This window comes from Hypomesus transpacificus, unplaced genomic scaffold (assembly GCF_021917145.1).
Source record: "Hypomesus transpacificus isolate Combined female unplaced genomic scaffold, fHypTra1 scaffold_187, whole genome shotgun sequence".
NCBI lineage: Eukaryota > Metazoa > Chordata > Actinopteri > Osmeriformes > Osmeridae > Hypomesus > Hypomesus transpacificus.
Window position 1 is genome coordinate 231,257 of NW_025813736.1, and position 71,180 is coordinate 302,436.

General features: G+C 40.9%; 4 protein-coding genes and 1 long non-coding RNA gene across 17 annotated transcripts in view; 1 reads left to right on the top strand and 4 right to left on the bottom strand.

Annotated features, from left to right (window-relative positions):
• Window positions 1-2,856: 2,856 nt before the first annotated feature.
• Window positions 2,857-21,867, top strand: thnsl2 (threonine synthase-like 2). 2 transcript variants are annotated; one of them, XM_047051958.1, is made up of 9 exons: window positions 2,857-2,933; window positions 8,090-8,331; window positions 8,543-8,737; window positions 8,961-9,113; window positions 9,427-9,666; window positions 9,980-10,128; window positions 10,345-10,470; window positions 20,294-20,448; window positions 20,596-21,867. In XM_047051958.1, exons 2-9 carry the CDS (start codon window positions 8,109-8,111, stop codon window positions 20,819-20,821), a joined length of 1,467 nt encoding a protein of 488 aa, XP_046907914.1. In that variant the 5' UTR covers window positions 2,857-2,933; window positions 8,090-8,108; the 3' UTR covers window positions 20,822-21,867. The 2 variants fall into 2 exon arrangements, with proteins under 2 accessions (XP_046907914.1, XP_046907913.1); XM_047051957.1 differs by lacking the exon at window positions 2,857-2,933 and adding an exon at window positions 3,016-3,370.
• Window positions 21,868-37,669: 15,802 nt separating this feature from the next.
• Window positions 37,670-38,984, bottom strand: LOC124489251. Its single transcript, XR_006958770.1, has 5 exons — window positions 38,720-38,984; window positions 38,550-38,630; window positions 38,251-38,361; window positions 38,095-38,165; window positions 37,670-38,010 (listed from the first exon to the last, which is right to left on the bottom strand). It is a non-coding gene; the product is annotated as an uncharacterized LOC124489251 (long non-coding RNA).
• Window positions 38,985-42,547: 3,563 nt separating this feature from the next.
• On the bottom strand, window positions 42,548-49,472 carry LOC124489250 (prosaposin-like). 6 transcript variants are annotated; one of them, XM_047051950.1, is made up of 12 exons: window positions 49,240-49,472; window positions 49,013-49,068; window positions 48,372-48,464; window positions 47,519-47,644; window positions 47,265-47,384; window positions 47,068-47,148; window positions 46,798-46,984; window positions 43,608-43,750; window positions 43,438-43,518; window positions 43,129-43,239; window positions 42,973-43,043; window positions 42,548-42,888 (listed from the first exon to the last, which is right to left on the bottom strand). In XM_047051950.1, the coding sequence occupies exons 1-11, from the start codon at window positions 49,373-49,375 to the stop codon at window positions 43,008-43,010; spliced, it is 1,170 nt and encodes a 389-aa protein (XP_046907906.1). In that variant the 5' UTR covers window positions 49,376-49,472; the 3' UTR covers window positions 42,548-42,888; window positions 42,973-43,007. The 6 variants fall into 6 exon arrangements, with proteins under 6 accessions (XP_046907906.1, XP_046907910.1, XP_046907908.1 ...); XM_047051954.1 differs by having other exon boundaries at window positions 46,897-46,984; window positions 49,240-49,471; XM_047051952.1 differs by having other exon boundaries at window positions 48,372-48,446; window positions 49,240-49,470.
• A 2,080-nt stretch (window positions 49,473-51,552) lies between these two features.
• On the bottom strand, window positions 51,553-58,473 carry LOC124489248 (prosaposin-like). 7 transcript variants are annotated; one of them, XR_006958769.1, is made up of 12 exons: window positions 58,242-58,473; window positions 58,015-58,070; window positions 57,374-57,466; window positions 56,521-56,646; window positions 56,267-56,386; window positions 56,070-56,150; window positions 55,800-55,986; window positions 52,608-52,750; window positions 52,438-52,518; window positions 52,134-52,240; window positions 51,978-52,048; window positions 51,553-51,893 (listed from the first exon to the last, which is right to left on the bottom strand). XR_006958769.1 is itself a non-coding variant. In XM_047051948.1 (12 exons), the coding sequence occupies exons 1-11, from the start codon at window positions 58,375-58,377 to the stop codon at window positions 52,013-52,015; spliced, it is 1,053 nt and encodes a 350-aa protein (XP_046907904.1). In that variant the 5' UTR covers window positions 58,378-58,468; the 3' UTR covers window positions 51,553-51,893; window positions 51,978-52,012. The 7 variants fall into 7 exon arrangements, 6 of the variants coding, with proteins under 6 accessions (XP_046907904.1, XP_046907901.1, XP_046907903.1 ...); XM_047051948.1 differs by having other exon boundaries at window positions 52,134-52,244; window positions 55,899-55,986; window positions 57,374-57,448; window positions 58,242-58,468; XM_047051945.1 differs by having other exon boundaries at window positions 52,134-52,244; window positions 57,374-57,448; window positions 58,242-58,468.
• A 2,081-nt stretch (window positions 58,474-60,554) lies between these two features.
• LOC124489253 (prosaposin-like) overlaps window positions 60,555-71,180 on the bottom strand; it is a 12,184-nt gene continuing 1,558 nt past the window's right edge. Inside the window, exons 3-11 of the mRNA XM_047051959.1 lie at window positions 66,811-66,983; window positions 66,557-66,676; window positions 66,360-66,440; window positions 66,090-66,276; window positions 61,618-61,760; window positions 61,448-61,528; window positions 61,136-61,246; window positions 60,980-61,050; window positions 60,555-60,895 (exon numbers count right to left, since the gene is read on the bottom strand). Coding sequence (XP_046907915.1) covers window positions 61,015-61,050; window positions 61,136-61,246; window positions 61,448-61,528; window positions 61,618-61,760; window positions 66,090-66,276; window positions 66,360-66,440; window positions 66,557-66,676; window positions 66,811-66,983 — 932 coding nt within the window. The 3' untranslated portion in view covers window positions 60,555-60,895; window positions 60,980-61,014. The remainder of the gene's footprint in view (window positions 60,896-60,979; window positions 61,051-61,135; window positions 61,247-61,447; window positions 61,529-61,617; window positions 61,761-66,089; window positions 66,277-66,359; window positions 66,441-66,556; window positions 66,677-66,810; window positions 66,984-71,180) is intronic.

Genomic DNA, 71,180 nt, shown 5'->3' on the forward strand with positions numbered 1-71,180 from the left:
GACAGGCTGGCACATGGCATGTCTCCAGGGAGGTGTTTAAGATGTTTGTAAACACAGGAGACAGCTGGTCAGTGCAGTGCTTGAGGGTGGCAGGAGAGACAGAGTCCGGCCCAGCTGCTTTGCGGGGGTTCTGCCTCTTGAACAGTCTGTTAACTTCACCCTCCTGAATGGAGAGAGTCGTCACTGTAGAGGGGGGGAGGGGGGAGGCATCCTGAATGGGAAGGGGTAGTTCAGGACTGTCCAATTGTCTTTCAAATCTGCAGTAGAACTTGTTCAGGTCGTTGGCCAGGCGGGAGTCGTTGGTGGAGTGGGGGGCTCTGGGCTTGTAGTTGGTGATTTGCCTAAGCCCCCTCCAGACAGAAGCAGAGTCGTTAGCAGAGAACTGACGCTTCAGTTTCTCAGAGTACAGTCGTTTAGCCTCTCTCACTGCCTTGCTAAACCTGTTCTTCGACTCCTTGAATCTGTCTCTATCCCCACTCCTAAAAGCTTCCTCCTTCTCTGACCTCAACCTTCTCAGCTCTGCTGAGAGCCAGGGCTTGTCGTTGTTGAAACTCACCCTGGTGCGTGTTGGTATACAGCAGTCCTCACAGAAGCTTATGTATGATGTCACAGCCTCAGTGACTTCATCCAGACTATTGGTAGCAGTTGTGAACATATCCCAGTCAGTACAGTCCAAGCACGCCTGCAGATCCTCCATAGCCCCACTGGTCCACTGTTTTGATGTCCTCACAACAGGTTTACAGAGCTTTAATTTCTGCCTGTGTGCAGGAATCAGATGGACCATGGTATGGTCAGAGTGGCCCAGTGCTGCACGAGGGACGGTGTGGTAGGCTCTACTGGCTGTAGTGTAGCAGTGATTCAGAGTGTTCTCTTCTCTGGTTGGGCATTTGATGAATTGTCTGTATTTAGGGAGTTCGTGGCTGAGATTACCTTTGTTAAAGTCGCTGAGTACAATAACAAGGGAATCCGCATTTGCTCGCTCCACACTCAGAATCTGGTCGGCGAGCGTGCGTTGGGCCTCTTTAACCTGTGGGCCCGGCGCCATGTAAACTCCGACCAAAATGAGCGACGCGAATTCTCGTGGCGAGTAAAAAGGTTTACAGATTATAAAAAAGGATTCCAGATCCGGAGAACAATGTTGCAGAATCACTGTCACATCTACACACCAGCCACTGTTGATGTAGAAACAAATACCACCGCCTTTGGTTTTGCCAGAGTGCAGTGTCCTGATCAGCTCTCATGAGTTGAAAGCCTGCCAGATGTAAGGCGGTGTCCGGGATCAAATCGCACAGCCATGTCTCCGTGAAGCACAAAACCGAAGATGAAAGAAAGTCTCTGTTTTTCACCATCAGTAGCTGAAGTTCGTCCATTTTATTGCACAGTGAACATACGTCGGAGAGGAAAAAACTTGGAAGCACTGTTCGGATTCCACGTCTGCCTAAACAAACTAGCGCTCCCGCTCGCTTTCCCCTTCTACGGCGTTTCACTGCATGAGCAAAGCCTAGCGCGGCACTGGCTAGAATTCCAACTAAATCTGCCGCTGGAAGCAGAAAAGTGGGAAATAAGTCCACAGGAGTTGTGGTCCTTATGTTCAGAAGTACTTCTCTTGTTAGAGAACCCCAGAAATATTGGCAGAACACTGAATTAACAGACAAAACGAGACGAAACAGAGCGCACCTAGAAACCACGGCAGAAGTCGGGTTCGACATGACCCGACTTCATGCGGCGCTGCAGCCGGCTGACTTGAAACAGTGAATTCTGGTTAGACTTTTTGTCCGACTTGAGACAGCGCCGAGGACACGTCACTGTGACATCGCCATCAAAGTACCGTGAGATTGATTCGAGAACTGCCGGCTGTGTAGCCGAGCGCATTTTCTCAAGAGCAACTGCCCGGGTTCAAGTGACGACACAGCTATTTCATGATTGGCCAGACTCACACACGACAACTTTGACGCGTGTTTTGTAATATTCGGACACCTTCAGTTTCGCCAATGCTCAAATCCGGACCAAACTGTTGAATTGAATAAAAAATGTATGGAAGAAAGGGTTTTACTCCGCCTCATCACTAACGGAAAGACTACTTTTAATTATAAAAAGAGTAAAGTAAGCAAACAGCACTTAATCGGCCATGACTGACGTCAACTCAGCAAACCACGAGAAGCTGAAATGTCCGACTTCACAGAGCCGTTTTCAACTCCTCCCCGAGCCACTCTCGCCGGTCGTTTCATGCAGCCGCAGTCCATGTCGAACGCACCTATTGTTACTATGATATAATCGCAAATTGGAACAATTTTATAGAGAATGTCCCTTGGAAAAATGTTTGGTCTTTGCCTTTCAAATAAATGCTTACTAATAAAGTGAGAGAAGTTACGTTTAAATTAGTTCACAGATTCTACCCATCAAAGTGTGTGCTTAAGCAGTATAGACCAGATATTGAATCGGAATGCTCTTCCTGTTAAAGGTCAGATGAAGATATTTCCCATTTATTTTGGAAATGTTCCTACCCAGAAAAATTCCGGTCAGATGTCCTTGAATTTATCCAAACCAATTTTTTTTACGGATTTCTCATTTGGTTTTAAGGATGTTTTCTTTGGTGTGGTCGAGCTTAAGACAGACAAGGATGGAAAATATTTCATTATTATTCTTTTATTCCTACTCGCTAAATAGCACATGCATAAATGAAAGTTCAGGGGTTCTAAACCGTTCTTTCCTGTGTTTGAGAGTGAAGTCAATGAATATTTGGACTCCATAAGATATTCACAGAACTGTAAAGCTCTGAAGCTGGCTGCAGTTGCCTCCTTGAAGCTGAGAATGCCATTGGCTGCTTCAAGTCAGTCGGGCTGCAGGCGACGCCGGCGCTGCATGAAGTCGAACGTACCTAATGTCAACTCTGTGACATCACGTTACTGAATGAAATTGGAATTCTTCTAACTGTAAGTGATGCTATGATTTGGACTGCTTGCTAATTAGCCTTGCTGGACGTTGCAGCCTCCCTGGGATACGATTTGTTCATGCATTATTTTGTAGTTGTTTGTATATGTACTTGTACTCTTCATTCGGCTACATTCGGTCATTTCCTGATTTTATATCCGGTGGTGTCGCAACTCTCTATGGCTCTGGTTTGTTCTATTTTCCCCAACAGACTTCGCTATAGGACAGAACAAGAACTGTAACTATCACGTGGTTATGTTTTACCTCTGACCCCTTTCATTCAATATTATGTCCAAATTTATGAACGCAAGGGTCACGTATTCGCTTTCAAAACTAAATTGTGACGCTGTTGAAACGAAAGATTGAGTAGCTTCCAGCCAGTCTCATTGAATGAAGGTCCAGAGACATGTTTTTCAACATATACGGTAAAGCATTTGCTGTAAGTACCACCTATGTAGCTATGCAGAAGCTAACGTAGGCTACAAATAATATTTAGAAAGTTTTGTGTGTGGCTGCCTGGCTGGTTTGGCCCTTCGGGAACCACTGGTTCTCTTGCTCACTTGTCCATTCGGACAACGCAGACAGCTACTTCTTGATTTATTGTCAGTCAGCATGTTGTAGCAGACGGCTAAAATGTTCACACATATTTTTAACCTAAACCTTGACTAATCTTAAACTTTATAAGCGTTCCATGTTTGTCACAAAGTGTAACTAAACCCTAAGTTTTTATGAAAATTTAAGGCAGGGTAGACTATGTTGTTGAGAAACACTTTTGATCATATATGCCTAAATAAACTTAACATCTTGATAGCAACCAATACAGGTTTCAAGGTAATATGAAATCAATCAGACATCTGTGGGCGTCGCAAAACTATAATAAACACAACCAATCATTAAGCCGGGCCTGGACAAATGATTGGACAGGCTACTTGTCTGTCTACCTACCTATACTTACCTGCGCGCACTCTGCCCCTCCAGAGGATGATAGTTCAGTCAAGACACTCATGTGATTAATTTCATATAGGCCTACATGAAAATAGGTTTGACTTTGGCCGGTTGGATTTACTGTAATAATAATAAGACTTTATTTACATAGCACATGTCATTCAAGAATCGCAGCTCAATGTGCTTTAAAATCAATAAAAACAATAATACAATTGATAAAATAAATACAAATAAAAACAAATTTGAAAATAAAAATGTAACTGAAAAAATACAAGCCGCAGTCTTTGCGGGAATCAAAACACATAAGCCGCAGTCTTTGCGGTATTTCGAATCCGTCTTAGACTAGAGCTGCCTTTGCAGTTTTCAAAACACACCCAGACTAGCTGCAATCTATCTGCGGTCTCTTGAATCCACCTCTCGAATACTCTCGAATCCGTCTTAGACTCGAGCTGCCTTTGCAGTTTTCAAATCGTATAACAACCCAGACTAGCCGCAATCTATCTGCGGTCTCTTGAATCCGTCGTAGACTCGAGCTGCCTTTGCAGTTTTCAAAGCGTATAACAACCCAGACGAGCCGCAATCTATCGGGACCGGGTGAAAACTACCCATACCATTTTTTGTAATGTTTTTATGAATATAAAACCTCAAACAGACACCACAGTATCTTAACAATGTCTGGTATACTTCCACAGCCTTTACTTTTTCATGAAGTTTCAAATAGGGCTGGGCGGTATGACGGTATATACCGAGCAACGGTAGAAATGTGTCTACCGGGAGAGATGTGGCTATATCGTTTCAACTGCGGTATACTTTTCAGTGTTTCCCACACAGACTAATTTGTGGCGATGCGCCACAGAATCAACACCGGCCGCCACATATTGCGTTTCGTAAACATTTTTGTGTGTGGGTTATTGGCTTCTAACACTATTTAGGTTAAACATGCAGCAAATTCTTTCAGCTGCATTTCCTTTCCCTGCTCTCCCTCCGTCTCTCTGTCACTTACGCGTCTTTCTCACATATATAGTCACAACGTCAGGACACGTTAGCAACGATGCATACATTTGCCGTCCTAGTAAGACGGACAGCTATATCAGCGAGCATTCAGCATTAGCTTAAGATCTAGGAAAGTTCAGGATACTTTTCGCTAGGTACCTACGAACATGTCTAAATCGAAGGTTCCCCTTCGTTCTTTTGGTGAGAAGTCTCAGGAGCTAGCTACTTACCCGGCGTCATGGAGCCGACCAGTTAAATAGTTATTTAGCACTAGCGTTGCTACTTGCATATGCAGAAATTATTTGTTTGTGGTTGATTTTGTGAAGGTGTGAATAATTTTGGATGAATATTTAATAAAATAAAGTTCTGTGTAACAAATTATTAACGAAGGAATTATTTTTAACCCCCCCCCCCCCCCCGTTTGTCTGAGGGCATTACGGATCCGTATTGCGCTGTGAGTACTAGGTCACCACGCGGATGGCATGACTGCGCATCAGCCAATCGGAACGCTCGTACTAGTAACTTTGAGTCTTGTTTTGTCTCATGTGAGGCAGTTGTTTTTGTTTGTAATAAATAATCAAGTGTGATGAAGTACGGTATGGTTATATAGTACCATTTCTTAATTAAATTGACTATATTTACTATATCAATTATTATACCGTGATATATACCGTAACCGTGATATAAAATTACTCGTACCGTGATAGGAGATTTTGGCCATATCGCCCACCCCTAGTTTCAAATAATATGATAGAAAATCACTAATCTTTGAAAATAGCTTAATCCTCATCCTAACTTTTTTTCAAAATTGTGTAAAAAAATCTTACATATACACCAGATTATTCTAATAAAGTATGTCCTCCTTCCATAACCTTTCAAAAAAAAAAACTGCTACTACAAGTTGAAATAGGCACCAATTAATATTTACTTTGTATCATGTCAAATATGATTAAAACCAAGGTGACGAGGCTACAATGACAAGCGTATAGCCTAAACAAAATATGCCTTACCAGTTCGTAGTATGTTTTTATATTTAATATAACATTGAACATGCTATTTTATTAAGTCCATTACTTTTTCTCCTGTAATATTAACAGACAGTGGGGTTAAATGTTCAATGTATGGACTGGCTATGCATTCAAATGTATGCATTGACTCGGCAGTAATTGTCTCCCATGCCAATTGTATGCGCTGCTACAGCCATGTTGCTTTTTTTCCGGAATAGGCTATGTGCTCAGATTGACCATAAACATAAAATTAAACTTATATCTGAAGTGTGGTGTAGGACAACGTTTTTGTTGTTGCCGGGTGCCCTGGTAGATCCTAGTATAGGAACTCCATTGATGTTGGCTTTTAATAGTTTAAAGTAGAAAAAAACACACTCTCAAGCTTGCTTGTTGCTTCTTTTGACCAGTTTATTAGGATGACAGACGCGTTTCGGCCTAAGCCATCGTCAATGTGGCTTTTAATAGTTCTCATGCCCTCGCTTAACTCCAGAGTTGAGGTCCTCTGAGTTGACTTAACAAATTCAAATTCTTTTCTGGAACCAAAAAGTTGGAGTTTCCCATTTTAGAGAAACTCAACTGAGAGTTCAGGGTTAGGCTCAGAGTTTGTCAAACCCGCTACCTGGAATACCCCCCAGCAATTGAATAACTTCATACAAAAGCAATAAGTGCTTTTGATGTTTCCAGTTCAGTTTTCCTTACTCAGTGAGAAAAATCCAGTCTGTCTTCGGCTTGAACAAGTGCATTGAAGTCTGGTTGAATTTCTGAGGTATTTATGCGAAGGACAGCTGACAGGTGATTATCAAGGTCTGCAGCTTAACTAGCAAACCATCAGCGGGCTGTGAAATACATTTTGGGCTAATGTACAATGAATGTGTTTTAAAAGAAGTTTACAGTTGGTTAAGAAGCTTGATACAATGACTGTTGATTCAACTCCATTTGGTAGAGATGCCATTTGCAGTTTTATGACACCTAACTAGGAGACGTGAAGTCTGGGTGACCTGGGAGAGTTCTCGTCACGGGGGGAAAAGACAGTTGGTCTGAAGACAATGTGGATTCAACTGTATTGTTCTAAGGAGTTAACCAATAACAGAAGAGATTTGGTATAACTGCAGGTCTGTAGGATGGACCAATTACTTTTGATCTATAAAATGGTCTGTTGAAAATTTTTCTTGGGGGTTCAGGGCCATCAGCTGGGTAGTGCTGGTGGGCTGGATTCTCCCTGTTCCATTCTAGAATGCTAGATGGAGCTGTATGGAATTGTCTTTGTATTATTGTCTTATGTTTGTGTGTCGATTATGTCATGTTGGGAACGTTATGTTTAGGTCATATGTCAAATAAACATTAACTCTGTACTTCACCCGACTTCAGCTTGAACGTTTTAATTCTCTAAAAAATTGCCACGACAGGCCGCGCCCACTCTTCAGATTACTAGACCGATTCCCTCCTGCTCAGCCATCTGACTCACTCAATTTGGATATTTACTGTGGACAACTATTCACCTGTCACACATTTCACCCTGCTTTTAGGCTGGAGATGTTCATCCGTGACAACAACATTGAGGAGGATCTTAAATGCAACAACTTAAAAATGAAGAGCTGCAGCAGCAAAAGGGAAAGAGTAGAGAAGCATCGACAAACAGGAATTCATGGACTCTTTCAGTTTGACCCTCCTTGCAGGGGAGGACAAGTTCCTAAATGTGGCCTTGCAGGAGCGTTATTGGATCCAATTGCAAAATACAATGGAGAAAGCCACTATGGGGCTAAATAGATTCTTTCTTTTGCTGCTGCAGCTCTTCATCTCGAAGTTGTTGCATTTAAGAACCTCCTGACTGAAAAGATCTTCGATACATGACCTAGAATAGCTCGCATTTTAAAGCAGCGGACTAACGATATGTGTTTTTTCTCTAGTGCGGAGACCGGTTAGTCTAACCAGTTGGGCGAAAAAACACCGGCTGTCAGGCAGCGCGTTCATGTGTTTTGCAGGAGTGACTTTGAAGGGAGGGGGTGGGATATTATGGTTTGAATAGTTCGAAATTGAAGCAAAAATAGCTGGCTTTGCCCAACTTGCCTAAACAATCGTTAAATCAACCTTCCAAATATTACCAACGTGTTTTTTTAAGGTGAGAAAGGTCGCAAGTATAGACAGGAGGAAGGACATCTGCATTTTGTTACTAAAGTATAGTAAATACGCCTGTGCTTTTTTGCACAATACAGATTTTTTACAGGCACTAGGATGCGGTACTGCAGCACACGGGGCGGGGTCCATGGGTGGGACTTTCGGGAAGTACTGCTTTCCGGGTACGCCCCCGATGGAGGGATGTTTATGCCTGAGAACCTTACCACCTTGACCCCTGAAACCTTAAGGTCATGGGCTGCCCTGTCCTACCCCCAGCTAGTGGTTGAGGTCTGCTCCTTGTTCATCCCTGCAGAGTTAGTTCCCCGCCCAGATCTGGAGGGTGAGTGTTGCAGTGTTTTATTGGATTGTCAGGTTCAATAATAGCATCCTCTATTATATTTTGGTTTCATCAAATGATTACCCCAAAAAGTAATTCTGTCATCATATTTTAATGATGCTGTCATACCGTTTCTCTAATCTCTCCATCATACTTGGTCCCCACTTACTTTTTTTCTCTCTGCTCTTGTCTGTTCTCACTCTGCTTTTCACAGCCCTGGTCTGTGCAGCCCTATCAGGGTTTTCAGTGCCAGGGGCCGTCAGATTGGCTAGGCTGAAGGATGGTCTGGCAGTGCTGGAGCTTTTCCATGGGGAGACCCTGGCATTCAAGGACCTGGCCATAACCTGCACAGTGCGCTTCCTTGATTACTTTCTGCACAAAGAGAGCCGGCGCGCCATCATTCTTGTGGGTGAGAAGAAGCTTTGGCCAAGTGTAACAGGTTCATTATTATAGACAGAGCTTTTATAAATTGGTAACTTTATATTTATTGTTGTCATTGATCTACCACTCTGTAACATAACTATCATTTTACCAGGTTTTTATTAATTTTTAAATAAATTGTATTTTTTATGTATTTCAAATCATTTTACCTGCACACATCGACCCACTTATCTCACTTCTTCTGCCTTCAGGCACATCTGGGGACACCGGTGGCTCAGCTATCCAGAGTGTAAGAGGTCTGGGGGTGGTGGATGTGGTGGTGGTGTACCCCCGGGGCCGCATCACCCCTGTACAGGAAAAACAGATGACTACCTGCCTGGAGGATAACGTCCATGTGTTTGCAGGTTGGAGAGTGAGAAATTAGGCGGAGAAAAAGTTTAGCAAAGTCTAATGCAGTGCTTGTTCCATTGTGGTTTTCTCCATATTCGTAGCCGACAAATGTTGATGTTAACATTCAACATATGTAGCAAAAGGGGCATGTAGAGGACGGTCTGTAAGAATATTTCTCAGTAGTTCGGTGCAGATTAATGGAAACAATTGAGGTGAGGCTACTATGGTCTTTTGATATGCACTTCCTGAGTACAGTCAACCCCTGCAATTGTCCTGGTACAGTTGACGCTGCACAATGCCACCTTCAACCTTCCTTTCCTCTCATAGCAGATGGGAGCTCGGATGAAATAGATATTCCCCTGCGTCATCTGTTTGCTGACCAGGAGCTGGTGAAGAGCCACAGCCTGATGAGTCTCAACTCGGTCAACTGGTCACGGATCATGATCCAGCTGGCACACTTCATATACGCCTACCTAAAGATGAGCGGACTGGAACAGACAGTGACCGGGGCACCCTTGCCTGTCCTAGAAGTAGTAGTGCCCACCGGAGGAGCAGGAAATATTGCTGGTGAGAAGCACTGAAAAATATATAAGTATTTGTGATCAGAGACTGTAACTGAGATATTCCCTTGGAAACCCCTAATTGGTATGCTGCCACCGCGACCTGAACCCGGATAAGCATATGATGATAAATGGATAGATGGACGGACAGACTGTAACTGGCATTTGAATGGTGTTGGAGGAAATGTTCACTGTTTTCAGATGTGGGACTGTATTCATAGGAAAATGGATGTCTATTTTTCTCTATTGTTATACATGTTGTCATTGTACACATGCCATGTGTTTCCCATAGTCATCCCTTCCTTCTTGCCCCATCTCAGCTGGCACCATTGTAAAACTGATGGGGGTACCGTTGCGCCTTGTTGCTATGGTGAACTCAAACAACATAGTGCACAGGACAGTGAAGAGTGGGGACTTCTCCATGGCATCCAACATCACAAGGACCTTGGCCCCAGCCATAGACATTCAGGTGTGTGTGTACATTTACATGAGCACATAAACTACCATGTCTACAGTGGTTTGCATTGTGATAGATTACGTTTCTTTATTTTATATCTTGCATTCTCTTAGGCTAAGTCTCTGTCTGCAGTGTTGGGAAACCCTGAAAAATCAAGCATTTCATTGCCAATAATGCTGTAATGTGCACATAAACATGAACTTGGACACTACTGATTTCCCACCTCAGGACCCATACAACATGGAGCGTGTGTTTTGGCTGCTGTCTGGGTGGGATGGAGCCCTGGTGAAAGCCATGATGGAGGAGTTCCAACAATCCCACAGACACACTCTGCCTGAGGGTCTCCACAAGCAGGTCTGTAGCACGCACCCCCACAAATCACTTGTAAACAACCTGCACTCTTAATATCTCTTCTATGTGGCTTAGAATCATAAGGATGTCAAGCATACTATACCAGGGCTCTACGCTAACCTTTTTCCCAAGGAGTAAATCCTAAATGAAAAAATGTAGGCACACAAACAAATTTAGGAGCACAGTGAAAAGACTAGGTTTCAATTCATTACATACATATTTATACTATGTGTGTGAGTGTGTATGTGTGTAGTAAGGGACCAGTGTTGGGTAGTAATGCGTTACTCAGTAATGAGGGATGTGAAATGATTAAACATTTTAATTAAATTAATCACAGGTTTCTGTGGATTAATCATGATTAATCACATATTACCGATTTTCTCTGTATATTTTTGTGAGAATAAAAAGATTTATAACAAAAGACGGATATATACATTTAACTTTTTTTTTTTTATTCATAAAAAAAAAAAAAAAACAATGGTGCTGCAACTCAGCAGTTCTGTAGCAGTTCTCTTTGCTATTATGAAACATTAATATAATTTTCATCCTAAACATAATTCGGGCTTCTTGTATGGTTGAAGAAAACATTTTTATTTTCTTTTTAAATCAAACTAAAATTTCTCTTTTTGTCAAACCATTAACCACACTATGACACAATCTAATGCCTCTAAAGGCCCTCTTAGCTAGTCTTTCTTTAGCCAGTTGGTGAAGCAAACTAATATGTTCACATTCTCTGACAGTAAAGCTGACCGCTTCTTTTGCACAATGTGTCCTGCGACTGAGAACATTCTTTTACACAGAACCGTGGATGCAGGAGTGGCTAGATATTTGCGAGCTTGCAGTGAGGCCAACTGATCATGGGCTCCTGAATGAGATGACCACAACTCTAAGGGGCAGTCCTCCATACCAATGCTGGGCTCTGCTCTGTACCTGTGTAGGGCTCTGTTACCCCCTTTCCACCAAAGTGAACCGGGAGCTAGTTCGGACCTGGTGCTAGAGCCAGTTCGGAGCTGGTTCAAGAACGGAGCTTACTAAGAACCGGTTTGCTTTTCCACGGGCGAGAGCCACCACAGAGCCACGTCATTATGTCACTGTATACGTCTCATATTTCCCAGCAACGCTAGTGCGGTAGCGCCAAACACAACATCAACAATGGCGGACGTTTCGTTGCTGTTGTTGCTCATGGTTATGCGAACCTACATCGGCATCCAAACACGGCGCATCCAACGTGTTTGTTCAACTCGCCATTTGTATAGAAAGAGATTACAATCGAGAATAATAAAAGTCGGAGCAAATTTTTTTTTGTTGGTCACGGTAACCCCGCCCCAAGCGGTTTATTGGTTCGTAAACTAGACCAGCTCCGAAGTGGTGCTCGTTGCGAACCACGTACGAACCACTTTTTTCCGGTTCCCAGTCTGTCAAAAGAGGAAGAACTGGTTCGCGATTAGGCACCGGCTCCGAACCGGCACCCAAAATGCGTTGGTGGAAAAGGGGCATGTGAGGCTGCTGCACCGCTTCATCTGATTCAGAATCTGAGCCCATTACTAGAAGGCTAATTTTCTTCTTGGGTGCCATATTCAGCAGCTTGTGGAGCCCTCCTGGCCCTGGATGACTGTACCTGCAGCAATCTTTCAAGTGTGGTCCAACACCTCTGGTCTGTCACTCTTGGGTAGGCTCTTCAGGTCATTCAAATATGGATCCAGCGCTGTTGCAATCTCGAGCCATTCATTGTTGGTATTTTCTTTAGGGGAGGCTAGGTCTGTCTGGAATGCCAGCTTAAATTTCACCACATATGCAGGGTCATCTTCAGTGACTTCTACATCATGACGCAGGTGTTAGAGAGCAGTCAGCACCACAGAGCAGGAGACATAGGCCTCCCCACCCAGAATTTCAGTTACATACCTTCAGTGGAAACACACACAGGGAGAGACACAGAGGAAGATGGAGGAGGTGAGAGAGAATTAAGTTAGTAGTTAAAAATATATAATTTGAATTTAATCAGTTCAACTTAATGTTAGCCTAATAGTCACATTATCATGGATTGCTTACTTGCAGGGCTCTAAAAGAGACCCCAGTCTCTGCAGTTTGTCCCATTCCTGTTGTGTCAGCATCACTAGTTTGTGGTTCTGCTGGTCCAGGGCTGCTGTCACCGCATCCTTATTGCGGATCAGACACTTAACCATGTCCAGCATTGAGTTCCAGCGTGTTGGGACGTCTTGGATCAGTGGCTGCTGCACCTGCATGCGGTTCTCTTGCTCTGCGTTGAGCTCCGACGTGTTTGCCCTTACGGAAAGAAAATATATTTACCAATATATGATTTGAAATAAATTTTTATATATTGTAATATATTATTTTCCATTACATTGACCAATATATTATACATGGAAATACATGGGATAATATATTGATGATAAATATATTACTAATATATTATAAACTATAATATATATTCATGTAATATATTGCAATATATTGCAGAATACAGCAATGATTGCCGTTTTCCATATATTGCAATGTATGGAATATGAATATATAATATATGTGGTAATATATCCCAAAATATATTATGTATTCATAAATAACCACCATAATGTATGCCGCTTTATACGGGAAAATGTATGGGTAATATATGTAAAGATAGTGTCACATGTATGCTTCATATATGGTAGAATATATTTTAAATATATGTAAAATGATATAGAAAGATATATTGTACAATGCATGTGTACATATGTGAGAACATGCCCATACAATGTACAGACATATATGGTGATATTTACATATCGAACCGGCAACCTTCTGATTAATAACCTGATTCCCTAATCGCTCAGCCATCTAGAAAGTATTCTAATTAGGTTGTCAACGGCAGTATTTCAAATGGAATCCCGATTCAAACAGTACCACCTGCTAACTGAAAATGTGCCCCCAAAAACGTAAATACCGTAAGATTGACATTTATTTAGGGGGAAATGGCTAATTCAAAAGACGTTTGCTGGAAGCGATCATTGTCAGTATATATTTCAAATATTTTTCCATATAATTTTACCTATATTTAAAATATATTCCACAATATATTGAACACATATCTGTACATATGTTTCATGTCTATCTTTCCATATAATTAGGATTCCCCCGTCAGGAATAGGCTTTAAGGTGACTTCCCCTGAAGTACCCTGCAAAGTTTCACCTTAATATGTGAAAATATGACTGAATTGGAGCTGTTTTGTACGGAGCCCCTAAAGGGACATGGAAAAAAAAAATATATATAAAAAAAAAAAAAAAAATCTGAAACTTTCTGGTGCGCACGAGAAACTTTCTGGTGCTCACGAGAAACGTTCTCGTTACCACGCTTAAGTATCTGGTGGATACCGCATGCACAGAAGCGTGCATTAGATCTGCTGTTACATGCGTGGAAATGACTTTTAAGGACGTTTGCTTGCGAGTCGCCACCACTATATTATCTAGAAAGACATTCAAAACGAATTTTGAAGTTGTGTTGTCTGTTTTGGAACAAGGGATACACCCGTCTTGAGCAGGGGTCTCATTTATAAACGTGGCGGTCTCAACATCACATGGTCCACTATGGTTGCAGGAGATGCCCTGACTGCATGGAATACAGGATAACATCATACATCCTACCTTTAGATAACTGCAGAACACTAAATATGTGTATAACTAAATATATGTATTTAATAATGTGCATATATCATCATGTCAAAAACTGGAAATACAGTTATAAGCCCCGGCGCAATCGCAACACTTTACGTCCTCGTTATCATTTCAAACTTTAATACTGTTCATAATAAACGCTTTTGTTTTCAAATTGTATCTCGACTCGGGGTATCGCTGGCACAGTTGATGGCAGCAGCAATATGCTGCAACTCGCACAGTTTATATTGGTGATCCAACGGCCACCAAATAATGTGGTTTTCGAGCCTCCACCTCGCCTACAAGTAACAGTGTCTGAGAAGATACTTTCTCGTGCGCACCAGAAAGTATCTCGTGAGCACCAGAAACTTTCGGAATTTTTTTTTTTTTTTCATTTTTTTTTTTTTTTATGTCCCTTTAGGGGCTCCGTAGATTTGAGCTTGGACCAAATGTGACTATGATTGCCATAGGAAAAACGTCTAATTTTATTATTGAGTAACTGAACACTGCAAAATCTAGATCTTGGAATGGCTCAATTGGATGAGAGGTTGTGCTGGTAAACGAAGGGTTCCATGTTCAACTCCATACATAGGCATTTTTGTTGTTGTTGACAAAACAGTTTCTAGTTTTCTGGGTAATCCCGGTGTAACTATCTATTATGTCAATTTAACAATATTTTGCCATTTTGAAGGAGGAATTCGCCATTGCTGCTTGCAGCTATATTTATTTTTACATATAATTCAAATATATTCTACCATATATTAAACATACATGTGACACTATATCTTACATATATTACCAATACATTTTCCCATATAAATCGGAATACATTATGGTGGTATTTATAGATATAAAATTGCATATATTTTGGGATATATAAACGCATATATTATATATTCATGTTGAATATGTTGCAATGTATTGTACAATATAAATATTAAATCCCATATATGGACATATATTGCCTAATATATCACATTATATTTTCCAATATACTGCAATATATTTTTCTTCCGTAAGGGTGTTTGAAGTGGCTGACAATTTTGCAACACTTGACAAAGCATTCACAAATCCGCTGTCAGCGAGGCTAACGGTGATGCTTCTCTGCAAGATTTGAGGGATTAGTCTAGCCGTGGCTATCATATTGCGTGCACTGTCTGTCCCTATAATGGTCGTTTTGTCTTCAATTGCCCAGTTACTTGCAACTGTTTGGAACTGTTCTGCACATGCCTCTGCAAAGTGGCGCCCTCTGTTTTCATGCACGTTAGTGTAAACAACTTTAACTTCCATTTGTCGGTGATTCGATGCAGTGGCGGTCCTAGCACATTTGGTGCCCCGGCAGAGTACGCGGAACGAGTGGCACGAGCACAACCGCAAACACACAAATTGCGGATAAAGCCGCCCCTCTCTGCGGAAAATTCCGGCCCTAACTTCGTGGCGTCCCGGGCGGCTGCCAGGTCGGCCCATGCCTAAAACAGCCCCTGATTCGATATGCAGTTACACCCAGGTAGTTATCGTTACTCACAGAGGTCCAGTGATCCCCTGTCAGCGCCACATGTTTCGTATCAGCGAAGTCATTTAAAAAAAAATTCGTTTCAGCTTCATACACCTCGTGTATTTTTTTCAATATTGTGCGTCTTTGCGGTGCTTTGATGCTCGAGTTCCCTGTTGCCACTCACAAAACTTTGGTGTACTCCTCGTCTTCAACAATATTAATCTGCCTACAGCTTTTTGCAATCCATTTGGCAACTGTGCGAGTCAACTTGTCACAGGCAGACTTGTGAGGGGCCTACGCTGTTCAGTGAGGGTGGTTTGGCGCATTCCACTTGAACTCCACTCGCCGACCAACGCATGCTTTGTGTTGAGATGGTACTTTAGGATGGCATTGATAACGTCTTCCCGCAGAGTGTGCATATCACTTTTGTTTTATTGAATGTTCCATCCTTGATTTTTTGGAACACGAACGTCCCATCCATAAGGTCTTCAGGTTCGTCAGAATTATCCATGTAGTTTTTTGGGGGGATGGCAGCTGCCGTCTGACTGCATTAGAGCGGCGACTAGTAATTAATCAGGTAATTTAATCATAACTTATTAACGCACTATTTTTCACAGCTCTATCAGTAATACATTACTGTAATATTATTACTTTCCCCAGTAACGAGTAGTGTAAGGCAGAACAATTTCCAAAACAGTAATTATATTACAGTTATTAATCCAAGTAACGTTGCGTTACTGCGTTTCAAATTATTTTTTTTTGTCTAAGGTAGGCCATCTTATGATCACGTTTACGCACAGGAGGTCAGGTCGGGCAGGTCACGTCGGATACTAACCAAAAAGCGAAACAAAGGATGGAGGATGTGGGAAGAGAAGAGAGGCATACTTTCCACAGCTGGAAGTATTCTCATTATTTTGAGTTTGTCAAAGATGCAGAGAACATTGTTGTCCATTGTAAACTTTTTGCGAGTAGCAAAACACTTTCAACCGTGAAAAATACAACATCTAACTTATTGAAGCATCTGATATGGCAGCACTGCAATGTCTGATTTGTCTCTGAGGTTTGAGAAGCTTATGCTAATGAGATATAATCATTGTTTCACTTCTGAACAGGACTAAGGCTGAACGATTAATTGCATTCGCGATAATATCGTGATGTGACAAAACAAGATTTTGTAATCGCAAAGGCTGCAATTTTACTTTGGTGCACGTTACACTTTACCTTGACCTGTACGATGGCCTCAGGCTCGACAGAACCTGACACTACAGACACTTTGCCAATTATGCTTTTAAAAAAGATGCTGTGCAGTGTCAAGTATCAAAATGTTTCAAAGTAACTCCATATTCATGTACGAAATTACTCAAGCAGTAGCGTTCATCGCGAAAGATATGATGCCCCTCGGTGATACACATACAGTAGGATCACTATGGCTGTCAGTGCCATTATGTTTTTGTTAGGCTACTGACTGGACCAGAAATGTTCAGACAGTATTTCTTTTTCTTTTAAGATTTAACCTTTAGATGCGTGACTTCTAAATATTTCCTACTGTCCACACAGTGAAAGTTTTTTTTCTCTCCAAAACGGTAGCTAGTTAGTTAAGAAAGTGCAACCCACATGTTATAAGCCTACGTATAGCTCTGATTTACCAAAATATTTTTGAAGATGTACAGGCGGTATGTTTTCCTTTATTTTTCGGAACTTTGTGTGTTATGTAGCTGACTGGAGATCAGTAGTATATATCTATATTTATTAATAATAAATCATATAATAATCGCATATTAAATCGCAATTTCAATATTAGTCAAAATAATCGCAGTTAGCTTATTTTCCAAAATAGTTCAGCCCTAATTAGGACCTTGCTTAAAGGAGACATGACATGAAAACTTATGTTAGGTTAATGTTAGGTTATTTAACATTAATATGAGTTCCCCTAGCCTGCCTTTGGTCCCCCAGTGGCTAGAATTTTCGATAAGTGTAAACCAAGCCCTGCGTGTTCTTCTCCGCCTTTGACAAAATGAAGGCTCAAACGCTCTGTTTGAAAATCTCCTCCAAGTGACGTAGATACGAGAAAGGTTACCTCCCCTCTCTCTGCTTTGCCCGCTCAGATCATCTGGCCATGAGAAACTGAGCTGCCACCGTGCAAGGGCGAGTGCGATATCGGTTTTTCCTGGAGAGACATCATGGCGAGCAAACAAACGAAGCATAACAGTTGCTCATTGCTTGGATGTGCAAATCAAAACAAAAGTATTTTTTTAGTTCCTTCATCCAAGCTTCTGCACAACCAGTATCTAAATTTGATTTTCGCTGGAATTGTGCCGACACAACATTGCGCCAAACATTTCAGCCTCTACTGTTTCCTCAACTTGAGCCAATACAAAACTGGCCTTGCTGAAATAAAATTCTGGATCATTACTAACTCTCCTTGGTCAAGCTACAAACCTTGGACAAGTAAGCTAACTAACGCTATATCATTTTGTTGCTTTACTGTATATGGTTACCTAGCTTGCTACCCTTAGAATGTGGCTGTAACAGCTGAGTTACTGTTGCTTATGTAAAGATCGATGGCATCAAGTAGGCTATGTGTGTGAATACAAACGCTGTAACGCCAGTGTTGTGCACTTCTTTGTTATTTGGATAACCGTTATGCTGTTGGTGTTATGGCACGGGCGATATCCGCCTTTCTCCTCATTGAAATTATTTATGAGTGTGCACCTCTGCAAACCAGGGTGATCAGATGAGAATGGGCAAATTCAAGGCATATTACAGCAACGGGGCTACGAGCTAGCTGAGTTACTGTCGCTAATTTAAAGGTAGATGGCATCAAGCGTGTGTGTGAATACAAACGCTGTAACGCCAGTGTTGTACACTTCTTTGTTATTTGGATAACCGTTCTGCTGTTGGTGTTATGGCGCGCGATATCCGCCTTTCTCTTCATTGAAATGACTATGAGTGTGCACCTCTGCAAACCAGGGTGATCAGATGAGAATGACTCAATTTGAGGCATCTTACAGCAACGGGGGCTACGAGCCATTGCGATACATCCGTTGTAAACATTAGCGCATGTTGCCGCCCCTCTCTTCCTCATTAGCATTTAAAGCTACAGACACCAAAACAGCGCGTTCTGAGGAAAGCTCATTGTGGGACTACTCGTAGTGGCTATAATTCTGCACCATGGCTGAATTTCGGGAAAGAGACTTCAGATACAGTATTAGGGGACCACTAAGGCCTATATAAAAGCATCCAAAAACAGCATTTCATGTCTCCTTTAATGTCAGTGCAGAGAAACATGTAAATTCCACACTGTGCCCCAAATTCATTTTGTTTTTGCTCATAATGTGACTTAGATCTGTTTTTTTTTCACAACAGTGTGATCAACAGAAATCACATAATTTTTTATATGTGAACATATACTGTATCCCATCAGGTTTGAGAGGCTACAATGTTTGCAGTTATGGAGTTTGGCTAATTGTTGACCTTACATCCTGTAAGGTTAATTATTGTTCCAATTAAGTGGATCCAGTTCTAAAAGGAGCTGGCACAGGTACAGGTTGTATGTAACTTTTTGGGAAGGAGGGGGTAGCAAAAGTAATATTGTAATGTAACGAGTAATGTAACCAATTACTTTTGATACCAAGTCATAAGAAATACAAAAATAAAAAGGAATTGTATTACTTTTTAAAGGAGGATTATGTTAAGGAGGATAATGTATTACATTTCCTGAGTAACTGAGCCCAACACTGTAAGGGACACATCTCTGGAATATGGAAAGATTAGACGCTAACCAATTGGATGCATTGATGGTCCAAACGTCTTCAGGAGTTCAAAACGACAAATTCTGTCATCCTAAAACATCCAAATGCGTCGTCTTAATGCAAAATTACAGGTTTTGGCATATGCCTTGGTGGAACAGCACATAACCGACTACCAAAATAAGACATTGACCCATGCCTACTTTAGAATTTTGTTTGGCATAAATATGGGTGTAAAATACATACATGCTTTATGTAACAAACATTACATTGGACTCATTGTTATTCTGTGCAGTCAGACATGACTGCACAGAATAATGATGATTTGTAAGTTTGTTACATGTGGTTTGTTTACTATGCAATTCAGTGGCGGAGTGAGCCCCATCATGGCTCAAACCTAGTCAACTTTGCAATGGTTAGCTGGCTAGCTCTGACTAAAGCACCAGCTACAGTTTACACTTACCTACAGTTTGGCATTTAACGTTAACTATTATCATATCAACAGATAGCCTGCTCTGTTTCATAAGTTGTGAAATATATTTCAAATACAAATTTTCCAATGTATAATACAAAAACAACAGTGACCACACGGGTGCGTAGACTGTGCGCGCCAAAAATAACAAACTAAAGTTTTTTTTAACCTAACAGATTTTGTGCTTTTGAGAAAAAAGCCACCCCCCGCTTGTGACCTGTAGTTTTTAAACATGGGGTGAATATATTACAGTAGTTTGTAATCATTAGTCACACACTGTGCTCGTACAAAAAATCCAGCTCGTATATATCTCTTTTTAGGGGAAAATGTGAGTGAATACTTGCACCGTAGAGGCCTGTATACTGTGGTCTGTTGGATAAACTTCTTGCACTATTAGTTGTTCATTTTTGTTTTAAGTAGTGTATCTTACACTCTCTCCCCCTCCCTTCACTCTGTCTCCAGTTGTCCCAGGTGATCTCAGCAGGTACAGTGGGGGATGATGGTATAGTGGAGACCATGAGGCGGTGTTGGGAGGAGAACCAGTATGTGCTGTGTCCTCACACAGCTGTGGCTGTGTGGCATCACTACCACTGTCCACCCAGCCCTGGAGTCAACAGGTGAGACACACATGAAAGCACCCACACACATTCCTGCACAAATGTGTTTACACACTATTCATCTCTACTGTATTTGTTCACAATATGACTCTTTATAACTACAACTCCTTAAGAGCTTTCTTTCACCCCTCTGTTCTCTCTGCCCAGGTGCTGCATAGCAACAGCATCTCCTGTTAAGTTCCAGGCAGCGGTACAGGAGGCGGGTCTGACCCTTGACCTCCCAGAGGCTGTGACGGCTCTAGACAAGATGGCCACTCGCTTCCAAGACCTGGAGAGGGGACAGGACTGGAAAACAGATTGGGAGAACAGGCTGAGGGAGAGAATCCAGTCAATTGGCTCAGTTAGGCAACAGAAGGTGTCTTATTACAACTGAAATTAAAACATAGTCTCAAAATCACTTATAATCACTCAAGCAAGTGAATGCGTTCTGAACTAATGGGTGTAAAAAAGACTTAAAAGCTGCAATAGGTAACATAAAATAAATTAAAATATGAGAAATAGTACCCCCAATTTTTGTCTGAAATTCTGTGCTTTCCTCCAGGTTGAGTGAATGACAGTGGCTTCTCAAAATAATTAAACTAGGCCTTCCTCGCTGAAGGCGTTTGGCTGAAACACAGAATTAATGGAATGTAATAAGTTGGAAAGTAGCAGGCTGCAAACATTTTATTGACTTTTCACAAGCACTAAGCTGTCTGTGCACATGGCACATGGTCTGTCTTGTTTTAGGTCTTTGTCATATTAGACACATAGATTGGTACATATTGGACCTCTATCTAATAAGTCTAAGGAAAGGTGAAAGGTTAAATTAACATCCACAATGCAGAGGGTGCGCTTGTCCACTACAGCGACGCGCTACGAGCGACGCAATGCTTTCATGTGAATCGCTTGTGTGGTGCATTGTGGGTAGCGACGCTACGCGATCCAAGTTGCGATATTCTCAACTTTATGGTGGTGTCTGAAACCGCTCCATGTCCACTATATAGTGCACTATTTAGGGTGTCAGCCATTTTGTAGAGGTGTCCGAATTCATTCACTCATTTATTCATTCAATCTCTTTCCCTACATTTGTTCACTTATCCTTACCCACATGCAATCTGATTTCGAGGGTACATCCTATCAGAGAATGTCTTATAAGGGAAGAACTACCACTCTCGGGAAACTTATGGCTTCTGAACTGGTTGCAGTTCCACTCGAGGTTCCATATGAGGGCGCTCATGGGTCAGTGCAGAATGAATGGAGATCTAAGGAGCCATACCCCCTCAAAATCCCCTTTTCTCAGGAGATAATTTATTGTCTAGTAATTTGAATGTTGCATTCGAAAGGGGAGGTGTTAACACATACGTCATACGTTATGCGTGATGTTCAGTATAAATCCAATTTCGCAAATAAAGACTTTCTCTTATTCCGGTCTACCATTAACCGATGTGAGTTGTGTGAATCATTTCCTCCGTAAACGACATAAGTTTATCCCTACATTAGCCTAGTGAGAATGGCTGCGCCAACAGGTTATGGGCCCAGGCCACGAGTTGTAGGAAGTAGGTGGTGTAGATTGTGCCTTGACGGAGATGAGAAAAAGTACGAAATTTGGGAGACAACGTTTTTGGGACACATGCGCCTGCCTGCTGGGTCCGACGGTGAGGACAACGACATAGAGAACGACAGAAAGAAAAATGAAGAGGTATATGCAGAAATGATACAGTTCTTGGACGATAAAAGCTACCGACAATGGAAAAAAGCTCTCCAGATACTGAGAGACTATTACGCAGGTAAAGGCAAACCAAGAATTATTAGCCTGTACACAGAGTTAACGTCTTTGCAAAAGAGTACAGATGAAAGCGTCACAGACTATATCATTAGGGCAGAAGCAACGGTTACATCACTTCGAAATGCTGAATAGCTACTGAGTGATGGACTTTTGATTTTGAAAGGTTTACCGGAATCACGCAAACCGTTCGTTATTCACGTTACACAAGCAGACGAGTTTTGCCGAATTTAAGACCAAATTGAGAAGTTTTGAGGACACAGAAAAATATCGTGCTAGCTCGGAAGACAACGTGATGAGGGCGAGTGCTACTAGCCTGGCTGCCAGCCCAACTTCTCCCCGCCCCCAAAAAAATTTGGTCGGGAAGTTGGGTCTGGAGGGTCTCGTATTGGGGACCAACTACAGAAAACCAGAATCTGGGCGAACCAATTAAATTGCCGGGCAGGCTTTATAGGATGATGGACAGATGATCAACAGTAACGTAATCACCCACGTCACAAAAGAGCGTTTAAGTTGAATTTGTTTTGAACAAACATGGCTACCGCTGGAGATCTGGAATGTTATGATTCTGCCATCGAGTCTGTTTTATAAGACATCGACAGCGCATTAATTTTGAAAGAGGAACAGAGAGACGCAATCAAGGCATTTGTCAAAGGAAAATATGTTTTTGCTGTCCTTCCTAGTTCCTACGGGATTCGGTAAAAGTTTAATTTATCAGCTGGCCCCGATGGAGTTGTAATCCTAAACGGAGAACTTGTTCGTATATGCATTGCCCTTTATTGTTTCGCTCAAAAAGGTTGACCGTGTGAACAAGTACTCTCCCTACCCTTAAATTAATTTTACAACACCGGCAAAACTCTTTTGTATTCATTCTTCAAGCATACTTCAAGTCTGCTTGTAGTTTAGTTCTGTTGACAACAACTATGCGGTGCTTAACATACGTCACATACTCTGTTGCTCTGGGGTGCGTTTCCCGATAACGATGGATCGTAGCTGTTACGAGGGTTCTCTACGATGAAAATAACGATCCATCGTTATTTCTTACGTGCGTTTCCCGAACATGCTCGTAAGGAGAACCATCGTACGTATCTCTTAAGTTGCACTTAACAAGACGCTGTCCATTTTACTGAAATGTGATTCTTCTGACGCAACTTCAAGACTTTAAAATTAAAACGTTAACCAAAATATTTGACGAATTACAACAAAAAATTAACAAAGTTAACAAAAAAATATTTTCTCTAGCTACAGAAAACTTTACATTTATTATAGGCTACTTATTTGAGTACTTTTCAATGTGATGCTACATGAAGGTAAAGACAATAAGGTGAACGTGCAAACTATGCTGCATCTGAGTTTTACACCGGTGTTAGGACCTTGTAATCAGCGACACAGGATGCTAAATACCAATAGTAGGTCTTGGAAATTAAGTGGGCTCGTCTCCAAATTGAGGTGAGGAAGCTTTTGTTTGAAGAGATGAAGTTCACAAGGCCCTCCATTTCTGTGCCTATTCTTCAGCCCAATCAACAAGGTAGTGTCACATTCAGGTTACCTTATATCCTAAAGCATACCATGTTTATTTAAATTAAGTAAAGGCTGAATTGTGTATTGTATCATATATTCAGTGTTGCCTGTCCAATCCTTACATGTTTACCTTATAGATCCATGTGAGGAGCAGGAGCAGGGAGAACATACTCCCATAAAACAACTATTTCTCAAACTACTTGTGCCTTGGTTTTTAACTCTTCTTGGTACTCCACTTTCCATAGGCATATATATATATGAGTCCTATATTTACTACTTGATTGAACTACAAGGTTAAAAACCATGCATATGAATGGTATCACACATGGCATGTCCCAGCTAGCATCCTAAACAATTCAATGTACAAATACAAGCATCTCAATCCAACATATTTACTGTCTTATTTTCTAGTGCTGACTATATCTACAATCTTGCATAGGCCAACAGCTTCCCAAGACCATGTTTGCAATCTCATAATTATCACATATTGGCCACAAATGACATTGTGACAAATGACAAACACATAAGTAATGAATACCCCATATCTTCAACATGGAATCATTGTTTCTGACATGAATAATCAACTCTACTTTAATTGATGGTTGATCAATTATACTCATTATGAGTGTAAGATATGTCAGATGACATCATGATATCATGATGCTCCTGAACCACATAGAAGCAGACCTGCAGAGGCTAACAAGGAGGTCCTTTGCACTGACCCCTGTAACCCAACTACTGGCAGTGTTAAGGTTCTATGCCATTGGCAGTTTTCTGGAGGTTATTGGAGATGGACATGGGCTCGCCAAGGCCTCAGTGTCAAGATCTGTGCAGGCTGTCACAACTGCATTACTTTGCCACATCCCAGACCACATCCAATTCCCCATATCAGAGGGGACAAGTCTGCAGTGCAGGACTTAGGCTATCTTCAATGGCTTTTATGATTTTCGTACGAGTTTTCACTCCCTCCCAGCCCCTTCACCCTGTGTGACTTCCTAGTCAACCCTGTGGAGTCTTTCCATTTCCTGGGCGCCACCATCTCCTAACATCAGGCTCGGCTCTGCCACCAGCCTCTTCATCCACCGGGCTTGGCGTGCTACCAGCCCTATAATTCTAATAAACATCTTCAATGTTCAATTGTTGTTGTGTTATTGTACTCGTAAAAGCGTTACGTTAATGCATTTCTAGTTTCTATTGCACATTACAACAGCCATATTTCAATGTTATAGTATTTTGAATAAGACTGACATTTTTTTTTTTTAAATACCTTCATTGCATGCGCCAAACCCACTAAATCAAATTATTTTGTGTAACCTAAATTTACTTGAGGATAAACCGGATTCTGATATTTTTTCGGCAGTTAAACTTGTATGGTTCACTAAGAAATATCCCAGTTCCAGCGTAACTGGTGTAAAAAGAGGACCAAAAAAATCTTATTTTCCATCCGAATTAACTTTCAGCATGAGTTTAATGTAGTTTTCATGGTCGGCCTACGCGTGTCTCCACTGAGTCTCTGTGCTACGATGCACTTAGCGATCTACGACTGGTCTGGAGCTCTCGTTGATCTACGACGATTTTCAAGTGCCTCTTTAGCTACGATGGTTTCGGGAAACGGCCCGTACAACTAAGATCCATCGTACGATGGACTCTACGATCAACTTAGGCTTACGATGCTTTCAGGAAACGCACCCCTGATTGGTTGTAGATCTATCCAATTGAGCGAAGAGGCATTTGTTTTCCAGGCTCGTTTGAAACACGCCCTGTAGTCAAAGCCCAACGGAGAGTTCTCAGACTCATATTCTGACTAGAATTATCACGTCAGGCTAGAGTGCTACAGGGGGAGCGAGATCGCTGCAGGCCCCGACATCTGTTGTTACAATTGCGGAGTGAAGGGACACAAAGCCAGGGCATGTCCGTACGAACGACAGAGAAAGCAATGGTGTGGATACTGCAAGAGTTCGACACACACAGATGCACTTTGTAGACGGAAAAGAAAGGACTGGGTCAAACAAGCTGCTAAAGACGAACAGGGTAAAGAAAATGAATATGCCTTCAAGATGAGCGACTCCCAGGAAAGTGGATGGAACCACAGAGGGCTGATGGTGACATGGGAGCAATGTCACATATCGCTACTACGGTGGCCCTGAAGTGCAAATCACACCCCCTAATATGAGTACATCCCCCAAATGAAAACACTCCCCCCCCAATACGAGTCAACTCCCCCCAAATCGGATGACTTGTTCACCTCCCCCCAATACAAAAACACGCTCCCCCAAATGGAAAACAACATTACATTAACTCAAAAAACATTACATTAACTCTGAACGGAAAGGGTAGGTACTACACTTTAGCGCTGATTGGATGCAGTAGGCTAACTAACAAGAAATAAGAAATTGATCGACAGAAGTACAAAATGCAATAGCCTGACAGAGTTAGGTGCACCAGGACATTTATTTGGGTATCGAAGCATGTAGAATAGGCTACGTATGCAAAAGCATTAATTGTGTGTTAAACGTAAACATCGATAGCCAAACAACTAGTCCACGTAACTCTGTCATTATCATGAACTTGATCGTTTTGGTTGGAAGGAAAGAGGAAACATTAATATTTACAATTCAGAGTCATGACACTACTCTTTATTTTAATCAGGGTCATTCCTATGAAATAATCTCAGATATGCTGTTAACGTTTCACAAAATAAGTAGCCTATGCGCATGCTGAAAACGGAGTTGAAGGAAGCAGGACTTTTCAGAAGAAAAAACTAATAGTCCACTACAGAAGAACGAAATGCCACAATGACAGAGTAACGTGGACCAGGATAGTTGTTTGGCTATCGATTTTTACATTTAACACAAAATACTTTTGCCTAAGTAGGCTACTATTTGCTACATTCTTCGATAGCCAAACAAATGTTCTGGTGCACGTAACTCTGCCAGGCTATTGCATTTTGTACTTCTGTCGATCAATTTCATATTTCTTGTTAGTCAGCCTACTGCAGCCAATCAGCGCTAAAGTGTAGTACCTACATTTTCCGTTCAGAGTTAATGTAATGTGTTTTTGAGTTAATGTTATGTCGTTTTCCATTTGGGGGAGCGTGTTTTTGTATTGGGGGGGAGGTGAACAAGTCATCTGATTTGGGAGGAGTTGACTCGTATTCGGGGGGAGTGTTTTCATTTGGGGGATGTACTCATATTAGGGGGTGTGATTTGCACTTCAGGGCCACCGTACGTTACGGATATCGGGAAGTTTAAGAAGTTCGACGACACGTTCCAGTCTGAGAAGCACTTCATCTAATTGGCCGACGGCACCATGACAAACGTTGTGGCTCTCAGGAGGCGCGACGCGGAGGTGATCCTGGTGAACCGCGAGGGAAATTGAGTGAAGGCTACACTGAAGAATGCGCTCTTCATCCCGACATATCCCCCCACATAATGGCACAGAGTTCACAGGGCAGGAGTTTCAGTCTCTGCTAACCAAGCATAGCATTAGAGATGAATTCTCAGCACCATATTCGCCACATAAAAATGGTACGGCAGAAATGAATTGGCGCACCCTGTTTGACATGGCGAGATGCATGTTAATTGAGAGTAATCTACCTAAGGATTTGTGGACATATGCTGTAAGGACTGCTGCAATGATTCGTAACAGATGCCACTGTAACAGAACAAAGCAAACGCCATACTACATGCTTACAGGCAAGAAACCAAACTTGTCTTGAATGAGAGTATTTGGATCTGTCTGCTACACATACAAGCATGACAAGAAAAAGTTAGACTCAAGGCGTGATAAGGGAGTTTTCATAAGATACGACAAGAATAGCCCTGCATATCTAGTGTACTACCCTGACACTGAGAAAGTATCGAAACACCGGCTGGTGAGGTTTGTCACAAAGAATGTTGAGGAGAAAGAAACCCAAACAAACCCAATGATTGATGATGACTTAATGGAGAAGAGATATCTGTCACCCAGATCAAGTGAAAGTGTAACGGCACAGAATCAAGGGAATGTAAATGTATCTCAGGAAACTTTTGATAGGCCTGATTCTATTGATGCAGCTCAGATTGAGAGAAATTATCCTTGTTATCCTAAAAGAGACAGGAGAACCCCACAGTACCTCTCTGAGTATGTTACTGATATGAAGTCTAATGACCATGTGTCAATTAACATTGACTATTGCTATAGAATGTGTGATGCACCGCAAACATACAAAGAAGCTATGAGCTCACCTAAGGCAGAGATGTGGGCTAAAGCTATGAATGAGGAAAAGGATTCTCTTAGAGAAAATAACCCATTCACACTGACTACCTTACCAGAGGGCAAACAAGAAGTGGGAGGTAGATGGGTCTATGCTATCAAAACGAATGCAGATCAGTCAGAAACCTACAAGGCCAGATACGTTGCCAAAGGCTACAATCAGGTGATGGGAATAGATTACAAGGAGACTTTCTCTCCAACTGCTAATCTGACTTCAATACGTGTACTGACTCAAATGGCCGCACAAAATGATCTTGACTTACACCAGATGGATGTAAAGACGATATATTTACATGCTCCTATCGATTGCGAGGTGTATATGGGCCAACCAGAGGGATTCGAGGTGAAATCTGACACAGGTGAAACTCTAGTCTGTAGACTTAACAAGTCACTTTATGGTCTAAAGCAATCCGGTAGAAATTGGAACAAAATGCTGAGTGATTATTTGACTGAAAATGATTTTGTGCAAACAAAATCATTTGGATAAGAAAAAAAAAACTCGAAAAACAAATTGGATAAGAAAGAGCAATAGTGGTAATTTGGGTTGATAATCTACTTATTGCTGCTAGTAATGATGATTTGTTGAGTGATGTGAAGAAAACACTTGCTGTGAAATTTAGGATGAAAGATCTTGGAAAACTAAAACATTTCCTAGGGATTGTTTTTGATCAGTGATGGAATTGTTAAAATGAGTCAGAAAAAGTACATATCAAAGGTACTGGAAAGATTTGTTATGTCGGATTGTAAGCCAAGGTCAACCCCATGTGAACAGTAACGGGAGTACAACAGTGATGCTGACACTGTTGATGCTAAAACTTAGTACCTCTAAGTTGGATTGTGAGTAAGTTATCACAGTATTTGTCAGAACCAAATGAACAACACTGGATAACAGCTAAGCATGTGCTAAGGTATCTGAAAGGTACAATTGATCATGAGTTATGTTACAGGAAAAGGGAGACAAATCTAAAACTTTTGGCATTCAGTGATTCTGATTGGGCTGCTGATATAGATGACAGACGAAGCACTACAGGATACTGCTCTAGTCTAACGGATGATGGTCCACTGATTTTGTGGAAGTCCAAAAAGCAGGCCACAGTTGCCTTATCAACATGTGAGGCTGAATACATGGCGCTGGCTGCAACCTCTATCTTGTACAGTTAATGAACAAAATGAATAATGATTGTCAGTATGCACCAGTTAAAATATTTGAGGACAATCAAGGTACAATTGCTCTGTCCAAAGATCCAGTTTGCCGCCAAAGATGCAAACACATTTATATTAGGTACCATTTTATTCGTTCTGCAGTAACTGATGGGAACATATTGATTGAGTACTGTCCAACAGTTGATATGGTGGCAGATGTCATGACAAAACCAATGACAAAGTTCAAGGTGGAGAGATTTATGACATTTATGTTGGTATGTAAAAGGGTAAACTCAATCAAAATAAAGAAAATATAGTGTCTTCTGTTATACAGCATACTAGTATAGAAGTCTGTATACTAAATTGTTGTATCATTTGTAAGCTTATGATTTGAAGAGTATGTGATCAAGTGGGAGTGTTAACATGTGACCACATACATCTACGTTATGCGTTATGTTCAGTATAAATGCAATTACGCAAATAAAGACTTTCTCTTATTCCAGTCTACCATTAACCGATGTGAGCTGTATGATTCATTTCCTCCGTAAACGACATAAGTTTATCCCTACATTAGCCTAGTGAGAATGGCTGCGCCAACAGGAGGCAAAGAAAATACACACTGCTGGGTGATTAATTGGGTGTGCTCACGCCTTTGGCGAGCACGACCATTGTTCTCTCACATATATATTTATTTATTATTGTTTATTTTCACGCCCCTAAGGATCAGTCAATATTTGGACTACATAGACAACGTCGCCGTCAAAATGTTTGTCTTGGTCACGATTGCGTTGCTTCTATTGGGATTCACGTTCCGTTGCACGGTTTAGGAGGTTACAAAGTTTTTGTGGCAAAAAAGTGCCTTTAGTCAATGAAGGGTACTCAGTGCTAGCTACGTCACCACGTCAGAACACGTTAGCAACGACGCATGGATACAACGTGCATAGATGTGCTGTTGCACAGCCAGTATCGTGCCGTGGAGTACTAGCAGCACATGTACATTTAAGCAAATCAAGACTTGCATGTACAGTAAGTAATATCACATTAAATAATGTATTTAAACTCAAGCTTGTGTGGTTTTTCGCTGTCTTCAATGCCACAGCCTAAACTATATGTCAAATGAAACATTCTCATTTCTGGCACTTTCATAGACATGTCTATGAACAATCTTCTCAGTGGGATTGGCTAACAACAGCAGCTTGATCGTAGCAAACTTCTTTTGAATCAGCCATTTCCCTCTAAATTAATGTCAAACTTATTTACGTTTTTGGGGGCATATTTTCAGTTAGCAGACGGTCCTGTTTGAATTGCGATTCCATCCTGAAATACTGCCGGTGACAACGTTGTTACAGTGGACTGTTTCAAAGGGAGTTCTTAATGAATTATGAGTAGACTAAATGCTTGAAAATATCATTAGAAGGGAAAAACTTGGGGACGGACCCACCTGCAACCGACGCAAGCGAGCACACCCTACAATTTCCCCAGAAATTGTACCCTCTCTAGTTTAAAGTTGCTTTTTTGTTCTAAAAAGCCTTGACCTAAACATGTCAATGACGTCATACAATCAGCATTCATTAGCAGAATGCTAGCGTGTTATGGGCAACAATGCTAGCGTGTTATGGGCAACAATGACTCACCCTGTAAGAAATCAAAAGGACATAAGTACTCGTTCATTCAACTTTCGACCTTTAATCCATGTTGAACTTGCAAAAATACAATCAAATCTGAGATTTCTCAATGACAATCAGGCGAGAGACAAATGTAGCCATCTAGCTCCACAGACTACCATTCATTTTGCACTCGCCCACGATCATTCCCATTGGAACTCTGGTGGGACTGCAACCAAATTCGGTACAATGGGGCTTAATAGGGAGTGAACAATACATTACATTTAGTCATTTAGCAGACGCTCTTATCCAGAGCGATTTACAGTAAGTACAGGGGCATTCTCCCTGAGGCAGGTATGGTGAAGTGCCTTGCCCAAGGACACAATGTCATTTGGCACGATCGGGAATCGAACTAGCAACCTTCTGATGAATAGCCCAACTCCCTAACCGCTCAGCCATCTGACTCCCAACAGGCTCTCCGTAGACGGGCTCTGATCCTATGTACACTCTCCAACCCCTATTTCCCATAATCCAATGTGGATGGCGGAAGGCGGCAATTATTTTAAATGTAAACAAAACAAAATATTAGTGGTGGGCATAAATTCATTTTGAATAATAATTTAATCTTGATTAATCTCAATGTAATCTTGGAATTAATCTAGATTAATCTAGATTAAAATGGCTAATTTGAAAGCATTCAGAATATGTGTTCTACCCAAATAATGACTAAAAGTAAGTCTTTGAAAACGGGTTTCTCAAGCCAGGTGGCTTATTAGACCAGGGGCTCATCTCCTGTTTCCAAAATGCATCACAAACTGCTTGAGAAAGCCGTTCTACTATGATAATTGGTGAGGAAAATAAATTATGTTCAATAAGATGTACTTGTGTTTCTCAACTGTTTATTCAGTTAAACATGAATTTTGGCTGATAGAGCTGTGCTGACGGGCTTGCCTCGGTTGCACTCACCCATAGTAGTTTGACGACGACTCTTCCCCTGCACTACATCAGAGCTTGGTCCGGCATCTTCCACATTAGCTAAGGGATGCTTTGCGTTTGGGTGGTATTTGAGACTGGAAGAACTCCTACGGTAAACAAATTCCGCATTGCATATCTTTTCTCTTGGCTCTCAACGAAGGCAGTCGCATTTTCTTTCCCTCTCCTCCCCCTGACCTTCCCTGCTTGGCTTCTATCCTATTGTCTAGTCATTCACGGACAAATGCTCTGAAGTTTCAATCATTTGGATAGTTTTTGATGATATTACTCAAAATCACAAACTTCTGATTGGGGCAAAGTGGATCGACTACAGCCACTAAAAGGAACAACCTGAGGGACTGAAGCCCAAGGAGAGCAGAAGTATTTTGGGCTACTCTCCCAGACTGACCACAGGCAAGCAAGCTAAAGCTTGTTCCCTGTATAACTATGGCTTGCAAAGACTGCAAACAACTTACTCAGAGGATAGTCGAACTGGAGCTAAGAGTCTGAACCCTCTTAGATATCAGAGACCGAAGACTTTATAGATTCCATGCTACCTAGCCCGGAGGCTAAGCTATCGGCTAATGAGACACCCTTGGAACCAGCTTTCTTTCCACCGGCCCGTCGACCGGATGAGTCTCTTCCCACATCACCTCACCTCCGGTCCCACTCAGAAACAGATTCAAACCACTGGGAACTTTCTTTCCCTTGTGTGTGGAATCCAAGGCGAAGAGGCACAGGAGTGCTAGCCACGCATCTTACAAACATGAAGGGCCCAGATCTCTGACACACCATGATGGTAGCTACTACACACATGCAAATCCAACACATCGTCGTCTGCTGCGACCGGGAGTCCCCCATTTCACTCCAAGCCCCTCTCGGACCATTCGGGGCCCTGTTCGACCCCCTATCAAGCCTAATCAGACAACAATACCACAGGATTATCAAGATCCAAGGTATGCTAAGACTACCCACAGCCCATCAGCACTTAGAGGAGCTAACGCTGCTAACACTACAGAATCTACTGCTAGCACTGACACAGTGGTCAACCTTGGTGTAGGTCAAGGTCCTATCTTTGCTAACCCAAATAAGCTAAGAACTGGCTCTGCAGCTACTGATAAGGCAAACATTAGAAATGCAAACACAACACCACATATGGCCACTATATTGATTGGAGATGCCATGACAGCACATGTTAAACTGGCAAAGACAGAAAATATGTGTCTTAGCAACACATCTGTCAAGGAACTGTCGTCAGAGGTACAAACAATCCTCAACAATAAACCAAACAACCCTAAGATTATCATCCACACTGGCTCGTTTGATATCCTACACAAGAAAACTGGCACTGAGATACTTTAAAAAAAAATCACCACACTCAACAGATATCAACATGTATTCATCAGTGGACCGATTGCATGCTTTCGCAGAGGAAAAGAAGCCTTCAGTCGACTACTATCTTTCAACACATGGTTGGCATCTGTCTGTCTGGCACACAAACTGAGATTTATCAATCATTTCAATGTATTCTGGAACTGTGCACTCGACTACTAACAGCAAACATCAGTCACGTGCTCCTGACCACAAATCAAGTTTCTCTCCCTATCCTTGTGTCTAAGCTGACTGACGCATCCCAAACAACCTCCCATGGAATAGAACAGAACATTCAAACAGCCTCCTGCAAGGACATGGGCCCTGCACATATCTGCACACCCCGGCTGAATTCCCTTGTGATGGAACAGCTCAGTGACATAGACTTTCCCAAAGAAAAGCTACGCTAGGACAGCCACCATGCTATTTCATTAGACATACCGGTCATCATCACAAACAGAAAATGGCATGGTAAAATGCATGGTTACAAACCTGAAACTAGTGTTAAAAGTCACAGAACTATCCATATTCTTCCAACAGATTTAACAACCCCTGTTTTATCTGTTAATACCGCACAGATGAAACTGGCCCTTCTAAATGTTTGATGACTAAATAACAAAATTAGTTAATTCTAGTTAATGATCTGGTCATTAACATCTGTTTAACAGAAACCTGGCTAAACAATGACATGGCAACAGCAACTCTGATAGCAGCGTGTCCGCCCGATTACAGCTTTCACCAAGTTTCTAGGAAATCAAAAAAAGGTGGAGGAGTCGCAGCTATTTTCTCCTCTAAAATGTTGTTCAAAATTACTGAGCTAGGTGAATTCACATCACATGAATATCTAGCTATAGAGCTCAAAACCAAATCAAAACCTTTTGTTATTATATATCGGCCACCCAAGCACTCGCTAATATTCATTCAAGAATTCTCTGAACTATTATCACTATGTGTCACTAGTGATGAAGAAAGTGTTTTGTCCGTCTCTTCATAAATGGAGTGACTAAGTTCAGTTGAGTTCTGGATTTTAATAAGTATTTATCAATCTGCAGATTGGGAGAGAACCAGACCTCTGACAATAAATGACAACACAACACCAGGCTTAGGTCTCAATGATGTCTCTCTCAGCTCTGAAGGCCGGAGGACCATCTTTTATAGGGCACAAGAATGTCAAATCAAATCAAATCAAATTTATTTGTATAGCCCTTTTTACACGCAAGCATGTCACAGAGGGCTTCACATGCGCCCATAGAACTGCCCCTCAACCAACCTAAACCCTCAAGGAAGACAAGGAAAAACTCCCAGAAAAACTCCCACCGGGAGAAAAAATGGAAGAAACCTTGGGAGGAGCAATTCAGAGAGGGATCCCCTCCTCCAGAGACGGTTGGTAAGAGAGAGGAGCAGAACACAAGCTGTATGTGTAAACATAGATAGTGACAGTCAGGCAGTAATGACGTTACAACAGTCTCAGAGAAAGAGATTCACTGCTCCCAACACATGACAACTCTCAGACTAGAGTTTATTGGTTGAGCTCTTCTTGTAATCATGACAAAGGACGTTTAACCAGTACTTTCTCCTGATCCCGAACATCTATTAATCCTGACACATAGACACAATCTACTCTTATTAATAGCAAGCTTACATGAGAACATACTAACTAGTATGTAATGACTAGTTATATTGATTAGTGAATAATGTAAACACACAGGAAATCGCAATTTCTTCCACACTACATATGACAAAGTAGTTTTAAATGGAGACTTAAATATCCAAGTAAATAAAAAAGCAGACCCAAGAACTATTGAGCTCTTAAATCTCCTTGACAGTTTCGATCTAACTCAACACATAACAGACCCAACACACCGGCACGGAAACACACTAGATCTAGTAATAACAACTGGACTAAATATCAATAATATTTCAATAACTGATCTACCCCTCTCAGACCATCATTATATACGTTTTAATGTGGAAATTATCCTAACAAAAAACACAAAATAATTCTTAGTCCAAAGAAGAAATTTAGACGATACAGCTATGATGAAATTTTCGGAACAATTTGCTCTATATGAGCCAACTAATCATGATTGCTGTCTGAATGAAATGGTAGAGAACCTCAATGATGCACTATTATCTGTGTTAGACTCTGTTGCACCACTGAAAACCAAAAAGAAGTGCACAAGCAGAACCTCCCCATGGCTGAGAAAAAAAAATGTTGAAAGAAAAAGAAAATGCAGTGCAGCAGAGAGGAAATGGAGGAAAACAAAGATCAATATCCACTACAATATCTACAAAGATACACTAACCACCTATAACAAAACCATTCGTCTAGCAAGAAGAGACTATTTCTCCAACATTATTACAGAAAATGCCAGAAATTCCAGAGTTCTTTTCTCCATCATTGACCAGCTGCTAAACACTGTCCCACCCCTATCCTCAGCAGTTAAATGTGAAGAGCTTGCTTTGTTCTTCAAGAACAAAATAACTTTGATCAGAGCTAGTATTATTAATAGTGGGGTCGAAACTGACATCAGTAGATTCTGCAACATAACCATGAGCACATTTACCTGTTTCAGGTGGCTGAGCGGTAAGGGAATCGGGCTAGTAATCAGAAGGTTGCCAGTTCGATTCCTGGCTGTGCAAAATGACGTTGTGTCCTTAGGCAAGGTACTTCACCCTACTTGCTTTGGGGGGAATGTCCCTGTACTTATTGTAAGTCGCTCTGGATAAGAGCGTCTGCTAAATGATTAAATGTAAATGTATCACACTTAGTGAACCTTCCAAAATTGTCAGCGAATCTAACTCCACAACCTCAGATATTGATCCTATACCCACAACATTCTTTAAGCGAGTGTTTGATAGTGTCTCAGGTCCGGTGCTAGAGATTATAAACACATCCCTTAGAACTGGCGTCTTCCCAGATGCCTTCAAAACAGCTGTTGTAAAGCCCCTATTAAAGAAACCCAAATTGGATAACCGTCTACTTGCAAATTACAGACCAATATCAAACCTTCCATTTATTAGTAAAGTACTGGAAAATATCGTTTTAGTCCAATTAAATTATTTTCTTGAAGAAAATAACTATGGAGTTAGATTAGTTTCATAATTCAAACAAACAAATCAGTCAGGTAATTTGGGACACTTTTTGGTATAGATTACCAAGAAAAACCCAAAACTCTGAAGACTACCTAGACTGATTATTTTTTTGAAATTCTTCATTACTCAAGGGGGAATTCCAGTTTTTCCACTAATCACAAGAATGGTCAAAACTTTTTAACAAAATTATATATTTCTAATCTGTCTGCTGTTCTACAATGCCCACAGATTTATGTATGTTTCATATGCTCTAAGATTTCCTCTATCTTGTAATAAAAGTGGTTGAAAATTAAGTTGTACGGACGGAGAAGATTATTGTAAAAATTGCTGTTTGAAATCTTCTTGAGGGGCAGTTCTGTGGGCGTATGTGAAGCCCTTTGTGACATTCTTGCGTGTAAAAAGGGCTATACACATACATTTAGATTTGATTCTTGATAAAGGATTTCCTTAGTAGAAAGCCCTTCTCTTTAATATGGCATAAACAGTTCAGGTGTATGATTTAATACAAAAAAGAATGAAAACATGCATGCATGCCTCGACACACAACGGATGCGGGGCATAAACTGTATGGGGACAACCTTAGAAAATGGTGCCCAAACAAAACAATGTTACAATTTACCAAGCATTCAATGCGGCGTGACGTCAACTTCGTATTCTCTTTACAGAAAAACTGTCATCGCCACCTGCATCACAGGCACAGCACTAACTATTATTCCAGAAATCTGTCACATTTTACTCACCGACTGCATCAAGGGGACTGTGCCCTATCTATAATTCCAGGAATGTGTGTGTGTCACCTACTTGATCATGGGCACTGGGCACAAGTTAAACTAATTTCATATTTAAAAACAAACTTGTGCAACAAGAATAGCTGAAATGACTTGGAATTGATCTCCCGTGATAAAAAAAAGCTGTGTTTTATTTTATCCTCAAGATCATGTGGATAAAGGCAAAGTGTGGCTTGTGTTGTACATATAAACCAACCTTGTTTATGTGCTTCTCTGTAGGTTTGTGTTGAAGGCTTCAATTTTTTTTTAAATCAAATTTGGTTTTGTCAGTCATTCTAGTTACGTAAAGTGTAAAGTGCCTTTTCTATTGGTTTGTCCACCCCTTTGCCCTTTTTCTTTTCCCATCCTCTCACCTATGTCCAACTGTAAGTCATAAAACCATGATGTCTGTCTCTGAAGTTCCATCTCTCGAGGAATAATGACCTTTTTGCTCTGCAAACACATTTGTTTGAATAAAAATTCCATACCAAAGGTTCCAGTGTTCAGTATTTACACTTGTGGGTGTGTATATATATATATTTGAATGTGTTTAGAAACTCACTTTCATTGGTGTGATGGGTGATAAGTGTTTGAAGAAGTCTAAGATTATTTTCTCTAAAAGGAGTAAATGATGTCGACTGACGGCTCAGCGTGGTTTGTATTGAAATTATTGATTAATGGGTGTCCGCTTCTCTGGAAACAAATAATCCAAGTGACAAAGAAAATAAGCAGTGGTGCATAATTTGTTTATTGAAAGAGCTGGTGATCAAATTGTTCTATATCTAAATGCATAAATGAATATGTTTATGCTAAACCAACACTTTCAAAGTACAGTATATGTCTAGAATGTACTAGAAAGTAATCTGATGAAAAGCAATCATAGCCCTATTCTGAAGGTTTCAAAAAAGGCACAGAGGCAAACAAAAACAGTGACAATGCAATCAGCAAACTCCCATGTGTGCAGACCATACTATCTGACAGACAACCAACGTTTGAGAAATTTCAACTGGGTAATATTTGCAATTGGATGTTGAAATGAGGGTCATCAGTGGTAGCAAATTCCTCAGGCTCTCTTTTGAAGAAAAAAAGTTTGAAGATTATTTCTTAGCCATTTGTAATGTCTATATATGTTAGTTTCCTAATATATTCCACATACCATTCCATTTGAGAGAGGGGTATTGAGCAAAATCTTAATTCCCAAATATGTTCCGGGCAAAAGGGCACTGTCTACAAAAAACAACAAAAAAGTACAGTCAGACCATTAAGTCATTTAGGTATTATACTACCTAATTAAAACATCTGTTGGCTTTACCCCACATTCCAGAGCAGTCTTCAGATCTCTGCACGTGTAGCTGCTACCCAAAGTGCAGGGGTTTCCTTTTTGCCCTGCTGGCCCGCCCATTCCTCCACACAGGCCCACTTTCTGGGAAGCAGCAGCAAAATCAAAGTAGGATCACCAACCAACAATATCTTGCCCTTCTCAGCTCTTACATCCCTTCACACAGACAAACAAACTATGACCCCCCCCCCCTCTTTTTCCTCCACAGCTACCACCACATTTTAAAATCTGTAGACATGGAATGGAGAGTAAATTACTCAAACGTGACATACCCCACACACATCAAGGGGAGGACCTTTTTTACCCAGAAACCCCTTCAGTTGTTCCCCATGGTTCTTGGTAAAGCTGTCACACTGTAAAGAGAGACAATGGGGATTTGAGTTTAAATCACATCCTTCCTTTTTTCCTTAAACTTTCTTTGGCTCGGAGTGACGAGTCAGACCTTAGGAAGGATGTTGGGGTGCAGCTGGCAAACAGAGCTTAGGTAAGATGATGTCTGTATCTCTGTGGCATTGGAACCCAAGTTAAGGCGACTCAGAACAGCCAGGATCACACAAGAGTCACAGTCAGAGACAAGACTGCTCTCTGTCAGAGGAAGATGGGGTTACTAGAACAATCAAATAATGATGATGAGATGTTGGTTCAGGCATAATACTATATATTAGGGCTGGGAAAGTTAACGCCTTAATCTTAGCAATTCATTAGAAATGTTTAACGCGTAAAAAATAATTTAGCGCAATTAACGCAACACCATTTTGGCGTCTACGGAACCCCAAAATGCTCAAACCATTATTTCAACTACAAATAATCGTGACTCGGATAAACCTCATAGGCTGCGTCCTGCGATAGCCTACTTTATCTGTCCTGCGCTTTAACAGCCTGGCTAGCGATCTAGCTCGCTGACCTTCGCACTCAGTGTGAACAATATAACTTGAATACAATAGAATTTGCTCTATATGAGCCAACTAATCATGATTGCTGTCTGAATGAAATGGTAGAGAACCTCAATGATGCACTATTATCTGTGTTAGACTCTGTTGCACCACTGAAAACCAAAAAGAAGTGCACAAGCAGAACCTCCCCATGGCTGAGAAAAAAAAAATGTTGAAAGAAAAAGAAAATGCAGTGCAGCAGAGAGGAAATGGAGGAAAACAAAGATCAATATCCACTACAATATCTACAAAGATACACTAACCACCTATAACAAAACCATTCGTCTAGCAAGAAGAGACTATTTCTCCAACATTATTACAGAAAATGCCAGAAATTCCAGAGTTCTTTTCTCCATCATTGACCAGCTGCTAAACACTGTCCCACCCCTATCCTCAGCAGTTAAATGTGAAGAGCTTGCTTTGTTCTTCAAGAACAAAATAACTTTGATCAGAGCTAGTATTATTAATAGTGGGGTCGAAACTGACATCAGTAGATTCTGCAACATAACCATGAGCACATTTACCTGTTTCAGGTGGCTGAGCGGTAAGGGAATCGGGCTAGTAATCAGAAGGTTGCCAGTTCGATTCCTGGCTGTGCAAAATGACGTTGTGTCCTTAGGCAAGGTACTTCACCCTACTTGCTTTGGGGGGAATGTCCCTGTACTTATTGTAAGTCGCTCTGGATAAGAGCGTCTGCTAAATGATTAAATGTAAATGTATCACACTTAGTGAACCTTCCAAAATTGTCAGCGAATCTAACTCCACAACCTCAGATATTGATCCTATACCCACAACATTCTTTAAGCGAGTGTTTGATAGTGTCTCAGGTCCGGTGCTAGAGATTATAAACACATCCCTTAGAACTGGCGTCTTCCCAGATGCCTTCAAAACAGCTGTTGTAAAGCCCCTATTAAAGAAACCCAAATTGGATAACCGTCTACTTGCAAATTACAGACCAATATCAAACCTTCCATTTATTAGTAAAGTACTGGAAAATATCGTTTTAGTCCAATTAAATTATTTTCTTGAAGAAAATAACTATGGAGTTAGATTAGTTTCATAATTCAAACAAACAAACGCAACACGATTCAAACAAACTTAACACGATCCAAACAAACGTAACACGATTCATACAAACATAACACGATTCAAACAAACAAACATAACACAATTCAAACAAACGTAACACGATTCACAAACTTATTTCGTGATTCACAAATGTAACGCGATTCACAAATAAATGACCCTATTACATTCGTTTGCAACCTGACAAACACAAGTTACAAATCCCTGCATTCGTTGGTGTGAATCCCTGCATTCGTTGGTGTGAATCCCTGCATTCGTTGGTGTGGATTTTTGGAACTTTCCTGACGCGCTTAGATTCACAAATGCATTTTTTCTAAAAGATATCCTCTGCAACCTATCAGATGTCTCCAATGTCGCTTTGTACTGGGTATGTACTAAATGCAGAAGGCACGAGCAACAGTTGAGTTTCCGCGGTGTATGAATTAAGAGGATGAAGAGGATTGCACAAGTCCTGAAGTTGTGTGTTGGATTAAGTACATTACATATTGGCAACTTGGATGGCCCTACTTTCTCTCTTACAGCCTCCTGCATTTCTAGAAAACTCTGGGTGAGCCAAATATTAAATTTACTGCATGGACTTGCATGTTTGATAACTATGTGATGGCACTATCTGAAGAGGATCTACCCTAAAAGAGAAAATGTGCTTTGATCATACATTATTTAGGCACAGCATATTGTTTACACACTTACAGTGGTTGATGAACATTAGAGACTGTATTGAATGCTTTGCGCACATTTTCCTTCAGAAACTGAATGTGGTCATAGAGAGAAATAGAGTGAAGTCAGGTAATTTGGGACACTTTTTGGTATAGATTACCAAGAAAAACCCAAAACTCTGAAGACTACCTAGACTGATTATTTTTTTGAAATTCTTCATTACTCAAGGGGAAATTCCAGTTTTTCCACTAATCACAAGAATGGTCAAAACTTTTTAACAAAATTATATATTTCTAATCTGTCTGCTGTTCTACAATGCCCACAGATTTATGTATGTTTCATATGCTCTAAGATTTCCTCTATCTTGTAATAAAAGTGGTTGAAAATTAAGTTGTACGGACGGAGAAGATTATTGTAAAAATTGCTGTTTGAAATCTTCTTGAGGGGCAGTTCTGTGGGCGTATGTGAAGCCCTTTGTGACATTCTTGCGTGTAAAAAGGGCTATACACATACATTTAGATTTGATTCTTGATAAAGGATTTCCTTAGTAGAAAGCCCTTCTCTTTAATATGGCATAAACAGTTCAGGTGTATGATTTAATACAAAAAAGAATGAAAACATGCATGCATGCCTCGACACACAACGGATGCGGGGCATAAACTGTATGGGGACAACCTTAGAAAATGGTGCCCAAACAAAACAATGTTACAATTTACCAAGCATTCAATGCGGCGTGACGTCAACTTCGTATTCTCTTTACAGAAAAACTGTCATCGCCACCTGCATCACAGGCACAGCACTAACTATTATTCCAGAAATCTGTCACATTTTACTCACCGACTGCATCAAGGGGACTGTGCCCTATCTATAATTCCAGGAATGTGTGTGTGTCACCTACTTGATCATGGGCACTGGGCACAAGTTAAACTAATTTCATATTTAAAAACAAACTTGTGCAACAAGAATAGCTGAAATGACTTGGAATTGATCTCCCGTGATAAAAAAAAGCTGTGTTTTATTTTATCCTCAAGATCATGTGGATAAAGGCAAAGTATGGCTTGTGTTGTACATAGAAACCAACCTTGTTTATGTGCTTCTCTGTAGGTTTGTGTTGAAGGCTTCAATTTTTTTTTAAATCAAATTTGGTTTTGTCAGTCATTCTAGTTACGTAAAGTGTAAAGTGCCTTTTCTATTGGTTTGTCCACCCCTTTGCCCTTTTTCTTTTCCCATCCTCTCACCTATGTCCAACTGTAAGTCATAAAACCATGATGTCTGTCTCTGAAGTTCCATCTCTCGAGGAATAATGACCTTTTTGCTCTGCAAACACATTTGTTTGAATAAAAATTCCATACCAAAGGTCCCAGTGTTCAGTATTTACACTTGTGGGTGTGTATATATATATATTTGAATGTGTTTAGAAACTCACTTTCATTGGTGTGATGGGTGATAAGTGTTTGAAGAAGTCTAAGATTATTGTCTCTAAAAGGAGTAAATGATGTCGACTGACGGCTCAGCGTGGTTTGTATTGAAATTATTGATTAATGGGTGTCCGCTTCTCTGGAAACAAATAATCCAAGTGACAAAGAAAATAAGCAGTGGTGCATAATTTGTTTATTGAAAGAGCTGGTGATCAAATTGTTCTATATCTAAATGCATAAATGAATATGTTTATGCTAAACCAACACTTTCAAAGTACAGTATATGTCTAGAATGTACTAGAAAGTAATCTGATGAAAAGCAATCATAGCCCTATTCTGAAGGTTTCAAAAAAGGCACAGAGGCAAACAAAAACAGTGACAATGCAATCAGCAAACTCCCATGTGTGCAGACCATACTATCTGACAGACAACCAACGTTTGAGAAATTTCAACTGGGTAATATTTGCAATTGGATGTTGAAATGAGGGTCATCAGTGGTAGCAAATTCCTCAGGCTCTCTTTTGAAGAAAAAAAGTTTGAAGATTATTTCTTAGCCATTTGTAATGTCTATATATGTTAGTTTCCTAATATATTCCACATACCATTCCATTTGAGAGAGGGGTATTGAGCAAAATCTTTATTCCCAAATATGTTCCTGGCAAAAGGGCACTGTCTACAAAAAACAACAAAAAAGTACAGTCAGACCATTAAGTCATTTAGGTATTATACTACCTAATTAAAACATCTGTTGGCTTTACCCCACATTCCAGAGCAGTCTTCAGATCTCTGCACGTGTAGCTGCTACCCAAAGTGCAGGGGTTTCTTTTTTGCCCTGCTGGCCCGCCCATTCCTCCACACAGGCCCACTTTCTGGGAAGCAGCAGCAAAATCAAAGTAGGATCACCAACCAACAATATCTTGCCCTTCTCAGCTCTTACATCCCTTCACACAGACAAACAAACTATGACCCCCCCCCCCCCCCCCCCCCTCTTTTTCCTCCACAGCTACCACCACATTTTAAAATCTGTAGACATGGAATGGAGAGTAAATTACTCAAACGTGACATACCCCACACACATCAAGGGGAGGACCTTTTTTACCCAGAAACCCCTTCAGTTGTTCCCCATGGTTCTTGGTAAAGCTGTCACACTGTAAAGAGAGACAATGGGGATTTGAGTTTAAATCACATCCTTCCTTTTTTCCTTAAACTTTCTTTGGCTCGGAGTGACGAGTCAGACCTTAGGAAGGATGTTGGGGTGCAGCTGGCAAACAGAGCTTAGGTAAGATGATGTCTGTATCTCTGTGGCATTGGAACCCAAGTTAAGGCGACTCAGAACAGCCAGGATCACACAAGAGTCACAGTCAGAGACAAGACTGCTCTCTGTCAGAGGAAGATGGGGTTACTAGAACAATCAAATAATGATGATGAGATGTTGGTTCAGGCATAATACTATATATTAGGGCTGGGAAAGTTAACGCCTTAATCTTAGCAATTCATTAGAAATGTTTAACGCGTAAAAAATTAATTTAGCGCAATTAACGCAAGACCATTTTGGCGTCTACGGAACCCCAAAATGCTCAAACCATTATTTCAACTACAAATAATCGTGACTCGGATAAACCTCATAGGCTGCGTCCTGCGATAGCCTACTTTATCTGTCCTGCGCTTTAACAGCCTGGCTAGCGATCTAGCTCGCTGACCTTCGCACTCAGTGTGAACAATAGAACTAAGCAAACTAACGTCCAACACGACACATACCAAAATAAACACAAGTTTAACAATATGTGGAAGCGTGTGCCTGAGCACAATAACCAGTTCGAAAAGTTGCGGGTCAGTCAACTAATTGACACACAGAGATGTAATTTCCCCAAACATACATATCATTTATTATATAGTAAGTAGCAAAGGGAACAATATTAAAAGATGCACTGTGATCAGTTAAGAGCAGGGGCTAAACATCCATGGTCTGAGTTAGTTTCCAAGCCAAAAGAAAAAACATGCACACGGAGAATGGCGGAGAAACTCTTTAAGACCAAAAAAGTCCTCCCGAGGTAGACCGGGATAAACCCTCAAAGTTAGTCTGTGCATCACAGTAAAAAACAAACAAACACAACACAAATCAAATACACGCTACTCAGGACAGCCCCGGTATCGGTCACCAGCTAGTCCAGCCAGACTAGTAAGAACTAGCCTCGTCCCCCCACAATTATGGGCCAGTAGTAGCAAACTCGACGGAGCAGGGAACAAGGCCAGGGAACAAGTCCACAGGCCCTCACCCGGTCCAAACTCAAGTCTATTACGACTTTTGGCTTATTCTCCGACATGCAACGTCCCCAACCCTTAACGGGAGCAGGGGCATGCCGCAGAATCCCTATGATTCTGTACGAGTCTAACACGTTTTGCACTGCACTGAATGGGCAACGCTCCACCAGGATTGCGATCCAACCCCGTCTCTCACGACTCCCCCAACCCTGAACGGGAGCAACACCGTCTCTCACGACTCCCCCAACCCTGAACGGGAGCAACACCCGTAATGCTCCACACCTGGACATTTAAATGGCCTTACCTGGTCTGGGTGGAGCTACCAATTAAGACTTTTCAAATAATATGGGTTGAGCTAATTATTAAGGGCTCACCCTACCACAAATAGAAACTTAAACAATGCTTCCGTCAACAAAATTAACCCCCCAACTGAATCCCCTTCTGTCTTACCGCCAAGAGCGCAGTTGCGACCCTACATGAACACCGGTGCGAATACAACATAAAAACTACATTTCCCATTAATGAGTAGTTTGAACCCATCCACCACAGAGGACCTCATTCGGATCAGTACAGAGGCGCCCTCCCTGGAAATGTTTGATGCCACTAAAGGTGCTGGAAACTGTCTGTAGGCTGGAAAAAGATCAAGACTCCCATGCTACAAACCTTGGCCAAGCCAGTCAGTTTGAAACAATGTTACAATGACTACAAAAAAGTTATAAATGAATGTGTAATGGATAAATAAGTCACCTATCCTGTTTCCGGTCAATTTTGTGTAATTTATACAATAGTCAAATAATGATGCAATGTTTAAAGTTTTTAAAAACAGAAACTGACTGTGCCCCTAAATTTTTGTCTGTGCCCCTTAAGTTTTTCACTTGGGGGCACATGTGCTCCAGCAAAAAAAAGTTAGCGTAGATCCCTGTGCAGTATTTTTGATTACCTTTAGGGTTTCAACTTTAAATATTCAACGTACACTTAAACACTTTGTTGTTTATAAAGTTGCTGCATACATTTGATGGGAATAACTATTCTGTAGTTCCCAGGAGAGACTGTTTACAGTTCACGAGATGTCATTAAATTAGTGGTGGGCATAGATTAATTTTTTTAATCTCGATTAATCTCACTGTAATCTTGGAATTAATCTAGGTTAATCTAGATTAAAATGGCTCATTTGAATTCCGCCAAAGGCATTCAGAATATGTGTTATACCCAAATAATGACTAAAAGTAAGTCTTTGAAAACGGGTTTCTCAAGCCAGGTGGCGCATTAGACCAGGGGCTCATCTCCTGTTTCCAAAATGCATCACAAACTGCTTGAGAAAGCTGTTCTACTATGATAATTGGTGAGGAAAATAAATTATGTTCAATAAGATGTACTTGTGTTTACCAACTGTTTATTCAGTTAAACATGAATTTTGGCTGATAGAGCTGTGCTGACGGGCTTGCCTCGGTTGCACTCACACATAGTAGTTTGCCGACGACTCTTCCCCTGCGCTACATCAGAGCTTGGTCCGGCATCTTCCGCATTAGCTAAGGGATGCTTCGCGTTCGGGTGGTATTTCAGACTGGAAGAACTCCTACAGTAAACTAATTCCGCATTGCACATGGTGCAAACAACCTTAGTCTTGTCGAGGTTTCCATTGGGAAGCTTCTTAAAAATACATTTTTCCCTGAAGCAAACCCGGCGTGGTAATCGATGTGGTAATTTCATACACAAGGCATACACACAGGTTCGAAGATTTGTTCTCGCCCCCTACAGTGCAATTCGGCTAGGTATACATCCGCGCTAAAATATCAAGGTGAAAGTCACCATAGCTTGCATAGTACAGACCCAGCTCCGAACCCAACTTTGAGAATAGATTAACTGCGATATTTGTTGTATCGCCCGATAAGAGTCTCACGTTAACGCAGCACGTTAACGCCAATAATGGTCCACCACTAAATAAAAGGTTTTATTTAAAATATACTTGTGCCAATTGATTTCATTCAGTGTTTTACATGATGATAACAAACTCGGGGAAAAATGTGATTAATTGTGATTAATCACAGCATATTGTGCGATTAATTTGTTTATTTTTATATCGATTCCCAGCCCTACTATATATGTATGAAACTGATCAGTACTGGAAGGCTGTAAATTTGGGCCACTGAGGAATGGTGTCTCACCAACGAACATCTGAGTCTCCTGGCCCTTGCACATGTGGATAATGGAGCAGATGGCCTGAGGGGTGGCATAGCTTAGGAGCAAGTCCAGCAGCCTCTTACCGTAGTTCTCAATCAGACCCTCACACTGGTCCTTGACAGAGGCAGGAAGAACGCCACACACTCTTCCGAGCAAGTCAATCACAGCACTCTGCCAAGAAGGAAAGAGATGAGCAGAGTAGAAAGGTTGGAATGTGTATGTGTGTCTATAAAGTGATTTTGCGTATTTCTTACCTCAGTTCTTTCTTTGGGCAGCAGGCGCTCGACCGTTTTTACTAGATAAATGCAGAAGGTACACTCTGGAGTAAATTGCACCTGGTAAAGCGACCACAGTAGAGGGGAGGGTAAAGGGAGTGAGGGAGAGCCAGGGACTGACAAGGAAACACAGACGGTGTGAAACGGTATCAAGTCTTACTGCCTAAATGCCTCACCTCTGAAACTATCATGGCTGCCCTCATAGCTTCTCGAATGTGACTTGTCAGCATTTTCTGTTGCGATATATCTGACTGGGTGCCACAGAGTCCCAACATACTGCAAACCTGACCTGGTTTCTGTAGAGTAGGGGAGGGAGTTGATGATTGACTCCACAATTCACTTCTAGTTCATCCCCCAATTTACATCAATGAAAACGATAAAAACATCAATAATTATTGCCGCAAAATATAAAAAGAGAAATAATACATACAACAGTGGAAGTCAAGAAAGCAATTGCCATGGGAAGGTTCTTGTCAATCTGATCTTTGCAGATTTTAGAGGCTCCTGGTCCTGGCAGACGTTTACACAGCTCCTCCAGACTTTCTTTGATCTTTTCCTGCATGAAGAAGAGGCGAGAGCAATGTGATTGGAGCAGGGCCGGCTCTAGGGTTTTGGGGGCCCTAAACAAAAATTGCGTAGGCAGGGGCGCCGCCAGGAATTTTGAGCCCCATGAAAAAGAAAATATATCTTTATATTTTTTGATCATTTCTATTAGTTTTTCAATTTTTGGGGGCCCCTGTCAGTCAGAGGCCCTTAGAATCGTCCTAACTTTTCCCCCCTTTACGGCGCCCCTGAGTGTCCCTTTGATTGGCAATACTTTTTTTTCTTCTTCTAATTTCGGGGCCCTGCAGTTGGTTCGGGGCCTGGAACCAGTCGCGGGGCCCTAAACAAATGTTTAGTTAGTTTATTGGGTCGGGTCGGCCCTGGATTGGAGCTGTTTAAAGGGGAACTGGTTGTTAGACGCTCTATAGGGTTAGGGTTTATTTTTATACACTATAAGATAGAAAACAGGAAGTGTTTCCCATCTCACCTCAACGATATGGAACTGATAGCTAGAGTGTAATGTCAGGAGTAGCTAAAAGCAGAGCAACCTTTTTCACAAATTAAAAGTCTTAGGAACAGATGTTTTTACCACAGATATCTGAAAAGAGATAACCCAGATACCTTAAAAAGGGATATACATATATCAACAGTTATCTTGAACACTGCATCCGTATGTGACTGTGATCACAAATCGTAAGTAGGACTGAGAAATTTGTGTTAGCAGCTTTAATTGTTTTCACCTGAAGGTCTCTGTTGGAGAACATATCAAGAAGGAATTCAAATATTTGGGTACAGTCCTGGCATGTGTCCCCTGTCTGAAAAACAAAGTGACACTGATAAAAAATGGTTGAGTTGGACCAAGACTGAGGCACAAAAAACTAAAGGTTTTTAAGAGTCATATGTTTTTTTTCTATTAACAGTACTTATACTGAGCCAATCTATGGTATGTGATGTATAGGTTTCTGTTTTGTAGTTGAACAAACCATTCTACCAGGGAAAGAGGAAGGTTATGGTTATAAATAAGTCAGTTAAGCCCACACCTTTCCAAAAAAAGAGAAGTGAAATGTATGTTCTTACTACTTTTTAGTGACATTAAATGGCAAAACATTTTGTCTTTGAACTAGCTCAAAATGTACACTAATATCATAGATATGAAAGCCGTTTAATATTTTTGACTGTATTGTTGGTTTACATCATGTGTTAAATAAAAACATATCCCCTATTCAATTAAAATGTTTGCATGTAAATGCTTTATGTGCTTTATCTCAACAAAAGCACAGCTGCACTGGTCAATGTGGATTTAGTGAACATTTTGTACTTTAAAATGGATGAAGTACTAACCAACTACTGTAAGGTAAGTAGCAAGGAACAAGACACTTACTGTCAGGTTGTCCCGCACATTTTTGTTTCCTTCAGCAGCAATAACCCCGGCAAGAGCTGGTAGAAAGTGCCAATTGGGAACATTTTCGTTGCTTGTTCCACCACATTTAAACTTGAATCCATAATATTTCCATGAATACTATCAATATACAATTAAATAACAATTGATAAAACAGTGTTCTTAGTGTGCACCAATCAGTTGATTGAAACATCCTAAAATGTTCTTACCAGAGCTCTGGTGGGCAATGAAGACAAGCAAAGTGATCTTAAAGAAAGCCATGATGAGTTGGTTGTGTGCCTGGTGAGACAGATTTGAGGTGCAGGGTAGGTGTATGACTACTTTTATACAGTATCCGCCTGTCATAGAAAGCCGTCCCCAGCTACAGCTGGACAAAAAAACACTCAGCTTGATTAGAAATGTGTTCACTTCACTTTAACATTGCAGAACTGATACCTTCCAGAAAAACAGGGCTCCACACACGTTTATGTTTGCATTTGAGGTATTTCTGCAATTACTTAGCATAAAGTGAGTGAGCTATTGATAAAAGGACGAACATGCCTTGAATGGAATCAGTTGTGTGTTGAGAATAGGTGCAAATGCTAGATGTCGCTTTGTACTGGGTATGTACAAAATGCAGAAGGCACGAGCAAGAGTTGAGTTTACCGCGGTGTATGAATTAAGAGGATGAAGAGGATTGCACAAGTCCTGAAGTTGTGTGTTGGATTAAGTACATTACATATTGGCAACTTGGATGGCCCTACTTTCTCTCTTACAGCCTCCTGCATTTCTAGAAAACTCTGGGTGAGCCAAATATTAAATTTACTGCATGGACTTGCATGTTTGATAACTATGTGATGGCACTATCTGAAGAGGATCTACCCTAAAAGAGAAAATGTGCTTTGATCATACATTGTAGTCAATAGGCACAGCATATTGTTTACACACTTACAGTGGTTGATGAACATTAGATACTGTATTGAATGCTTTGCGCACATTTTCCTTCAAAAACTGAATGTGGTCATAGAGAGAAATAGAGTGAAGTCAGGTAATTTGGGACACTTTTTGGTATAGATTACCAAGAAAAACCCAAAACTCTGAAGACTACCTAGACTGATTATTTTTTTGAAATTCTTCATTACTCAAGGGGGAATTCCAGTTTTTCCACTAATCACAAGAATGGTCAAAACCTTTTAACAAAATTATATATTTCTAATCTGTCTGCTGTTCTACAATGCCCACAGACTTAAGTATGTTTCATATGCTCTAAGATTTCCTCTATCTTGTAATAAAAGTGGTTGAAAATTAAGTTGTACGGACGGAGAAGATTATTGTAAAAATTGCTGTTTGAAATCTTCTTGAGGGGCAGTTCTGTGGGCGTATGTGAAGCCCTTTGTGACATGCTTGCGTGTAAAAAGGTCTATACACATACATTTAGATTTGATTCTTGATAAAGGATTTCCTTAAAAAATCATGCATACATTATATAAGTAGAAAGCCCTTCTCTTTAATATGGCATAAACAGTTCAGGTGTATGATTTAATACAAAAAAGAATGAAAACATGCATGCATGCCTCGACACACAACGGATGCGGGGCATAAACTGTATGGCGACAACCTTAGAAAATGGTGCCCAAACAAAACAATGTTACAATTTACCAAGCATTCAATGCGGCGTGACGTCAACTTCGTATTCTCTTTACAGAAAAACTGTCATCGTCACCTGCATCACAGGCACAGCACTAACTATTATTCCAGAAATCTGTCACATTTTACTCACCGACTGCATCAAGGGGACTGTGCCCTATCTATAATTCCAGGAATGTGTGTGTGTGTCACCTACTTGATCATGGGCACTGGGCACAAGTTAAACTAATTTCATATTTGAAAACAAACTTGTGCAACAAGAATAGCTGAAATGACTTGGAATTGATCTCCCGTGATAAAAAAAAAGCTGTGTTTTATTTTATCCTCAAGATCATGTGGATAAAGGCAAAGTATGGCTTGTGTTGTACATAGAAACCAACCTTGTTTATGTGCTTCTCTGTAGGTTTGTGTTGAAGGCTTCAATTTTTTTTTAAATCAAATTTGGTTTTGTCAGTCATTCTAGTTACGTAAAGTGTAAAGTGCCTTTTCTATTGGTTTGTCCACCCCTTTGCCCTTTTTCTTTTCCCATCCTCTCACCTATGTCCAACTGTAAGTCATAAAACCATGATGTCTGTCTCTGAAGTTCCATCTCTCGAGGAATAATGACCTTTTTGCTCTGCAAACACATTTGTTTGAATAAAAATTCCATACCAAAGGTTCCAGTGTTCAGTATTTACACTTGTGGGTGTGTATATATATATATATTTGAATGTGTTTAGAAACTCACTTTCATTGGTGTGATGGGTGATAAGTGTTTGAAGAAGTCTAAGATTATTGTCTCTAAAAGGAGTAAATGATGTCGACTGACGGCTCAGCGTGGTTTGTATTGAAATTATTGATTAATGGGTGTCCGCTTCTCTGGAAACAAATAATCCAAGTGACAAAGAAAATAAGCAGTGGTGCATAATTTGTTTATTGAAAGAGCTGGTGATCAAATTGTTCTATATCTAAATGCATAAATGAATATGTTTATGCTAAACCAACACTTTCAAAGTACAGTATATGTCTAGAATGTACTAGAAAGTAATCTGATGAAAAGCAATCATAGCCCTATTCTGAAGGTTTCAAAAAAGGCACAGAGGCAAACAAAAACAGTGACAATGCAATCAGCAAACTCCCATGTGTGCAGACCATACTATCTGACAGACAACCAACGTTTGAGAAATTTCAACTGGGTAATATTTGCAATTGGATGTTGAAATGAGGGTCATCAGTGGTAGCAAATTCCTCAGGCTCTCTTTTGAAGAAAAAAAGTTTGAAGATTATTTCTTAGCCATTTGTAATGTCTATATATGTTAGTTTCCTAATATATTCCACATACCATTCCATTTGAGAGAGGGGTATTGAGCAAAATCTTTATTCCCAAATATGTTCCTGGCAAAAGGGCACTGTCTACAAAAAACAACAAAAAAGTACAGTCAGACCATTAAGTCATTTAGGTATTATACTACCTAATTAAAACATCTGTTGGCTTTACCCCACATTCCAGAGCAGTCTTCAGATCTCTGCACGTGTAGCTGCTACCCAAAGTGCAGGGGTTTCCTTTTTGCCCTGCTGGCCCGCCCATTCCTCCACACAGGCCCACTTTCTGGGAAGCAGCAGCAAAATCAAAGTAGGATCACCAACCAACAATATCTTGCCCTTCTCAGCTCTTACATCCCTTCACACAGACAAACAAACTATGACCCCCCCCCCCCCCCCCCCCCTCTTTTTCCTCCACAGCTACCACCACATTTTAAAATCTGTAGACATGGAATGGAGAGTAAATTACTCAGACATACCCCACACACATCAAGGGGAGGACCTTTTTTACCCAGAAACCCCTTCAGTTGTTCCCCATGGTTCTTGGTAAAGCTGTCACACTGTAAAGAGAGACAATGGGGATTTGAGTTTAAATCACATCCTTCCTTTTTTCCTTAAACTTTCTTTGGCTCGGAGTGACGAGTCAGACCTTAGGAAGGATGTTGGGGTGCAGCTGGCAAACAGAGCTTAGGTAAGATGATGTCTGTATCTCTGTGGCATTGGAACCCAAGTTAAGGCGACTCAGAACAGCCAGGATCACACAAGAGTCACAGTCAGAGACAAGACTGCTCTCTGTCAGAGGAAGATGGGGTTACTAGAACAATCAAATAATGATGATGAGATGTTGGTTCAGGCATAATACTATATATTAGGGCTGGGAAAGTTAACGCCTTAATCTTAGCAATTCATTAGAAATGTTTAACGCGTAAAAAATTAATTTAGCGCAATTAACGCAAGACCATTTTGGCGTCTACGGAACCCCAAAATGCTCAAACCATTATTTCAACTACAAATAATCGTGACTCGGATAAACCTCATAGGCTGCGTCCTGCGATAGCCTACTTTATCTGTCCTGCGCTTTAACAGCCTGGCTAGCGATCTAGCTCGCTGACCTTCGCACTCAGTGTGAACAATAGAACTAAGCAAACTAACGTCCAACACGACACATACCAAAATAAACACGAGTTTAACAATATGTGGAAGCGTGTGCCTGAGCACAATAACCAGTTCGAAAAGTTGCGGGTCAGTCAACTAATTGACACACAGAGATGTAATTTCCCCAAACATACATATCATTTATTATATAGTAAGTAGCAAAGGGAACAATATTAAAAGATGCACTGTGATCAGTTAAGAGCAGGGGCTAAACATCCATGGTCTGAGTTAGTTTCCAAGCCAAAAGAAAAAACATGCACACGGAGAATGGCGGAGAAACTCTTTAAGACCAAAAAAGTCCTCCCGAGGTAGACCGGGATAAACCCTCAAAGTTAGTCTGTGCATCACAGTAAAAAACAAACAAACACATAACACAAATCAAATACACGCTACTCAGGACAGCCCCGGTATCGGTCACCAGCTAGTCCAGCCAGACTAGTAAGAACTAGCCTCGTCCCCCCACAATTATGGGCCAGTAGTAGCAAACTCGACGGAGCAGGGAACAAGGCCAGGGAACAAGTCCACAGGCCCTCACCCGGTCCAAACTCAAGTCTATTACGACTTTTGGCTTATTCTCCGACATGCAACGTCCCCAACCCTTAACGGGAGCAGGGGCATGCCGCAGAATCCCTATGATTCTGTACGAGTCTAACACGTTTTGCACTGCACTGAATGGGCAACGCTCCACCAGGATTGCGATCCAACCCCGTCTCTCACGACTCCCCCAACCCTGAACGGGAGCAACACCGTCTCTCACGACTCCCCCAACCCTGAACGGGAGCAACACCCGTAATGCTCCACACCTGGACATTTAAATGGCCTTACCTGGTCTGGGTGGAGCTACCAATTAAGACTTTTCAAATAATATGGGTGGAGCTAATTATTAAGGGCTCACCCTACCACAAATAGAAACTTAAACAATGCTTCCGTCAACAAAATTAACCCCCCAACTGAATCCCCTTCTGTCTTACCGCCAAGAGCGCAGTTGCGACCCTACATGAACACCGGTGCGAATACAACATAAAAACTACATTTCCCATTAATGAGTAGTTTGAACCCATCCACCACAGAGGACCTCATTCGGATCAGTACAGAGGCGCCCTCCCTGGAAATGTTTGATGCCACTAAAGGTGCTGGAAACTGTCTGTAGGCTGGAAAAAGATCAAGACTCCCATGCTACAAACCTTGGCCAAGCCAGTCAGTTTGAAACAATGTTACAATGACTACAAAAAAGTTATAAATGAATGTGTAATGGATAAATAAGTCACCTATCCTGTTTCCGGTCAATTTTGTGTAATTTATACAATAGTCAAATAATGATGCAATGTTTAAAGTTTTTAAAAACAGAAACTGACTGTGCCCCTAAATTTTTGTCTGTGCCCCTTAAGTTTTTCACTTGGGGGCACATGTGCTCCAGCAAAAAAAAGTTAGCGTAGATCCCTGTGCAGTATTTTTGATTACCTTTAGGGTTTCAACTTTAAATATTCAACGTACACTTAAACACTTTGTTGTTTATAAAGTTGCTGCATACATTTGATGGGAATAACTATTCTGTAGTTCCCAGGAGAGACTGTTTACAGTTCACGAGATGTCATTAAATTAGTGGTGGGCATAGATTAATTTTTTTAATCTCGATTAATCTCACTGTAATCTTGGAATTAATCTAGGTTAATCTAGATTAAAATGGCTCATTTGAATTCCGCCAAAGGCATTCAGAATATGTGTTATACCCAAATAATGACTAAAAGTAAGTCTTTGAAAACGGGTTTCTCAAGCCAGGTGGCGCATTAGACCAGGGGCTCATCTCCTGTTTCCAAAATGCATCACAAACTGCTTGAGAAAGCTGTTCTACTATGATAATTGGTGAGGAAAATAAATTATGTTCAATAAGATGTACTTGTGTTTACCAACTGTTTATTCAGTTAAACATGAATTTTGGCTGATAGAGCTGTGCTGACGGGCTTGCCTCGGTTGCACTCACACATAGTAGTTTGCCGACGACTCTTCCCCTGCGCTACATCAGAGCTTGGTCCGGCATCTTCCGCATTAGCTAAGGGATGCTTTGCGTTCGGGTGGTATTTCAGACTGGAAGAACTCCTACAGTAAACTAATTCCGCATTGCACATGGTGCAAACAACCTTAGTCTTGTCGAGGTTTCCATTGGGAAGCTTCTTAAAAATACATTTTTCCCTGAAGCAAACCCGGCGTGGTAATCGATGTGGTAATTTCATACACAAGGCATACACACAGGTTCGAAGATTTGTTCTCGCCCCCTACAGTGCAATTCGGCTAGGTATACATCCGCGCTAAAATATCAAGGTGAAAGTCACCATAGCTTGCATAGTACAGACCCAGCTCCGAACCCAACTTTGAGAATAGATTAACTGCGATATTTGTTGTATCGCCCGATAAGAGTCTCACGTTAACGCAGCACGTTAACGCCAATAATGGTCCACCACTAAATAAAAGGTTTTATTTAAAATATACTTGTGCCAATTGATTTCATTCAGTGTTTTACATGATGATAACAAACTCGGGGAAAAATGTGATTAATTGCGATTAATCACAGCATATTGTGCGATTAATTTGTTTATTTTTATATCGATTCCCAGCCCTACTATATATGTATGAAACTGATCAGTACTGGAAGGCTGTAAATTTGGGCCACTGAGGAATGGTGTCTCACCAACGAACATCTGAGTCTCCTGGCCCTTGCACATGTGGATAATGGAGCAGATGGCCTGAGGGGTGGCATAGCTTAGGAGCAAGTCCAGCAGCCTCTTACCGTAGTTCTCAATCAGACCCTCACACTGGTCCTTGACAGAGGCAGGAAGAACGCCACACACTCTTCCGAGCAAGTCAATCACAGCACTCTGCCAAGAAGGAAAGAGATGAGCAGAGTAGAAAGGTTGGAATGTGTATGTGTGTCTATAAAGTGATTTTGCGTATTTCTTACCTCAGTTCTTTCTTTGGGCAGCAGGCGCTCGACCGTTTTTACTAGATAAATGCAGAAGGTACACTCTGGAGTAAATTGCACCTGGTAAAGCGACCACAGTAGAGGGGAGGGTAAAGGGAGTGAGGGAGAGCCAGGGACTGACAAGGAAACACAGACGGTGTGAAACGGTATCAAGTCTTACTGCCTAAATGCCTCACCTCTGAAACTATCATGGCTGCCCTCATAGCTTCTCGAATGTGACTTGTCAGCATTTTCTGTTGCGATATATCTGACTGGGTGCCACAGAGTCCCAACATACTGCAAACCTGACCTGGTTTCTGTAGAGTAGGGGAGGGAGTTGATGATTGACTCCACAATTCACTTCTAGTTCATCCCCCAATTTACATCAATGAAAACGATAAAAACATCAATAATTATTGCCGCAAAATATAAAAAGAGAAATAATACATACAACAGTGGAAGTCAAGAAAGCAATTGCCATGGGAAGGTTCTTGTCAATCTGATCTTTGCAGATTTTAGAGGCTCCTGGTCCTGGCAGACGTTTACACAGCTCCTCCAGACTTTCTTTGATCTTTTCCTGCATGAAGAAGAGGCGAGAGCAATGTGATTGGAGCAGGGCCGGCTCTAGGGTTTTGGGGGCCCTAAACAAAAATTGCGTAGGCAGGGGCGCCGCCAGGAATTTTGAGCCCCATGAAAAAGAAAATATATCTTTATATTTTTTGATCATTTCTATTAGTTTTTCAATTTTTGGGGGCCCCTGTCAGTCAGAGGCCCTTAGAATCGTCCTAACTTTTCCCCCCTTTACGGCGCCCCTGAGTGTCCCTTTGATTGGCAATACTTTTTTTTCTTCTTCTAATTTCGGGGCCCTGCAGTTGGTTCGGGGCCTGGAACCAGTCGCGGGGCCCTAAACAAATGTTTAGTTAGTTTATTGGGTCGGGTCGGCCCTGGATTGGAGCTGTTTAAAGGGGAACTGGTTGTTAGACGCTCTATAGGGTTAGGGTTTATTTTTATACACTATAAGATAGAAAACAGGAAGTGTTTCCCATCTCACCTCAACGATATGGAACTGATAGCTAGAGTGTAATGTCAGGAGTAGCTAAAAGCAGAGCAACCTTTTTCACAAATTAAAAGTCTTAGGAACAGATGTTTTTACCACAGATATCTGAAAAGAGATAACCCAGATACCTTAAAAAGGGATATACATATATCAACAGTTATCTTGAACACTGCATCCGTATGTGACTGTGATCACAAATCGTAAGTAGGACTGAGAAATTTGTGTTAGCAGCTTTAATTGTTTTCACCTGAAGGTCTCTGTTGGAGAACATATCAAGAAGGAATTCAAATATTTGGGTACAGTCCTGGCATGTGTCCCCTGTCTGAAAAACAAAGTGACACTGATAAAAAATGGTTGAGTTGGACCAAGACTGAGGCACAAAAAACTAAAGGTTTTTAAGAGTCATATGTTTTTTTTCTATTAACAGTACTTATACTGAGCCAATCTATGGTATGTGATGTATAGGTTTCTGTTTTGTAGTTGAACAAACCATTCTACCAGGGAAAGAGGAAGGTTATGGTTATAAATAAGTCAGTTAAGCCCACACCTTTCCAAAAAAAGAGAAGTGAAATGTATGTTCTTACTACTTTTTAGTGACATTAAATGGCAAAACATTTTGTCTTTGAACTAGCTCAAAATGTACACTAATATCATAGATATGAAAGCCGTTTAATATTTTTGACTGTATTGTTGGTTTACATCATGTGTTAAATAAAAACATATCCCCTATTCAATTAAAATGTTTGCATGTAAATGCTTTATGTGCTTTATCTCAACAAAAGCACAGCTGCACTGGTCAATGTGGATTTAGTGAACATTTTGTACTTTAAAATGGATGAAGTACTAACCAACTACTGTAAGGTAAGTAGCAAGGAACAAGACACTTACTGTCAGGTTGTCCCGCACATTTTTGTTTCCTTCAGCAGCAATAACCCCGGCAAGAGCTGGTAGAAAGTGCCAATTGGGAACATTTTCGTTGCTTGTTCCACCACATTTAAACTTGAATCCATAATATTTCCATGAATACTATCAATATACAATTAAATAACAATTGATAAAACAGTGTTCTTAGTGTGCACCAATCAGTTGATTGAAACATCCTAAAATGTTCTTACCAGAGCTCTGGTGGGCAATGAAGACAAGCAAAGTGATCTTAAAGAAAGCCATGATGAGTTGGTTGTGTGCCTGGTGAGACAGATTTGAGGTGCAGGGTAGGTGTATGACTACTTTTATACAGTATCCGCCTGTCATAGAAAGCCGTCCCCAGCTACAGCTGGACAAAAAAACACTCAGCTTGATTAGAAATGTGTTCACTTCACTTTAACATTGCAGAACTGATACCTTCCAGAAAAACAGGGCTCCACACACGTTTATGTTTGCATTTGAGGTATTTCTGCAATTACTTAGCATAAAGTGAGTGAGCTATTGATAAAAGGACGAACATGCCTTGAATGGAATCAGTTGTGTGTTGAGAATAGGTGCAAATGCTAGATGTCGCTTTGTACTGGGTATGTACAAAATGCAGAAGGCACGAGCAAGAGTTGAGTTTACCGCGGTGTATGAATTAAGAGGATGAAGAGGATTGCACAAGTCCTGAAGTTGTGTGTTGGATTAAGTACATTACATATTGGCAACTTGGATGGCCCTACTTTCTCTCTTACAGCCTCCTGCATTTCTAGAAAACTCTGGGTGAGCCAAATATTAAATTTACTGCATGGACTTGCATGTTTGATAACTATGTGATGGCACTATCTGAAGAGGATCTACCCTAAAAGAGAAAATGTGCTTTGATCATACATTGTAGTCAATAGGCACAGCATATTGTTTACACACTTACAGTGGTTGATGAACATTAGATACTGTATTGAATGCTTTGCGCACATTTTCCTTCAAAAACTGAATGTGGTCATAGAGAGAAATAGAGTGAAGTCAGGTAATTTGGGACACTTTTTGGTATAGATTACCAAGAAAAACCCAAAACTCTGAAGACTACCTAGACTGATTATTTTTTTGAAATTCTTCATTACTCAAGGGGGAATTCCAGTTTTTCCACTAATCACAAGAATGGTCAAAACCTTTTAACAAAATTATATATTTCTAATCTGTCTGCTGTTCTACAATGCCCACAGACTTAAGTATGTTTCATATGCTCTAAGATTTCCTCTATCTTGTAATAAAAGTGGTTGAAAATTAAGTTGTACGGACGGAGAAGATTATTGTAAAAATTGCTGTTTGAAATCTTCTTGAGGGGCAGTTCTGTGGGCGTATGTGAAGCCCTTTGTGACATGCTTGCGTGTAAAAAGGTCTATACACATACATTTAGATTTGATTCTTGATAAAGGATTTCCTTAAAAAATCATGCATACATTATATAAGTAGAAAGCCCTTCTCTTTAATATGGCATAAACAGTTCAGGTGTATGATTTAATACAAAAAAGAATGAAAACATGCATGCATGCCTCGACACACAACGGATGCGGGGCATAAACTGTATGGCGACAACCTTAGAAAATGGTGCCCAAACAAAACAATGTTACAATTTACCAAGCATTCAATGCGGCGTGACGTCAACTTCGTATTCTCTTTACAGAAAAACTGTCATCGTCACCTGCATCACAGGCACAGCACTAACTATTATTCCAGAAATCTGTCACATTTTACTCACCGACTGCATCAAGGGGACTGTGCCCTATCTATAATTCCAGGAATGTGTGTGTGTGTCACCTACTTGATCATGGGCACTGGGCACAAGTTAAACTAATTTCATATTTGAAAACAAACTTGTGCAACAAGAATAGCTGAAATGACTTGGAATTGATCTCCCGTGATAAAAAAAAAGCTGTGTTTTATTTTATCCTCAAGATCATGTGGATAAAGGCAAAGTATGGCTTGTGTTGTACATAGAAACCAACCTTGTTTATGTGCTTCTCTGTAGGTTTGTGTTGAAGGCTTCAATTTTTTTTTTAATCAAATTTGGTTTTGTCAGTCATTCTAGTTACGTAAAGTGTAAAGTGCCTTTTCTATTGGTTTGTCCACCCCTTTGCCCTTTTTCTTTTCCCATCCTCTCACCTATGTCCAACTGTAAGTCATAAAACCATGATGTCTGTCTCTGAAGTTCCATCTCTCGAGGAATAATGACCTTTTTGCTCTGCAAACACATTTGTTTGAATAAAAATTCCATACCAAAGGTTCCAGTGTTCAGTATTTACACTTGTGGGTGTGTATATATATATATATTTGAATGTGTTTAGAAACTCACTTTCATTGGTGTGATGGGTGATAAGTGTTTGAAGAAGTCTAAGATTATTGTCTCTAAAAGGAGTAAATGATGTCGACTGACGGCTCAGCGTGGTTTGTATTGAAATTATTGATTAATGGGTGTCCGCTTCTCTGGAAACAAATAATCCAAGTGACAAAGAAAATAAGCAGTGGTGCATAATTTGTTTATTGAAAGAGCTGGTGATCAAATTGTTCTATATCTAAATGCATAAATGAATATGTTTATGCTAAACCAACACTTTCAAAGTACAGTATATGTCTAGAATGTACTAGAAAGTAATCTGATGAAAAGCAATCATAGCCCTATTCTGAAGGTTTCAAAAAAGGCACAGAGGCAAACAAAAACAGTGACAATGCAATCAGCAAACTCCCATGTGTGCAGACCATACTATCTGACAGACAACCAACGTTTGAGAAATTTCAACTGGGTAATATTTGCAATTGGATGTTGAAATGAGGGTCATCAGTGGTAGCAAATTCCTCAGGCTCTCTTTTGAAGAAAAAAAGTTTGAAGATTATTTCTTAGCCATTTGTAATGTCTATATATGTTAGTTTCCTAATATATTCCACATACCATTCCATTTGAGAGAGGGGTATTGAGCAAAATCTTTATTCCCAAATATGTTCCTGGCAAAAGGGCACTGTCTACAAAAAACAACAAAAAAGTACAGTCAGACCATTAAGTCATTTAGGTATTATACTACCTAATTAAAACATCTGTTGGCTTTACCCCACATTCCAGAGCAGTCTTCAGATCTCTGCACGTGTAGCTGCTACCCAAAGTGCAGGGGTTTCCTTTTTGCCCTGCTGGCCCGCCCATTCCTCCACACAGGCCCACTTTCTGGGAAGCAGCAGCAAAATCAAAGTAGGATCACCAACCAACAATATCTTGCCCTTCTCAGCTCTTACATCCCTTCACACAGACAAACAAACTATGACCCCCCCCCCCCCCCCCCCCCCCCTCTTTTTCCTCCACAGCTACCACCACATTTTAAAATCTGTAGACATGGAATGGAGAGTAAATTACTCAAACGTGACATACCCCACACACATCAAGGGGAGGACCTTTTTTACCCAGAAACCCCTTCAGTTGTTCCCCATGGTTCTTGGTAAAGCTGTCACACTGTAAAGAGAGACAATGGGGATTTGAGTTTAAATCACATCCTTCCTTTTTTCCTTAAACTTTCTTTGGCTCGGAGTGACGAGTCAGACCTTAGGAAGGATGTTGGGGTGCAGCTGGCAAACAGAGCTTAGGTAAGATGATGTCTGTATCTCTGTGGCATTGGAACCCAAGTTAAGGCGACTCAGAACAGCCAGGATCACACAAGAGTCACAGTCAGAGACAAGACTGCTCTCTGTCAGAGGAAGATGGGGTTACTAGAACAATCAAATAATGATGATTTTTTTTTTTTTTGAATTGATGTTTATTGGCCATGAAAGTTTGCACAGACACGGAATTTGATTTGGCAGGAGAGCCTACCTAGGCAGCCATCAAAGGCGCCCACCAGAAAGATTACAGCAAAGCATAACATGAGGAGAGAGGAGGAGAGAAAAAGGCAACCCCCATACAATGCTCCTAGAGGAGTACAGTATGGGAACAGGCAAAAACCTCAGCACATAAGCCCACAAACATTAACAACACAACATTACAAACACTTGCAATGGGAAAGGGCGGTGGGGTAGACCAGCAGCATCTGGACCTGCGACCGTAATAGGCGCTGGACACAGACCCGCCAGCCACCCAGGGAAAAGCAATCGAAGGCGTTGGATGGGGGTGGGGGGGTGGTGGTATCTGTAGTAGGTGAAAGTTAGTGTGTGAGTAGGTCTGGGTTGGCGCCCTCGACCTAGGCCACAATCAGTCCGAGTCTCTCTATGCAGATAGTGTTGGCGAGGAGACGTCCTTGGTCATGACCCGGGTAGAGACCAAGCCACAGATGTTGATGGTGGGGGAGTGGGAAGGGAAGGCAAGATGGTCTCGCTTCAGCGCTCTCCAGGGGAGTTGTTTTCCAGCAACGGCCTTGGCCAAGGCCTGAGCTGGTTACGGGGCCGAAAGTAGATGAGATTGGTGTAGATGTTTAGACGAGTAGATGCGACTCAATTTTCACGTCCACCCTTCAGGAAGGCCTCCAGATCCTCAAACCTTCTTTGCTGAGCCGCGAACTTATCCCTGTTGTACTCCCTATTCTGCTGTAAGTTCACAGTCAGTGCTCCAACGGCTCTGCCCACCGTCTCAATCAGGTCGGGCAGCCTAAGGGGGCTTTTGATGGCTGCAGCCGTTTCCTTGACTTTCCGATACACAAGCCAACCGCCTAATCCACACAGCAGAAAGCCTGTAATCATGGTTCCGAAAAATAAAGATGTCTTCAACATCCTCAACGGAAAGCGCCGCTAGACACACGACACGCCAATTGTCCCACGCGTCCATCGTGTAGCCAGCTGCAAACGTCCCGTCCGGACATTTGGGTTCCCCCGAACCCGAGCTTCTCTTCGAGAAGATGGTGTCAATTGCATTGAGAGACCAGCTAATTAATTCCATGCTTCCAGTTTCGGAGAGTGATGGTGAGAGAGTATCTTGAGACAGACAAGACAGACAAGACAGAGCGAAGCAGGGAAGGTCAGGGAGGGGAGGATAGAAAAATGCGACCGCCTTCGTCGAGAGCCAAGAGGGAAGCCCCTCTGATGAGATGTTGGTTCAGGCATAATACTATATATTAGGGCTGGGAAAGTTAACGCCTTAATCTTAGCAATTCATTAGAAATGTTTAACGCGTAAAAAATTAATTTAGCGCAATTAACGCAAGACCATTTTGGCGTCTACGGAACCCCAAAATGCTCAAACCATTATTTCAACTACAAATAATCGTGACTCGGATAAACCTCATAGGCTGCGTCCTGCGATAGCCTACTTTATCTGTCCTGCGCTTTAACAGCCTGGCTAGCGATCTAGCTCGCTGACCTTCGCACTCAGTGTGAACAATAGAACTAAGCAAACTAACGTCCAACACGACACATACCAAAATAAACACGAGTTTAACAATATGTGGAAGCGTGTGCCTGAGCACAATAACCAGTTCGAAAAGTTGCGGGTCAGTCAACTAATTGACACACAGAGATGTAATTTCCCCAAACATACATATCATTTATTATATAGTAAGTAGCAAAGGGAACAATATTAAAAGATGCACTGTGATCAGTTAAGAGCAGGGGCTAAACATCCATGGTCTGAGTTAGTTTCCAAGCCAAAAGAAAAAACATGCACACGGAGAATGGCGGAGAAACTCTTTAAGACCAAAAAAGTCCTCCCGAGGTAGACCGGGATAAACCCTCAAAGTTAGTCTGTGCATCACAGTAAAAAACAAACAAACACATAACACAAATCAAATACACGCTACTCAGGACAGCCCCGGTATCGGTCACCAGCTAGTCCAGCCAGACTAGTAAGAACTAGCCTCGTCCCCCCACAATTATGGGCCAGTAGTAGCAAACTCGACGGAGCAGGGAACAAGGCCAGGGAACAAGTCCACAGGCCCTCACCCGGTCCAAACTCAAGTCTATTACGACTTTTGGCTTATTCTCCGACATGCAACGTCCCCAACCCTTAACGGGAGCAGGGGCATGCCGCAGAATCCCTATGATTCTGTACGAGTCTAACACGTTTTGCACTGCACTGAATGGGCAACGCTCCACCAGGATTGCGATCCAACCCCGTCTCTCACGACTCCCCCAACCCTGAACGGGAGCAACACCGTCTCTCACGACTCCCCCAACCCTGAACGGGAGCAACACCCGTAATGCTCCACACCTGGACATTTAAATGGCCTTACCTGGTCTGGGTGGAGCTACCAATTAAGACTTTTCAAATAATATGGGTGGAGCTAATTATTAAGGGCTCACCCTACCACAAATAGAAACTTAAACAATGCTTCCGTCAACAAAATTAACCCCCCAACTGAATCCCCTTCTGTCTTACCGCCAAGAGCGCAGTTGCGACCCTACATGAACACCGGTGCGAATACAACATAAAAACTACATTTCCCATTAATGAGTAGTTTGAACCCATCCACCACAGAGGACCTCATTCGGATCAGTACAGAGGCGCCCTCCCTGGAAATGTTTGATGCCACTAAAGGTGCTGGAAACTGTCTGTAGGCTGGAAAAAGATCAAGACTCCCATGCTACAAACCTTGGCCAAGCCAGTCAGTTTGAAACAATGTTACAATGACTACAAAAAAGTTATAAATGAATGTGTAATGGATAAATAAGTCACCTATCCTGTTTCCGGTCAATTTTGTGTAATTTATACAATAGTCAAATAATGATGCAATGTTTAAAGTTTTTAAAAACAGAAACTGACTGTGCCCCTAAATTTTTGTCTGTGCCCCTTAAGTTTTTCACTTGGGGGCACATGTGCTCCAGCAAAAAAAAGTTAGCGTAGATCCCTGTGCAGTATTTTTGATTACCTTTAGGGTTTCAACTTTAAATATTCAACGTACACTTAAACACTTTGTTGTTTATAAAGTTGCTGCATACATTTGATGGGAATAACTATTCTGTAGTTCCCAGGAGAGACTGTTTACAGTTCACGAGATGTCATTAAATTAGTGGTGGGCATAGATTAATTTTTTTAATCTCGATTAATCTCACTGTAATCTTGGAATTAATCTAGGTTAATCTAGATTAAAATGGCTCATTTGAATTCCGCCAAAGGCATTCAGAATATGTGTTATACCCAAATAATGACTAAAAGTAAGTCTTTGAAAACAGGTTTCTCAAGCCAGGTGGCGCATTAGACCAGGGGCTCATCTCCTGTTTCCAAAATGCATCACAAACTGCTTGAGAAAGCTGTTCTACTATGATAATTGGTGAGGAAAATAAATTATGTTCAATAAGATGTACTTGTGTTTACCAACTGTTTATTCAGTTAAACATGAATTTTGGCTGATAGAGCTGTGCTGACGGGCTTGCCTCGGTTGCACTCACACATAGTAGTTTGCCGACGACTCTTCCCCTGCGCTACATCAGAGCTTGGTCCGGCATCTTCCGCATTAGCTAAGGGATGCTTTGCGTTCGGGTGGTATTTCAGACTGGAAGAACTCCTACAGTAAACTAATTCCGCATTGCACATGGTGCAAACAACCTTAGTCTTGTCGAGGTTTCCATTGGGAAGCTTCTTAAAAATACATTTTTCCCTGAAGCAAACCCGGCGTGGTAATCGATGTGGTAATTTCATACACAAGGCATACACACAGGTTCGAAGATTTGTTCTCGCCCCCTACAGTGCAATTCGGCTAGGTATACATCCGCGCTAAAATATCAAGGTGAAAGTCACCATAGCTTGCATAGTACAGACCCAGCTCCGAACCCAACTTTGAGAATAGATTAACTGCGATATTTGTTGTATCGCCCGATAAGAGTCTCACGTTAACGCAGCACGTTAACGCCAATAATGGTCCACCACTAAATAAAAGGTTTTATTTAAAATATACTTGTGCCAATTGATTTCATTCAGTGTTTTACATGATGATAACAAACTCGGGGAAAAATGTGATTAATTGCGATTAATCACAGCATATTGTGCGATTAATTTGTTTATTTTTATATCGATTCCCAGCCCTACTATATATGTATGAAACTGATCAGTACTGGAAGGCTGTAAATTTGGGCCACTGAGGAATGGTGTCTCACCAACGAACATCTGAGTCTCCTGGCCCTTGCACATGTGGATAATGGAGCAGATGGCCTGAGGGGTGGCATAGCTTAGGAGCAAGTCCAGCAGCCTCTTACCGTAGTTCTCAATCAGACCCTCACACTGGTCCTTGACAGAGGCAGGAAGAACGCCACACACTCTTCCGAGCAAGTCAATCACAGCACTCTGCCAAGAAGGAAAGAGATGAGCAGAGTAGAAAGGTTGGAATGTGTATGTGTGTCTATAAAGTGATTTTGCGTATTTCTTACCTCAGTTCTTTCTTTGGGCAGCAGGCGCTCGACCGTTTTTACTAGATAAATGCAGAAGGTACACTCTGGAGTAAATTGCACCTGGTAAAGCGACCACAGTAGAGGGGAGGGTAAAGGGAGTGAGGGAGAGCCAGGGACTGACAAGGAAACACAGACGGTGTGAAACGGTATCAAGTCTTACTGCCTAAATGCCTCACCTCTGAAACTATCATGGCTGCCCTCATAGCTTCTCGAATGTGACTTGTCAGCATTTTCTGTTGCGATATATCTGACTGGGTGCCACAGAGTCCCAACATACTGCAAACCTGACCTGGTTTCTGTAGAGTAGGGGAGGGAGTTGATGATTGACTCCACAATTCACTTCTAGTTCATCCCCCAATTTACATCAATGAAAACGATAAAAACATCAATAATTATTGCCGCAAAATATAAAAAGAGAAATAATACATACAACAGTGGAAGTCAAGAAAGCAATTGCCATGGGAAGGTTCTTGTCAATCTGATCTTTGCAGATTTTAGAGGCTCCTGGTCCTGGCAGACGTTTACACAGCTCCTCCAGACTTTCTTTGATCTTTTCCTGCATGAAGAAGAGGCGAGAGCAGTGTGATTGGAGCAGGGCCGGCTCTAGGGTTTTGGGGGCCCTAAACAAAAATTGCGTAGGCAGGGGCGCCGCCAGGAATTTTGAGCCCCATGAAAAAGAAAATATATCTTTATATTTTTTGATCATTTCTATTAGTTTTTCAATTTTTGGGGGCCCCTGTCAGTCAGAGGCGCTTAGAATTGTCCTAACTTTTCGAGAGTGTATGGCTGCAGCCTGCAGCCTCCCGACTCATGCCCGCCCGTCTCATGCCCTCCCGTCTCATACTTCTTTCAAGCTTCTACTTTTCAAAATAAAAGCTAGCAAACCTAGTAGCGCTCGCTAGCGCTCGCGTCTGGTCCGGTCCGGTGTTGTATAAGAAGTTAAATCACTTTTCAAAATAAAAGTCCCTCAATAAGAGTCATATAGTGAAATAAACAGTAAATGTTGCCAAATCATCATAAATAACTAAAAGGTCAACAACACATACATACTATGAATAAAAACCTATAATAATAGCAATAATAGTATATTAATATTGTCTAAAAGTATTTAAATCATGTTTCATGTCACTGAATCGCATTGACTTGAATTCAATTGTAACATGCAGCAAATACTATGATCCCACACACACACACACACACACACACACACCCATACCACTTTCTCTTTCACTCACATCCTTCACCCACCCCCCCCCCACTCCCCACCCACATCTCTCTGTCCCCCCAGCTGTGGAGCAGTATATAGGCTTGGACCTTCTCACACTTTATTACCATCATTTCGCCGCAGCATTTGTACACACATACACTGACACAAACATGAAAATACCATTTCATCTCTCATATTGAATACTTTTTTGCTGTTATTATTTTGGGAACCCTTTCATTGTCATAGATGTGACAAAGGTTTTTTCAATTGGGGAGTGGTAATATCATTTTGACAATACTTTTTTTGAGGTCTTACCCACATCCCATTCTGAAGCAGCATATGAGTGAAGCCTAGTTCAGGCATGGCACTCTACACCTCACCCATTGGCCCACGTCCGATAAGGTGACATTATAAGGCCGCAAGGATACTCCTACACTCACTCACTGTTGTATTATTGTGCTGCTGCCCTCCACCATCCCCATCTCCCTGTTTTGTCTGTATGTTACTATCCATCAGGTGGGATTATTTATTTATTTGCTCTGTTTCTTCCCTAGATACATCCACTCTGCCAAAGTCAAACCTTTTTTCATGTCTTTGGTTATCAATTACTGTTGAAATCTAATATGTGTCTTGACTGAACTGCGGTTGTCAACATGAGCAAAGGATATCTCACAACCTATAGAAATATCCTTATTGACATGACCAACATGGAGGAAAGCCTAGTGTTTGTGAATAGTCAGAGGGAAATTGCCACATTGCCATTGCTACATACCATTTCAATGCTTACCGGGTATACCTTCCTGGGGTATACAAATCAAACAATGAGGCCACTGTTTTTGGAATTACATTATCTTTACCCTCTTCTCATAGTCTTATAAATCATTTCCCTGTTCTGTACATCATAACCAAATAAAATAAATAAATGGTGCCTTTTTTGTACATAAAACGTACACATTGTAAGTTTAATATAGTGTAAGGTACTTAAAAAATTCAAAGTAATATGTATTTAACTATGGATAGCTAATATGTTACTTGGCAGATAAAATATTTCATTGGATGATATTTTTTGCTTTACTTCAGTGCTTGTCAATGTATTCAAACTGAACACAATAGGAGGTTTAAGTGTAGTTGTACTCCCGGAATAAGTGAGTCTTTAGCCTTGTCTTGAAGGTGGACAGACCAGACAGGAGAAGAGCTTGGGTTGGGAGCAGCCACTCTTGAGAAGTGGGACCACCAGACGGTTGTTGGAAGAGAGTAGGTGGCAGGTGGGGGTGTAAGGCTGGAAGAGAGACTGGATGTAGGCAGGTGCGGTCCCTGCTTATCTGCTGATAAGCAATTGTATTTGCAGCAATTTCCCAGTGAAGTGTTGAAACAATATAGAATATAAAAATAAAAGGAGTCTTGGAAAGAGTGTGACATGTTTATTTTTTCAGTTTATTGTGTGCAGATCCTCGCTATCCTTAGTTACCTGGACCTATCCCAGGTCAACAGTATCCTGAAATAAACACATTCATTCATCATTTTTACTTCATTCACACTTACTTACTCTTCAGGAGGGATTGTCCTGGGCCTCTTTGCCTCCTCATCTGCTATTATCTGTACACAGAGAACAATTATTTATTCATCACAGGGTGCAAAGAATAAATATTTAAAATATTTATAAAGTCAGTACAAAGTATGCATATGAAAGGGGAGGTTTGGATCCAAGATTAATCAAATCATATAATAAAGAACCATTAGCATGCAGGTCACAACATTAGATTTGTCAACAACTAATGACTATCAAAATGTGATTCTTACGATGTGATCTTCAGTTTTCCTTTTCTGTGCCAACCTTTAAAACAGGCACATTTTCTTAAATATGTTAGAGATTATGAAGAATAGTACTTTGATCTATATGTATGATTTTGCCTTTATGTTACACATTTTTATGTGTACACGTGATAATGAAATCAGACATACCTGACAACTGAATGACCAGACAGGAGCAACAGGCACCACCATGTCCTGATTGTGGCCATGTCATCCTAGAAAAAAATTCAATTTCAAACAGATATCTAATTGTCAAACAATTAAGTCATGTTCTACAAAAACAGTGCACTGTAATGTGTCTGGAGACTTTCTGGACAATTACAGTTGTGAAGTCAAAATCTGCCCCCGGCACAATGTAAAGAGCATACTGTAATAAAATAGAAAACGTATTGGTCTCTACAAATCTTGTAAAAACCTACTAAGCAATTCCTCTGGTATTTACATAAAATAAGAGATCTAACAGTTAATATGTTTTCAGGTAAATCATATTTTACACCATTAAGTGACCCCCGATTCTGTTTGTACAAACATTTGAGGACAACACAAAATACCATTAGCATGAAGATCCCACAGGCAATGCCACCTTTCTGTCTTGGGAGACCCTGAAATTTAGAATTACAGTAAGATAGTGTACAACATTCAGCACAGCTCATTCAATGAAAAGAAACAATGAATTACATAGAAACCCATTTACTTTGATGTCCTTGCCGTAGATCACAGTCCATTCCCCAGGGATAATCCTCTGTGCAACATCACTGCAATTAAACTACTAATCAGCCTTTTAAGTACCAACATTCAGAAAACAGAACAAATTGAAGATGTTGGGGCTATTGCAGTAGTCAGGTGTATACTTTATTTCAAGCTCCGACCACAAATTCCATATTTGACATTAAAGAGTCAGTTTTGAAATTGTATATGTAAACCTTTATACTGCAATATTCCCAAGTACTTGAGGGTCATTAAAAACACAAGGTAGCCTAACCATAGCCACCCCAGAAAGCATTTATTCAAGGATTGGTAATGATCAGGCTAAGAACAAGGGTTTACTAAATGGAACTACTAAATGTGGTAAGGAACATACCACAGCAGCATACTTATTGAACAACATGTGGTCAGGAACAGACCAATAGCACCTACAATAACAACTTTAAATCCAAAACGGATGGTTTGAACGTCTGAACAGTTTGCCATTGAAACCTGCAAATCTGAACGTATCGTTGATCGCCAAAGGCAACTGAGGCTTTAGGATGTAAATGGAATAAGGAGTCTAGGAAAAGAATGTGTCTCTCTCTCAGCTTCAAAACCTGTACACATATTTTTTGGCATGTTAATGTACACAAATGTAATATCATTTCTCAAATAAAAGATAAAATAGGTTTCTACAAAGAATACATTTGTTTATAATAGTAAATAAGTGAAAAAGTAATGGTAATAACTGCAGACGCACACAGAGCATGTAGTGTCCTGGTTTCCAAATGGGTATGAGGACAAAATCCTTGTTTGCCATATCATTCTGAAGGACAAATCATGAAGAAATAGAAAAGCCCATTAAAACCCGATCTGAACCAAAAACAATATGAAATTATTATTTTTGTTTAAATAATAATAATAACATATTTACAGGGAAAAACGAGGTATCCGGACAATGTGGTGGTAGCCATGTTGGTACCACATAGCAATCCACTGCGTACACATCCTTTTGCTGATGGTACATATATTATTTAAATTAAACATGATTTTAAATTCAACTAAGTTGGAAAGACAACCAAATTTAGCATTGT

Coding starts and splice junctions, on each gene's coding strand:
- thnsl2 (XM_047051958.1), top strand. CDS start 8,109: ATGCGGTACTGCAGCACACGGGGCGGGGTCCATGGGTGGGACTTTCGG. Junction 9,114..9,426: donor TAACGTCCATGTGTTTGCAG/GTTGGAGAGTGA, acceptor TTCCTCTCATAG/CAGATGGGAGCTCGGATGAA. Junction 9,667..9,979: donor AGGAGCAGGAAATATTGCTG/GTGAGAAGCACT, acceptor GCCCCATCTCAG/CTGGCACCATTGTAAAACTG.
- LOC124489250 (XM_047051950.1), bottom strand. CDS start 49,375: ATGACAGGCGGATACTGTATAAAAGTAGTCATACACCTACCCTGCACC. Junction 47,645..48,371: donor TCTCCAACAGAGACCTTCAG/GTGAAAACAATT, acceptor TTCTTCATGCAG/GAAAAGATCAAAGAAAGTCT. Junction 46,985..47,067: donor TGCCCAAAGAAAGAACTGAG/GTAAGAAATACG, acceptor CCTTCTTGGCAG/AGTGCTGTGATTGACTTGCT.
- LOC124489248 (XM_047051944.1), bottom strand. CDS start 58,377: ATGACAGGCGGATACTGTATAAAAGTAGTCATACACCTACCCTGCACC. Junction 57,467..58,014: donor ATGTGCGGGACAACCTGACA/GTAAGTGTCTTG, acceptor ATTTTTTATCAG/TGTCACTTTGTTTTTCAGAC. Junction 56,151..56,266: donor CAGCCATGATAGTTTCAGAG/GTGAGGCATTTA, acceptor TCGCTTTACCAG/GTGCAATTTACTCCAGAGTG.